Consider the following 72,089-nt stretch of genomic DNA (forward strand, 5'->3'; position numbering starts at 1 on the left):
TTTGTGGGAAGAGGTATAAAATAAGGTCTCTAATTTACTGTTCTTCACGGAGGTTACATTCTAAATCCCGCCAAGTTCACCATGGTATATTTATTGGACAGGAGAGAATGTTATATTTTGAGAATGTTTTCAAAACTGAATAATAAAAATTAGAAAGGCAACTGCTCAAATCTTACTTATGGCACAAGTAACACCTGTGCTACCCAACTGTCAAAGAATGATGATTTTTATAGTGCAAAGCAGTTTCTCCTTCCTATTAGGGACTTGTGTATATTAAACATGGATTTTTTATGTTTTCTTAGGGACTTAACTTTATATTCCACTGCAAATGCATTTTTTTCCAATAGACTATTAGTTGATAAGTGTCCTTTGGGGATTAGATTGTCTAGTTTAATTATTATTCTTCCAAGATCTTGGATCTGTAACTTAATCTCTCTAAGCTATTGGTTTCTATTTTTTATTATATCATAATACTGCTAAATTCCTTAAACTCCTACTAATTTTATGAGGATTATCAGAAGATAAATATTAATAACAATACACTGATTTAGCTTTACAGTTCACAGGCCACTTTTGCCTTCCTTGTCTCATTTGATGGTACTTTTTTTTGTTTTTACTTTCATTTTTCCTGGGTTGTAATTTAGATACCTTTAGAAATTCTGTAAATTAAATTATAATTATTTAAATTACTTACTACCAATATTCAAGAGAGGGGATAAAATATACTATATAAATATAAAACATACATCAGTAAAGAAAACAGAGATACAAAATTAATTATGCCAGATAGATAGACAGATGATTTATCAACTAGATCTGCACCCAACTGAAATGCTGTATGGAAAGATAGTTAAAACTCACCAGTAATCAAAGAAAGTCAAAATTATAGCAATGTGCATTTCACAAGCTACAAGTAATCTAGTTTAAAAATGTGATGGTGCTATTAATGAGTGTAATGAAACATCAAATAAATGTGCTGAATAAATGAAAGAATGAATAACCCCAGAAAAAGTGCTGATAGGACTCTTAACACTTGATACAATAAGCTTGGTAAGAAAATCTGAAATCTGAAATAAAATATGTATAAGATAATCATGGAAATAGTCACACATTTAATCTTTGTTTCTTCACATTTAACCTAAGGGAGTAACGCAGACACATGAAACAGTAAATGTTACTAACATACTGGAGGGGAAACAAAATTTTACCTTTTTCCCCTCTTAGTGTTTTTCCAGCTGGGCCTGAGAATTAAACTGACATAACACAGATTAACGGGAGAAATCCCACACATTTATATAAGTTGTACATAACACAGGAGCCCCATAAGGAAATGGTGAAGGCTATGGGCTTCTATATCAGATTGAACAAAGAAAGGTAATTATGGAAAAGCAACTAAGCTCTGTGGGGAGGCTAAAGGAAGATGTGAGTTATTTCAACAAGGCCTGTTTGTATGGAATTATCTTGGCTTCAACTTCTCATTCTTGATGATACTGTTACTTTTCTTCTAGTATAGGGAGGGCATCATTTATGAGTGTTTGTACCTCCTTTTCAGGAAGAAAAGAGAAGATTAGAATGTCCTACTTGCATTTGCTGTTTCTCAACTGCCTTTAGCTGAAAATAATCCATATATGGAAGAGACATATTTTGATATCGCATGTTCTGCCACCCTTTAATGCAAAATTATAGCATTATGTGAATTGTTATGGTACATTATCCTGGTAAAATATTATAAAAAACATGAAAATGTATCACGGTAGTTACAAATGACATGTAGCATATGCTTATAAGCTATTTGTAAAAAGATGATAAGGGACTGCTATGAACAACTCTATACCCACAAATTGTATAAATTAGATGAAATGGACCAATATGTTGAAAGACAGAAACTACCAAAACCTGTACAAAAGGAAAAACATATCCTAAATCCACCTATACCTATTAAATTAAATAAAGAATTTTAAAAAATCTTCCAAAAAAGAAAACATCCAGTCCAGATGGTTTCACTGATGAATTTTATCAAATATTTAAGAAAGAAAAATACCCATTCTCCACAATCTATTTCATAAAATAGAGGCAGAAGGAACTCACTCCTAATTCATTTTAAGTGACCATAATTATCTGAACACCAAGTACTACAACCAAATAAAGACATTACAAGGAACGAGACCTATAGGCTAATATCTTTTATAGATATAAGCAAAAAAATCCTCAACAAAATAATAGCAATTTTAATGCAACAACTTATACAACTAATTATATGCCACAACCAAGTTTGATTTATCTCAGATATGCAAGATTAGTTAAATATTTAAAAATCTACCAATGCAATCCATCATGTCAACATGTTAAGGAAGAAAAATCATATGATTATATCAGCTGATGCAGGAAAATCATTTGACAAAATCCAACAGTCATTCATGATAAAATTTTTCTGCATAATAGTAATAAAGGGAAACTTCTTTAGTTTGATAAAAAAAAATCTATAAAAACTCTCCTGTTGACAGAGTACTTAATTGTGAGAGACTGGATACTTTCCCCCCAATATTAGGAAGAAGCCAAAGTTTGCTCTCTCACGCATATTAAATAACATACTGGGAATTCTGGCTAACACAATGAGACAACAAAAAGAAATAAAAGTTGTACAGATTAGAGAGGAAGAAATAAATTGTCTTTACTCACCAATGGCATGGTAGTCTATGTAGAAAACTCTGAAATACCACAAAAATTTCTGGATAATACTAATAAACATGTATTGTAAGGTTACAGAATATAAGGTTGATATAAAAAGTCAATCATTTTCCCATGTACCATCAGTGAGAAATTGGAATTTGAAAAATTTTTTTTAAATGACATCTTCAACAGGTTGTAATAGTATTAGTACATGGGGCAAATCTACATAATATATAAAGAGCCTATATGCAGAAAACTACAAAACACTGATAAAAGAAATCAAAGATCTTAATAAATAGAGAGATATTGAATATTCATGGATTGTAAAACTCAATATTCTTAAAATGTAAATTCTTCCCAAAATTATCTATAGATTCAATGCAATCCCAATAAAAATCCCAGCAAGTTATTTTTATATGTCAAAAAATGATTCTAAAATTTATATAGAAAGGCAAAATTCCTCGAAGAGCCAACACATTGCTGATGAAGAAGAACAAAGTTTTAGGACTTACTTCAAGAATTATTACAAATCTACAGTATTCATGACAATGTAGTATTAGTGAAAGAACAGACACATAGAACAATGGAACAAAATAGAAAACTCAGAAATACACGCACTGAATTTTAGCAAGGATAAGAGTCTAAATATAGTCCACTGAAATTTAACAAAAGCACAAAGGTAATTCAGTGGAGGAATTGTCTTTTCAATAAAGATGCTGGAACAATTGAACATCCACATGCAAACAAACAAAAAATAAAATAAAATAAAATAAGCCCAGACCAAGACCTTGTACCTTACATAAAAATTAACTCGAATGCATCATAGACCTAAATGTAAAATTATAACCTTTCATATCATGTATAGGAGTATATATATAAATCTGCTCTGTGGAAGACATTGTTAAGAGAATGAAAAGACAAGACACAGACTTGGGGAAAAAAATTAAAACCATATATCCAATAAGACCTTGTATGCAACTAACACAATGATCTCTTAAATCTGTACAACAAGAAAACAGTCTATTAAAAATTTTAAAATGGGAATACAAGCTGAATAGATATAATGCTTAAAAAGGTATACAGATGGTACATAAGTATATGGATAGATACTCAACATTTTTCTCACTGGGGAAATGCAAGTTAAAACAATGAGATAAAAAAAACAAAAAACAAAAAACAAAAAACAATGAGATACACCCCTATTAAAATGGCTAAAAATAAATCTGACAGTATCAGTTGCTGACATGGATGTGGTTCAAAAGGAAATCTCATTCATTGCCGTTGGAAATGTAAAAATGGCATAGCTAATGTGGAAGACAGGCTGGCAGTTTCTTATAAAATTAAATATATGATTGACTAGTTGTACTCTTAGGAATGTATCCATGTATTGAAAAATCTGTCCACATAAACAAATATATGGGAAGGTTCATAGCAATTTTTTTCATGGTTTCCCAAATCTGGAAGTCACCAAAATGACTTTCAAGAGTTAAATACATAAACAAAATGTGATATACTCTTATGCAGTGATTTTAAATGCATATTTTAAGCGAAAGAACCCAATCTGAAAAGTCTACATACTGTATGATTCCATTTATATGACATTTTGAAAAAAGCAAAGCTATAGAGATAGTAAAGAAATCGGTGTTTGCCAGGTGTTTGTGGGGAGAGAGGAATAAATAGAGCACAGGGAACTTTTTAAGGCAGCAAAACTATTCTATATGATACTGTAATGGGGGCTACACGACACTATGCATTTGTCTAAACCCATATAACTATGCAGCACAAAAGCTAAAACTTAATGTATGCAATTTTAAAAATCATTTAGGTGGTCTGGGGATTCCAGAATGGAATACATACTTTAACGAAAGATGTTAACATTATTACAAACTTGTGAAATAACATCACTGAAATGGTGATCATAATTAATTTGAAAAAGAGTAGAATCTGTAAGAGTACGGGTAAAAGGAATCATATTTAACCCCTGCACTCTAGGTAATAGAGTTGTTTTTCATGGCGGTAAAGATTTACAATTCTGAAGCCGTTATATATTAATACTTGAATTAAACAATTAAGTAAATGAATGGCAGGAGATCCAGGTACCACTGTTGGCACAGGAGGTTATAATCAAGGCGGGGAGACTAAAACGACTCATGTTTTAATGGATTAGGGTTGGAGACATCAGTAGGAACTCACGTTTAGTTTAACGTAGAGACATATAGATACAGATATAGAAATATTTATAGATATATGTGTACACGTGGGTTAGTACTTACATTTATTCCATTGTTCTATCAGTTAAGAGGGCGTAGAAGCCACAAAATCCCAGTAGCAATGAGCCTACTTAGCCCTCAGATCTTGGTTTCTAATACAGTTCTCCACCAAAAGAAACCAAGATTCCTCAGAAAAAGTGGCTGCTTTGAGAATTTGGGCAGGATACATACAAACTTATAACGAAGCATGGTGTAGTGAGGAAAAGTAAGGATGTTAAAAAAAATTGATGGGCTTACTTCAAAGGGACACGCAATGTGTCTAAAGATAGAAATTTTGGCATTGTGGCAAGTAGGGTGCAAAGATATATTCTCCTTTGCCCCATAACGTTGCAATTAGCAAGAGTGCTTCTCACATCTTCAGAGACAGAACATTTTCCAACATGCATGCAAAATGTAGTAAACATAGATACTGGCAATTCTTGCACTAGCGATAATTTTCACAATTCAACATTGTGTTCTCCTTTACTCATGGAGTTTCAAGGACTATGTGAAGTAACAGGCATCGAGAATGATATCACATAAAATATATGTAATATATTTTCTGGATTTTTTACTGTGTCCTTTCTAGTGATCGGAGACATCACAGTTTGTTCCAAAAGATGTTGTCGCTGCGCACATGTGTCAAAATGCACAATGATGTTCATCATGATGTTGCTGTTAATTTTCTAGGGCTTTCCTAATCAGCTACCACACACTGCGTGCCTTAAAGAACGGAAATGCATTTTCTCACCGTTCTGGAGGCAGGAAGTCCAGGATCAAGCTCTCGGCTAGTTTGGTTTATCCTGAGGCCCTTCTCCTTGGGTTGCAGATAATCACCTTCTTGCCATGTCATCACACAATCTTTCCTTTGCATGTTCACACCCCTGGTGTCCCTTGTTTGTCCAAATCGGCCCTTTTATAAGGACACTGGTCAGATTGGATTAGGGCTCACCCTAGTGGCCTCGTTTTAACTTAATCACCTTTTCAGAGGCCCTAGCTCCAAACACGGTCATATTCTGAGGTTTCGGGGGTTAAGTCTTCAACATATGAATTTGGAGACTCAATTCAGTGTATAACAATGCTAGTTTTAATAATTAAAACATTAAGGATGTTCTAAATATACGATATAAGCGAAATGATCAAATCATTATATGATATGCACAAATTGAATATTATCCCACCATAATATGTATCTATAAGACTAGATTGTTTTTAGGATGACTGTTCTTCAATGGCAACATAATAATATATCCAATATAGTAACCCGCTGAAATTTAAACAAGTTTAATAGCACAGGAAATGCTCTGGCCAACATAAAATAAAGCAGCGTGCAAACCTGGGTGTAGTGAGGGCCCTGACTCTGTAAACAGAAGGATAGAAAGAATGGTGCTTAACTAGGAAGAATAGTTAATTATTCAGTGTAATTGTTTTTAATTTCTTTCCAAATGTGTGCATCTTACAGATTTTCTGTAATGAGTTTGTATTATTTTTATAATGATGAAATTAGGCTAGGCCTTTAAAACAATATAATAAAATTCATTAATTAACACAAGAATGAAAATTGTCTAGACAACCTGGTTTCTTGCAGAGGCTCCTCAGGGTCAGCCATGGTCTCAACCACGGTCTCGGCCGCGGCAGCCTGAGAGAAACAGGAAGAAGATCATTGTGCTTTCAGCGTGCAGCACTGTTACGATTCTCTCTCTTTCTCTTTTATGGCTCTTTTCTTTGCCAAGGAATGAAGGCTGGATGTCAGTGAAAATGGTGGTGCTAGGAATGCCACATTCTTCTCTCTCATAAAAGCAGTGATAAAACAGGAGAAAAAAATCCAGGAAAAAAAATCAACTTTTTTGGTACAGTCATCCCTCTGTATCTGAAGGGGATTGGTTGCAAGATCTCCTGTGGATACTAAAATTCACGGAAGCTTAAGTCCCTTATATAGACCTATGCATATCCTTCTGTATACTTTAAATCATCTCTGGATTACTTATAATACCTAATACAATATAAATGCTATGTAAATACTTGGCGGCCCATGGCAAATTCAAGTTTTGCTTTTTCGAACTTTCTGGATTTAAACAAATATATTTTTGACCCCCAGTTGCTTGAATCTGCAGATGTGGACCCATGGATGCAGAACCTACGGATAAATACAGAGGACCGACTGTAGTCTGGAAATGAATCGGAGACTTGGAACCACCCAAGGAACCTCTATTTTATTGGAAAATAATTAAAGTAAAAAAAGAGGCTAATTCTTGGTAAGAACAGTGAGCTTTGTGGCATTTTTACCTACTCCAGCCCTATCTTCCACAATCAAGCTAAGCGATAGCCATGAAGATACCACGCCTTCACCGCACTGGAGGGAGGAGAAGGGGCCTCATTCACAAAGAACTGGAATAAATGACTTGTTCTGCCTTTCTGGTGGCCCTTTGTTAGACTGGCTCAAATGGATTGGCATTATTCGGAATAACTTGAAACTAGCCAAGTGCCACGGGTCCTGCGGAGTGAGAGGAGGCATTTGTGGAAAACATTTATAGGCTGCTATCCTAGCTGCCTTGCTGGAGGGGACAGAGTGCAGTTGGTGTAACAAGTGATGATGAACCCAGAAGCCTGGGAGGAAAAGGTTAGGGGATGAGATTTGTAAGGGTTTTGAAAGCCTCCAGAACATTGCAGGAATCTAGAAAGCCACACACATGCTCAGGAAAGACTGAAGCAGACTCTGGGCTCTCAACCCCAGCTGATCTTGAGGCTCTGTGAGAGCAGGAGGTGAAGACTAATACATAGGAGGAGATCACAGAAAGGACGTGACCTCTGGTTGACCTGAGACCTGGACCTGGGTATGGGAGGTTCCTCTCCTTGTCCCCTGTCCTTGGAATGTGTGTGCTTCCCACAGTCCCCACCATGGGGTGGTTCTCAAGGACGCAGCCTTGAGACAGTTTGTGTGGTTGAGACCATCTGGAGGGTGTCCCGGACTGAACCCGGATAAGGCCTCACTATAAACTTTGAAGATCCCATTGGGCGGGTGCAGGGATGTACTTGTCTTGTGACCCAAGATAAGCCTGGTATGCAAGTTCCCTGCTTATTCAACCGGCCACCTTCCCATCTGGAGTGGCTGCCTCTTTCTTCCATCTCTCCTTGTCCTCCCTGTATGGGGGCCAGTTTGTGAACCAACAACTGATGAGATGGAGAGATGGGTCTTGGGAAAGAGGCATCCATGGGGGAAATCCTGGGCTGGCAAGCGGCCTCTAGGTGGGGACGGGAGCCTCCCATGAGTATAGGATGCAGGCCAAGATTGCCTCCACATGATCCATTGGAGGGACCAGAGGCCTCATGTTAACCTCACTATTCACTGGCCCCACAGAAATAAGCAAAAGGACATGTCTCTGGTTGATACTGGAGCTGAATGTACTCTAACATATACATGGTAACCTTCAGAAATTTCCTGGTCCCCTCTGTGCCCTCCTTTTGAGGGACAAATTGCTACGGTCAGAAAGAGCCTCTGACCCTGGAAATTGGTATTTATCTCTCCAATACCAGAGAACATACTGAGCACTGATACCCTGCTGGGTCAAACTCTGTAAACCTCCATCAGTGAATTCTGCCTTTGGGTCAGAGTAACCATACCAGTGCTCAGGGGAAACACCACCAACCGGGAACTAGCAAGTCTACTGCCTCTGCAAACAATTATTATTGTCAAACAGAATAATTTGCCTGGGGGACATAAGGAAATAGGAGAAACTATCCAAGAATTGCCCCAAGTGGATATTGTATGCCCTGCCTATAGTGCTTTCAACAGCCTGGTATAAAATGAAGAAAACTGAACAGAACCTAAAAGACCTGTAGGACACCATCAAGTACACCAACATACACACTCTTGAAGTTCCAGAAGGAGAGGAGGGAGAGGAAGGAAGAATATTTGAAGAAATAATGGTTAAAAATTTCTCAAAGTAGGTGAAAACGTTAATCTTCATATACAAGAAGCTGAACAAATTCCAAGCAGGATAAACTCAAAGAGACCCACACCAAAGCACATCATACTTACACTGTTGAATACAGAGACAAAGATCTTTCAAAGCAGCAAGAGAGAAGCAGCTCATAAGGTACAAGGAACCCTCAAAAAAATTAACAAAAGATTTCTCATTAGAAACCATGGAGGCCAGAAGGCAGTTGGATAATTTATTGAAATTTCTGAAAGAAAAATAGCTGACAACTAAAGAATTCCATATCTGGCAAAACTATCCTTCAAAATACCAGGAGCAATTAAGACATTCTCAGACAAAAAGTGAGATTTTGTTGCGATCAGACCTGCCCTACAACAAATGTTAAAGGGGGTTTTGCAGGCTGGGAAGAAAAAACACTAGACAGTGACTCAAATCTACATAAAAAAAAAAAAGAACACTGAGAAATATAACCATGTGGGCAAATATTCTCAAAACCAGTACAAATGTATTTTTGTTTGTAATTTTTTTTGTTCTTTCTTCTTCCCGCAAAACTCAAGATTTCAAATCTTGTGCTCACTTTATTTCCGGTTCATTACAGCTTCCAAATATTATGAATCCTCTTGTAAAACCTAAATAGCCCTTCTGTACATCCTGGGCTCCAGGTAATTTTAATGATCCATTTCCTTTATGCATTCTTGACAGTCTTATTTCTCATTGTTCCTGACTTTGCTCTAACTAGGGTGAACCTAGTAGACACATTTGGGAAGTATTACTGTATTGTTAGTTCAAGAATAATGCTAAGATCCTTGTGTAGTTTTCAGCCTTATCAGGATATTTAGGAATGTCTCCAATGATCTTATTTGTGGATGTAATGCTAGAAAGCAAAGCAGACAAATAAATATTTTTAGGAGAACGTTCAATCGTGGGGAAGTTCTAATCCCTGCCACCCCAACACACAAAATGTGCAAACTAATACTTGACACATTTCCGTTTACAGTGGGGTATTGACAGGCTCGATCACAAGCTGAGAAAAGTTAATAGAGTGGAGAGTGTTTGGGGAACTATCTCTCACGAGGAACAGTTGAAGACACTGGCAACGTTAATCTTACAAAAGAAGAGATTAAAATAGTGCTTTTCAAAAGCACTTTTAAAGTACTAAAAGACTTTGATTTTGTGACAATTAAAATCCAAAATCACAAAGCTGATGAGAAGGAGGGCTACTGTGGTTGAAACAAGGTCAGAAACCTTAAGACCAAAAACAGTCTCTGGAGCTTAACTCTTAGCTCCTCTGTCTTGGGATCCTTCCTGGGGTTATAGAAAAGCACTTTCCTAAGAAGATAGTTTTAGATACGATACTATAAGATACTATAAAATTCCATCGTAAGGAATAAAAAACAAATTATACTGACCTAAAAGAGAGCTTTGAGACTATTATTAAAAGTATAACTGGATTATAATAGAACACATGGCATAATGTGTGATTATATTATGGGCTAGTATTATGATTATGAATCAGGACTTGAAAACCTGAATCCTTCTTTCTCCACTTACTCACTGTGTGACCTTGGCCAAATACACTATCTACGATTGAATTTCTTCATCTATAGAATAGGCATATAATGTACCTTTCTTATAAGTTGTTATATCAAATGATTAAATAATATCTGTGATGCATTTAGAAGATGCACTAGTTATGCATTTAATACATAGATAAATAACTAAAGTCAATGCACAGACAAATCAATCAATCAACCTATGAGCAAAACATTGCAGAAGATATTGTTGTGTGAAAGTTAATTCTCTGTAAAATTGAAACTTAGAGCTTCAGTGACTAAGGGTTTGTTTAAAACATCCCTGTTACAGCTAAAGAAATAAAGTTCAACATTGTATCTGATAATGAATCTGTGACTTTCCTTATCAATACACTGAGACTTGTCTCAATTCACTTCTGAACAAATGATAGAAATTTTATCTTACATGATTCTTAGGTTTAATTTCTTGGGGATATTTTGTTCAAATGAACATCCAGCATTAAACTCCTGAAATATCTGGATTTACTTCTAAAACACAAAATTCAAAGCAGATCTGCTGTTGTGGTGTGTTGGGTCTGAGTAGAAAGGATTCAGATTCCAAGTAAAATACCAAAATTAGGAGACTGCAAGTACAAACCAGAAGATGTTCCCAAGTCTATAAAAGTAGTCAGATAAGTTATAAATTAATAAATAATAACTTATAATTTATAAATTAAATTAGCCAGAGCCTTGTGAGATTAGTAAAACAGGAACTGAGTTTAGGATTGAGACATCTTAATGTCTCAGCTTTAGTTACTTTTCTTCTTCTCTCCTCCTCATCCTGTTGAGAACCAATCCAGTGTGTGGTTGACAAGGCAACAAGCCAGGGACCCAGGCAGACCTTTTCCTGGCAGCCTCCCCAAACTGAATTTCATACTAACATGACAGAGAGTTTGCAGTGGATTTGACATGATCCATTGCTATTCCATAACTTCCCTTCGACATCACAACTGCAGACGTTAACCCAATTGAAAGATTCCAGTATCCCCAGGGGTGTCCCTTCTATGTTAGAGGTCTCATGAAAAGTTTATCTAAATAAAGCTTCCCTATCATAGGACTTCTATGCCTAGACCTTCCTTCTACAGAATATATTGATATAAAAGGGAGTAAAAATGCTAGGTATTTTATTTTCTTAGTAACTTTTTTTTTTTTTTTTTTTTGCTAAGTGGCTTCAGGGTAGGAATCTCAGGTTGTAGAGCTCCCAGATAGGAAATGCCACTTCCCCCCATCTGTGGGTGAAAAGCAGAAAGTCCCTGTGCTAGGCAAGACGCTGCTGCCTTTGAGTGTTAGGATGAACTATCCATCTGGCTTTAACAGCAGTGCTGTTAGAGCTTCCATTCAAACAGATGGATTCTTGGATTAATAAATTGAAAGGACCAGCTGATGTGTTGGCTTAGAGTATTTTATCAAATATAAGGTGTAAAGAGTTGGAAATAAGTGTGGTGATATTTGTGACCTAATTATTATCATCTCAGAGGACATCAAGGCTATCAGATGGTTTAAAAGAAATCAAAATCTACATCGATCTCGATTACATCAAAGGTCAGCAAACTTTGACGGAGCAAGACAATTGTTCTGACTCCTTTTTAAGAGTCTATGGTAGGAATAAAAATATTCAAGGTACTAAATAGTAAAAAACAAAAATCACTGTGTCTATGAAGAAGTTTGTAACCATGAGAATTGAAGAAGAGAAAATGTTTATTCATTGATTTGTTTGGTTGAATGATTAACTCATATATTCATTCACTCAGAGAATGGTTATTGAATATTTAAGTCTGCAGATTTTCCTCAATCTCTTTTTCCACACTCCTGCTGTTGATATTTGTATGCCCGGTGCTCTAACTACATTGTGACTACATTAGAGTTCTTAGAAATCACTATGCCTTTTTATGTTTTTAAATAGTTAAGTAGGTATTAGTTTAGAATACTCATTTTTCGTCCTAGGTTTTCCGAATCATTTTTTAAAAGACTTTGTTCAAGTTTTACATCCGTGACATCAAGTAAGACTGCATAAGGTGATTAGGGTGCTTTTTGCAATGTTCCTAAAACCTATAAATTTGCAAATGCAACTATGCTAGAGAGCTTAAGAGGAGAGTCATGTAAGTTACCTCTATACTAACCCCATTCTTACATAGACATGCGAAGGAAAGAAGAGAGAAGAATCCACGGTGGAAAAACTAATTCTGGAGGGGGAAAAAAGATTAGGAAACAGAAAAGAGCTTCAAAATTCAAATTAAAATCCTCCAGGATTTTTGGGAAGATATTGCACCCAGAATACAGAGAACTAGACTGCTCAACAGAACAGAAGGCAAACATTTTGAGAAAAAGAGCGCTGAGTTAAGATGAATGGGCTGGAAACTGGGGAGTGGGGAGAAGGGACAGAAGGCAGAGCTCACTTTGAAGCATTTGAGCTAATAAAGTCTCTAACTACCTACATCACAGGTAGGTGATTCATGACCCCTCTACCTTTCAAGCCCATTAATGCCCCGTTTAGAACATCCAGGAGATGGATTACTGCACTAACTACTGCACGCTGGATTTACAGGGAGGACTTAGTGCAATATTTCCTCCTCCCATAAATCATGCTGGGAATATTGATTGTGGTGCCCTATACTTATCTAAAAGTTTTATGTGATTATATAAAAAAAAAAAGCAGTGGTTGTTTCAGTGGAAGGGTTTGAAGAGGAAGGGTCTTGTCGAGAAAACACATCTATGGCTGTTTTCTAAAATATGTAAGGCCAGTGTTATATAGTGAGGGAAGAGTAGGTAACAGCGCTGCCGAGCGGGACTAATTTATTAGATTCCATACAAGTGTTAAACTGCCTTAAATCAATAGTTTGCAAGACAGCAGAATGTTGGGCGTAATAAGTCATCATCCTAATGAAATATAGATTATTCCAAACCTGTTAAACACGTGGTAGGTGTCAGGAAAATTGTTCACTTTTCAGAGCTAAACAAAACCATCTATTTCAGAGGAGGGAAATCAATAGACGTCTGTGGCTTGCCTTGTAGCCTGAATATATACATAAATGGAGATTTAAAATTGCTCTTTGACACCTGTTTGGGTTATACTGCCTTCATTGTTACTTAATTTTTGAAAAATAATTTTATAAGGAGTATGCAGAAGTGAGGAACAGAAGGAGATACACCTCCTCTCCCTCGTCTTCATTTTTCTCCCCTTTTCTTCCTCTTCTTCCTCTTTGTTGCCACTCAAGGAGCATCTATTATGTGACAATAGATAATAGATACTGATCTGGGTGATTTGTGTGGGGTAATCTAGGTAAAATTTAAAACAGCGCTGAGAAATAGGGATTATTTCCTTGTGCCACTGGCTAGGTAATAGGTGCTCAGAAAAATTATGTCATCTGCCCAGTGTTGAACATTTAGGGAGTGGAGAATTGGGCATGGCATGCAGATATTTGAATGGACTCTGCTTTCCATTTGGAGATCTCGTGAACATTACACCAATCTCCCCACATGGACCCCAATTTGCTTCATGTCGCCAAAGTCCCTGTTTGCAAATGTCCTCTTCCTCTACGTGGCTGCAGGGGTGAGCCCCATTCCAGAGCAAGCACCTTCCAAACCGGGATTTCCCAACATGGCCTGTCATCAAAACAACCAGGGGTCAAGGTTGCTAATACAGATTTCTCAGATCGCGCGAGAATTATGCGGGAGATTTTTAAGAGGAAGTCTGGAGACTTTTATTTTTCTTCCCATGGGGATTTCAAGGTTGGGAAACATTCAAATAACACACATGTTAAGCTCCTTACTGAGATCTTTGGGTTCTGAAATCTGCCATTAAATTCTCATGTCCTCTAAGAAAGAAATAGGGAAAAATTAGTTTTTCCGCTGTCAGTGTGATCTTTTCTCTCCAACTCATTCTCTTGCTCTCTTTATGACTTTTCATTGGCTCCATCAGTATATCCCTGGCCCTCATCTTTTGCTCATATTATTGATTTTTTCCCCTCACTTATTTTTTTTTTATTGCAGTACAGTTGATTTACAATGTTTCAGGTGTACAGCAAAGAGATTCAGTTATATGTGTGTATGTGTATATATACATATATATAAAAATATATGCATTCCTTTTCAGATTCTTTCCCATTATAGGTTATTAAATGATATTGAATATAGTTCTCTGTGCTATACAGTAGGTCCTTGTTGATTATCTATTTTATATAGCAGTGTGTATCTGTTAATCTCAAATTCCAAATTTATCCCTCCCCCCTTTCCACTTTGGTAACCATAAGTTTGTTTTCTATGTCTGTGCGTCTACTTCTGTTTTGTAAATAAGTTCATTTGTATCATTTTAGATTCCATATATATTAGTGATATTTTAATAGACTTTCATACAACCATTTGCTCACATATTCAACACATGTTTATTGAATGCCTATTGTATGACAGATATGATGCTATTTAATCATCAGGGCAAAATTCCAAGATATACTTTAATATGATCACCTTCTTTTACAGATGAGAGAATAGGAGTGCCCTTTCATTTAAATTAAGTGGAAGGTCCAGAATTTGACTAAAGGTCTTATGATTGGGAGTTTGAATCTTTTCCTTATGTCTCAGCTCACCCGGATCCTGAATAACTCCTAATATTTCACTCTTATGAATGAGTTCACTTATTCACTTACTAAAAAAAAGTTTAAGAAATCTTCTTTTGTATTAGGTGCCAGAGATAAAATTGTGAGATTAAAAGAGACATAAACCCTGGTTTCCTGATTCTTAGAGTACAGAGGAAAGCAGCAAAAAATAGTTATCCAAATAATACATGATTATAATTGATGATAAATGTTATAATGAATGTAATAGATTGCTGAGCGAGAACATAAGGGGAGGCGGGACCTTGTTGGATTAGCACAATTTCCCTAAAGAAGTTATGCTTGAGGTGATTCTTAAAGCCTAAAAACTGGATGAAGAGGGGAATCTCATTGAGCACTCATAGCAGCAACAGCATGAGCAAAGGCCCTGAGGCACCAGCACACATTGTATCATGAAGGAAATGAAAGGGAGATGAGGGGCTAAGCAGAAAGACCAGAGGGGAAACAAAGGGCTATAGAGTCGGAAAGTGAAAAATTACTGTAAGGTTTTCAGGTTGTGTGAACATTTTGGTCTTTATTCTTAAGAAAGGGACACAGAAGATCATTGAGCAAGAGAGTGATGCAACCAGAAGAGTTGAAGCACAGGGGGCTGGCCTCCACCCCAAGACAGCTCCTCGTCTAGAGTGGAGTGTGACCTCTTGTAACCTTCAGAGTCCTGCCTGTTTGACTTCCCCCCCCACATTCACCTGCTCACTGCTCCTCTATGGCCATCCCTGGTAAAAGCTCAAAGAAAATATAAACTTCCTGCTCTGTCCTATAAAATGTATGCAGAATGTATAGGTATATAAGCAGGTGACTATACCCAACATGATTATTAGAAGCTATGACTTTTGAAGGAGAGTGATTTATTTCTTTTGGTCCCAATATAAATTAACCAAACATGGTGGATAGGAAGCTATCCAAGGTTCATCTGAGAAAAGGTGGGAGAAAAACTGGAAACATAGACGAAGGTGAATCTAAGCAACATGGTGGGTGTGTGCAGAGGTAACGAAAGACATACATAACAGCAGACATCCAAGGACCTGGAAGTGTGAGGTGAAGCCGTATTCCAGAGAGATGGTTACAAATGACCAGAGAAGAAAGCAGGATGATAAAAACAAAGGTAGAGAGATACATTTGGCTTTCAAACAGAGCTTTAGGAAACTAGACCTTTCCTTCAATCACATAGCACGATTGGGAGGGGCTAATAATGCAGTTCTAGGTAATGCAAGTGATTCACAAATATTTGGAATCACTGTTCCTCCCAACACCCCACGATAATAATTTTGTACAAATCCACACCAAATATTATAGAGTATGAACTCAAAACACATTTATCGGGACTTCCCTGGCCGTCCAGTGGTTAAGACTTCACTTTCCAATGCAGAGGGTGAAGGTTCGAGCCTTGGTTCAGGAAGATCCCACATGCCACAGAGTAACTAAGCCCATGTGCCACAACTACTGAAGCCCGCATGCCTAGAGCCTGTGCTCTGCAACAAGAGAAGCCACCACAATGAGAAGCCCGCACACTGCAACGAACAGTAGCCCCTGCTCGCCGCAACTAGAGGAAGCCCGCGTGCAACAACGAAGACCCGATGCAGTCAAAAAATTAATTAATTAATAAATTAATTAATTTTTAAAAAAGGCTTCACCTTCCAATGCAGGGGGTGCAGGTTCAATCCCTGGTCGGGGAGCTAAGATCCCACATGCCTCAGGGCCAAAAAACCAAAACATAAAACAGAAGAAATAGTATAACAAATTCAATAAAGATTTTTAAAATGGTCCACATCAAAAAAAAATCTTTAAAAAAAACCCAAAACACATTTATCTTTCCTGGTAAACTGATGCTGAATTTTTTTTTTTTTAATTAAGTAATTTGTTTCTCTCTTTACTTTAAATACCAGAATACTCCAAAATAAAGTTAATGTGTTTCAGTCGCTTTCCATGTCCTGGAGCTTTTGAATAATTCATTTCTTTTTCTCTTATATTGTCATTTAAACAATAGGTTTTAGCCATTCTATTCTTTTTTTTTTTAATTCAAAAATTCATGTGGTGTTCAATGCATGCTACTCCAGATCCTGTTACACGTGGTGATGTAATGTGTATCAAAAGAAAGTTGATGAATGAGCTTCCATTGTGTACTATTTATCAATGCATTTTTCCATGTATATGTTGCATAGAATTTGTTAGAAATAAAGGACATGTGTTGAATGACCTAGCCTCAGCCAAGGAGTGGTGACATGCTTTTGAAATGGGCTTTAATGTGTGAAGAAAGGTGATATTTTGGCAAGGTAAGTTTTTAGCTGTATGACCTTCACCTTTTTTGTGCATTCACGCGGCCAGCAGTAACTATTCACATATTGGGAAGATTGAGCCATACCGTGACACACAGTAGGCTGTCGGCAAGAGATTCTTTCTTCCTTAATAATTCCACTCAAACTAAAGTATTTAATGATTCTAACCAAGGTAATAGCTGAAAGGATTTAAATTTTATTTCTACCACATGGTATTGGTGAACACAGAGGAATAAAATGCTGATGAAAATCTCCTCTATTCTCTCAAGGCTGCTAAATTAAGCTGGAAATAGCAAAGCAGAAGTATTCTTCACAGCCATCTTCCAAAGCTTCAACTAGCTCTACTTTCCTGAAATATTTCCCACCCCAGCTTCTGTACTTGAGCTTCACACTTAGATTTCTGGGCCCAGCTGGCGGCGCTCCAAGGAGTTTAGGAAAGAAAGAATATAATTATTAGCATTTAACATACAGTGAACAACCTAATTTTGAAAATTCCCTGCCTCGGAGAACTTACACTCTGGATAATAAATGTAGGAGAGACACTTTGGTACTTGGGGAAGAAAATAGTCAAAAATAAATCCTTCCAGGCCCAGCTGGTTTAGAAAATAAAATAGATATTCAAGGAGGCCTTTTTCCTTCTTTTCTGGATGAGTTTTCATTAAAATACTTACCACCATGAGCACTATTTTAAAAATATCATCAGAGTTTTCTGTAAGCAGAAACACCTTGTTCCAGGGCCCCCATATCATTATAAGGAAATGTTAAAAAATTGATTGTCAATATGTGGTTTCCGGATAATGAGTTTGTCTCCGGTCTTTGTGCACAGAATTCATTATATCTGGAATAATTTTTTCCTTCCGTTTACCTTGTGAGCTCCCATTTGTCCTTCAAATCCCAGCTCACCTGTCACCTCTTCTAAGTCACCCCAGACTCCTGATGTGGAAAACAGAAAAAACAAAACAAAACAAAACAAAACACTGCAGCACACACAGAAATTTTTATCTTGTGATTTTGTGAGAATTAATTGAGATAACAATATAAAGTGACCCATCAAGTGCCTGCTGTACGGTGGCAATGCATAATAGCTATAAAGATAATAATAGTTATATTATGAGTATCATCATAATTATAAGAGATGTCAAAACTAGAAAGGAGGATGAATTAGGATATCTGAGTCCAGTAAAATGGTCTGAGCACTGCTAAGTCCCTCTCCTTAAATGTTCTGCTCCCTAATATTCATATTAATGTGTTCATTCCTTCAGAAAATATTTATTAAGCAGCTACCATAGGCCAGGCACTACTCTAGTGCTGGTTTTGTCATTCTTTAGGTTTGAGTTTAACTTTCACTTTTTTTAGGGAAGTGTTTCCTTCCCACCCTCTCTAAAAGAGGGCTCTACTCAATTTCCATGTTTGCCTTCTTCATATATATTTGTAATTATGTTTGCTTTGCTGTTTCCTTGCTCCATGTCTATCTCCCCCACGGACAGCAGGAACCAGGACTTAGCACGGCACTCAGCCCGTTAGAATTGTCCAGTCAATACTAAAGAGTGATTGACATGAGCTGGAGGAGGAGTCTGAGAGCTGTCAAGTGGAAAGAGTCAGAAGAATTAAGCCAAACTGGAAGAGGCGTACATATAAAAGTAAATAGTACACAGATAAAAGCAAGAAAAAGCAGTTTAAGAGCAAATGAAGGGGCTTCCCTGGTGGCGCAGTGGTTGAGAGTCTGCCTGCCAATGAAGGAGACAAAGGTTCGAGCCCTGGTCTGGGAAGATCCCACATGCCGCGGAGCAACTAGGCCCGTGAGCCACAACTACTGAGCCTGCGCGTCTGGAGCCCGTGCTCCGCAACAAGAGAGGCCGCGATAGTGAGAGGCCCGCGCCCCGCGATGAGGAGTGGCCCCCGCTTGCCGCAACTAGAGAAAGCCCTCGCACAGAAACGAAGACCCAACACAGCCAAAAATAAATAAATAAATTAAAAAAAAAAAAAAAGAGCAAGTGAAGTAGAAAACTGAAACTATATCACAAAATGCCCCATACATCCAATGTCTCAGGAAACAAGCAAAATAGAGTCAAAAACAGTGAGATTATTTAGAAACAAAAATTAGACAAGGAAAGGGACATGGATTGATGGGTGACTCAGGGATAGAAAAAAGTAACGTGGAGCAGAATAGTCTCCTTTTAATAAAATTCCCCACTCCTTCAACACGTGGGCTCCCCTACACACTTGTTTACGCTCATTGAGACCTGCCGCCTACAATGGCACCTGATATTACTGTTACTTTTTAAGCAGTGGAGTTTGCAGTGATTTATTTTTTATTTTCATCTTTTTTACAGATTTAAATTTTTTAATAGCCGTGTCAATATTATGAAACAATAAACTCATTTTTCTTTGAAATGAAAACAATGACCAGATTCCAACTGATTCATTCTGGGAGATGCGGATAAGGATTATTGTTATATTCTTCTCTGTAATTTTATGTATTTTTTTCAACTGAAACTGAAAATTTTTTCAATCAAAAAAACGTAGAGCAAATGCTACAAAACTGTTCCTGGTCCTCCAATGGTATTTATATGTCAGCACAGCGAGACAGGTTAGGGAGATGTGTAGGTCAAGTTTGAAGAATTGGGGCAAAGTTACAAACCTCGTTTATTGATTCATTCATGGATTTAAGACACGGCATTGTGAATGTATTTGTTTATATGTCTGTTCAACTGGCATATGAGACCCTGAGGACAGGAAATCTGTCTTATTTCTTCACTTTGTATAGAGCTTGACACATTATAAATGCTTAATAACAGTTTCTTGAAGGACAGTGAATTTCCTTAGCTCCAACCAGCTGTGAAGGCTTAGCCGTGCCAAGTGACTTCACCTTGTTCCTCTCGATAAGAGCAGTGTCCATTATTTTCCCCATCAGCAACATGATGTGGTCTGCCCTGCTCTAAGAATCATGTTTTCAGATGACAGAAATCCTTAGATACCTCAACTCATATGAAACACTTGAACTTCCTCCAAATAGACACGAGGCTTCAGAATCTCATCACATGCTCCACTTAATTACTTGCCAATTCACAGTGTTGAGTTTCTCATGATGCTAATGGAGCCCCCGAGAAAGCGGAGAGAATGGTCTAAAGTGTCCTGGTATTTTAATAGGGTTGGGGGTGGTGAGCGTTAGATATAATTTAATCTATAGGAACTAATAGCTTTTGAAATAATGATGCCTCTTGACTATCAACTTGAAAGCTATTGAGAGTAATTGAACACATTCCAACTCAGAGAAGGGTTGTTTATTTTTGTGCTCTTGGTTTAAAGACTGGAGCAATTGGCTTACACTTTAAGAACACCAGTGGGCGGCACACAATTATGCCCTAATTTAGTTATCACTTGTTAAAAAAGTGTTAAATGCATGTAAGCTTAAAATGAACATGCACCATGCTATAAGTATATGCCTTTATGTTAAAATTTTATATGTCTTCATGTATTACCATATATATTCAGATATATAAATATATATGTACCATATCAAATACTTTAATTTTTTAAAAATGAGAAAAGTATGAATGAAAATTATAACATTAACAGACCAATTTGGGGATCCAGAGAAAAGAGAACTCTACCTTGGGGACCACTCACTAATAAATGGCTTGAACCAGAGTGTACGGGATAAATCCTGGCTGCCCCGTAAGTTAGTTCCCAAACACAGAGAAAAATTTACCCTCCCTATGCTTGTTTTTCCAACGTAAAATGGCTTTCTCCAGCAACTACAGACAGCGTCCTCATGTCGCTTCTGTAGAGTATGGAACGCTGCACGTAGCTCTCTTTTGCCCCTTTTGCATCTCTTTGTGGCAGCTGTGTGTCTGTCTCCCACAAGGAATTGCTCCGAAGGCTCAGTGCTGTGCTTTCAACCCAGTCTGATGGACTCTGGGAAGTTCCAAGGATGACAGTAATGTTTATTTTGTTTGCTTTGTCTTGTGGTTCTTTTCATTCAAAAAAGTTTTCTTGAGTTCTTCCTATGCACCGATGACTGGCTTATAAGAAGCACTTGATAAATATTAGCTGCTATATTATTGATAATGATATCTTGAAAGGATTGTAGCATCCCACTAATGACAGTCTTGACCATGTTCTGCGTGTATCCTATTGTGCTTGGCATTCTACCACCATCTAAGGATTATTTCTTGCAACTTCTAAAATAGACAGCATTCTGTTCAATAAAATACTCATGTTAAGATTATTTATATATGCATTATTATTTATATATACATTGTCCTACATTTATAAGTTTTTGATTAACAAGTGTCCTAAATTTTGGCCTGGTATATTCTCCTGGTATCTTTTTTTTTTTTTCTCTCTGTAATGTGACTTCCTGATTATGCAAGTAGAGGGATTTCTGCACACAACTGCTAAAGGGATGCAAAATTTTTAATGCAGCAAAACCTCACCTAAACAAATAGTTGGTGAAATGTCCACCAGTGTTTAGGTGTGATCTGACAGAGTCCATGGAATCTTGGCCTCCTCCTGACAATAATTAAACCAGAAGAGAATACTGGTTATCACATGATTGAATAGATATGAGAATTTAGGAAGAGGAGTATTAACTATAGTACTGGCCAATGTTATTCTTGCTGCCCAGCATCTATTAACCTGCTCTCTGGTAACCTTAACTTAATTTACTTTACTACTTGGAAGTTAGAGGGTATTAAATGTGGGCTTCCTCTAATCCATGAATGTTGAATGTGAAGGAAAACACAAGAGATGTCCTTGTGACAAGTGAAAAAAAAAAAAAAAAAGCAAAGCCTAGATCCATAAATCTTCTTTCTAAGGCTTATGGGTAAATATTTTATGTTAGAATATAGCATAAGCCTCAAAAAGAATCTTAGTAATAGCATACACAATATTTTCTTGAAATGTACCTACTACTTTATCACAGGGTACTGGATCACTATAATGGGGATAGGCTGGGGAACGGCTGACCTGGGAATTTATTGTCATGTACTTGCATCAGAAGAAAGTAGTAATTTTATATTTTTATATTCCTTTATCAAATTCTTCCCCTGGTAACTAATTTTGTTCTAGTGAAGGAATCAAAAGGATGCTATTAATAAAAATGTTGTGAAACATTTGTGTCTATTGTCCTATTGATCTAATTACTGTTTTTATGACCTATAAAATTTTAAAAAGTCATAACAGAGAGAGAGAGGGAGAGAAGGAGGAAGAGAGACAGATAGACACACACACACAGACACAGAGAGAGAGATGGAGAGAGAGAGAGAGAGAGAGAGAGAGAGGGAGAAAAGACTTTCCCGATCTCCTGTGTTGTTGAATAGCAGTGTGACACACTCAGATTAGTTTTGGATAAATCCATGAAGACAAAGATGTCTTTAAAACAATCAAGAGTGTGACCTTTGATGATGGGTTAAGTGGACTCAAATTCACAAAAGGCCCATCAAATAAATATATGAGAGGAGTATTTCAAGTACAGCCATGACAGCTTACTCAAGTTCTGATCAGGGTTTGTAGGGCTAAAGCCCTACCTGATAATGAATTGCCATCTGGGCTTTGACTTGCAGGTGTCCCAATGTGTTTGGCTCACCTGAAGAGCTTATTTAGGTATCCTTGGGTCTTCAGCTATTACAGCTTACAAAAGCACCACCCCATCATCATGACAGGCAACCATCAACTTCATAGCCCTCTCCTCGCATGGAAGTCATTAGACAAAAACCTGCAAAAGCTGCTCATACCAGCCAATGGTGGTAAGATGGGGGGAGGTGAATCAGGGGTCACTTAATGGACACTCTTACTTTCCTTCAAACTCCAAAAAAAGTCTTGTACCCAAAACTTGTCAGCGAACGAACAGCAAACAACCAACAAACAAAAAGCATGATGGTACTGAGGCCTCTGAGTGTCCCACCTGCCCTGATCCCAGTGGAGATCAGAGACCCAGCAGCTCATGTGGCTGTGCTCCACATCTGGTTCTAACCAAGCAGCGGGGAGGGGATTGGTAAGGTGTTCAGGCAATGAATGAAATCAGCAGCCGGCTGAACGATTTGATTGCAGCTAGTAAGGGTCAGTGTCCTTCATGTAATAATATTCTGGTCTGTTAAATTTACTACATCTCTTCCTGATATAGTGCCAGGCACTTGCAGTGGTGGGAGAGTCAATCCTCATGGCTTCAAAGGGAAGAGCTGATCTTTGAAAAGGGCTCTCAAATGGCCCCGAACACCAACACTCGTGACTCCCCCATAAGAGCATATCCCATGTATGTACCACTTCAGTTCTTTTCTCCTCCTCTTCAAAGCATTCAAATCCTCTTCCTTCTAAGTACCACTCAAGGGTGCTGCTGCTGCATTTTGGAAAGAAAATAAGTGTGTTTCTGCACACAAAGTCTTTAGATATTTCTGTTTATTCATAATAGATTTATTGCACATCTATCATTTACCATGTACTCTGCAGGACTCTGGAGACTTAATATTTTAAGAGGAGGGAGAAGATTCTGTTCCCAAGGAATGCATCATCAAAGAGACAGCTCATGAAATTAGGAAGAAGAAAAGAATGGGATGATCTATTATCAAATTATACATTATAAAATTATCGTGTTATCAAATAATTTAAGACAGTAACTTTTCGAAGTTAACAACTTTCAATTTATTTAAGCATCCCTTCCATGGCAGCATTTTCTCAGTATTTTGTTTTAAGATATGATCTATTTATTTATCAATCTATATCTATATATAATAGATAAAAGAGCATTGTATATGTGCCAAGCAGCACAAAAGATATTGGTGACAGAGATAAAACACTAATTCCTGTTTTCAAGAAGATAATAGCTGTGATGGATATAGGAATGCTTTTTGGTGGGACCCCATAACAAGAGAACACAGTGTACGTTAAAGGTGGAAGGGAGGAGGAGAAAGGTAACTCAGTGCTAGGTACACAAATGCACTCACCATAGCAGTCAGGAAGTTAAGAAAGTATGTGAAGCAGAAGCAGTGCCTGTAATAGTGACTGTTTTACCCACAGGGAACTGCGGACAACATGCTAGTAACTCAAAACATATATTTATTTATTAAAAAAAAATTTTATTGGAGTCTAGTTGATTTACAGTGTTGTGTTCATTTCAGGTGTACAGCAAAGTGAATCAGTTTTACACATACATATAGCCACTCTTTTCTAGATTCTTTTCCCATATAGGCCATTACAGAGTATTGAGTAGGGCTCCATTTTCTATACAGCAGGTTCTTATTTGTTATCTATTTTATATACAGTAGTGTGTATATGTCAGTCCCAATCTCCCAATTTAAAAACATTTAAATTCAACTGAAAAGAAAGAAACAGAAATACTGCAGGTCAAATTAGGTCTACAAACCACCAATTTGTGACTTGATTTAGAGTTTGTCAGAAGAAAGCAGACACCTTACACCTTTCTGCCTCCTTTTAGAGACGGTGTGTGGCAGAAAGAATCAGCACCAAGGCAAGCTCCATATTTTTGTCAACTTTGTATTTTCTAAATGGCTACTCAATGCTTTGTTAATAGCAAAGGATAAAAAACATTAATTGAATTGGAAAAAAACGAATCAGAGTCAGGCCTGAGGGGTGAGAGGGCGCTGGATGGGGCTCAGAACAGCTGAGTCTGGTAGAAAGTGATGTATTCATCTCTAAGAGTTTCACTTTAGCTTAAAATCTGGCCAAGTGGCTTCCTTGGTTTCCTTCCTGTTAGTCCTGATAGAGCCTTAATGTTGCTGGGTTTAAAGGGAGCATCAAAGACAGGTGTCAAGGTTCAGTTTATTCAACACACTCTTCCATCCCTGCTGTCTGTCTAGAATCCTCCATCTGTGAAGTTAAAGTGAGCAGGGACACATCTGATTTATAGTTGCCTATGTCCCGAGATAAGGCAAAGGCTCCTCAGATGTGAGACGTGAGGAAGCGGTGCTTCTGTAGAGCATGGATTCTGGGACTCGTCTGCGGCACTTGCCTCCCCTCCACACCTTCTTTTTTTAATTTAATTTAATTAATTTATTTATTTTTTAACATCTTTATTGGAGTATAATTGCTTTACAATGGTGTGTTAGTTTCTACTTTATAACAAAGTGAATCAGTTATACATATACATATGTCCCCATATGTCTTCCCTCTTGCGTCTCCCTCCCTCCCACCCTCCCTATCCCACCCCCCTAGGTGGTCACAAAGCACCGAGCTGATCTCCCTGTGCTATGCGGCTGCTTCCCACTAGCTATCTATTTTACGTTTGGTAGTGTATATATGTCCATGCTACTCTCTCACTTTGTCACAGCTTACCCTTCCCCCTCCCCATATCCTCAAGTCCATTCTCTAGTAGGTCTGTGTCTTTATTCCTGTCTTGCCACTAGGTTCTTCATGACCTTTTTTTTTTTTTTCTTAGATTCCATATATATGTGTTAGCATATGGTATTTGTTTTTCTCTTTTTGACTTACTTCACTCTGTATGACAGACTCTAACTCCATCCACCTCACTACAAATAACTCCATTTCTTTTTCATCAACATTTGAATGCTTCAAGACTTGGCTAAGCTTTGCTACTCTTAAAGCATCACAAAACCTACATTCTGCTACTCTCTCACCAGTAGTGATTTCCTCAGAAGTCATAAGCTTGTCCCTCAGTGCCAACTGAAATAAAAGAACACTACCATCCTCCTAGAGCAGTATATGCCATGCCATCCACCAAAGACTGCACATCAGAGAGCTCTCTGCTTGGAGATAGCACTTGTCTGGTTCTGGAAATGCCTCATTCTCCTCCACCGAGCCCCGATCTTGCTTTCTCAGCCGTTCTAGTTCACGCCTACTTACAATGAAGTATTTTGTCTACAAAAAAAACAAATACCTTGCCATTTGAGTTTTCTTAGTGATTCCCTCTCCGAGCTCATCTTTTCCTTAATTTGCACATCTCTGCCAGCTTTTGGGTGTGTCTATGCCTGAAAGAGCAGAGATGATGGGCAGGCATGACCTCAGACTCCTTAACCAGTTTGGAGCTGCCATCAGAAGTTTCTAATTGTGTGTGAAAAAAACACACTCAGAGGAAATGAGTATCTTTTTTTCCTTCCTGGGTTAAACATTTGACACCCAAATCACTCTGAAGATTATATCCTGATGAACTAGGCTGACCACCAGTGAACCTCCAGGATTCATTTTGTTCACTGATTGAAAACTTAGAAAAATACTTCCCTACCGACTTCACTATATTTCATAGCAGATGAAATGCTGAGATTACGCCTCCCGTGTCCTTCAATTGGTGCACAGTGATTTTTAAAGGATGCGGCACAGAGAAGACAGAATGGTCACACTTCCTAGCATGCTGTTTGCAATGATCATGGAAAATCGCTGGCCTGATATAAGAGCTGGATTCCTTAGTTTACTTCATGTAGGCTCATAGACTGGTACTGAATACAGAAGCTTTACTATTTGGTGGGGGAATGAGCCATGGAAAACTGAACAAAAGAAAAAATAAGACTCTCTATAAGTCTGTTAAAAAAAATCATCTGTTCCATGGAGGTGAAATGAGGGAAATGCAAAGGTAGATGTGGTCACTGTTTGTGTACTTGAGCTGCCTCTCCAGGTCAGAGATTAATAATAACAAGTTGGGTTGGTTATGGACCAGAAAAGATGTGGGAGAGGTAAAGATGAGACCTACAGGAAGAACATCCCATGTTTGTCAGGAAAATGAGTCTGGACATCATTTTTAAGGCAACAGAGCCAAGGGAGCATATTATGCAAGAAGGTATACTCGAAGATTCTATTTCTCTCTCTCTCTCTCTTTTATTTTTTTTTGGGGGGCCACGCTGCACGGCTTGTAGGGTCTTAGTTCCCCAGCCAGGGATTGAACCCACGCCCTCAGCAGTGAAAGTGCAGAGTCCTAACCACTGGACCCCCAGGGGATTCCCAACTCTATTTCTCTCTTAATCTTTATTATGAAAGATATAACACAGTAGAGAAATGGTCTGAGCATTGAGGAGTAAAACAGGTTAAATATATCCCTTGTCCTGGATACTAACCCCCAAATATATTTGTCATTGATGTAATTGTATCATGGCATTAAGAAGGGACCATACATTCTTGCCTCTAGACTTAGGAATTTCTGCTGCCCTTGCCTCCCCCCAGCTGCCTCAGGTTACATTGGTTACCAGGGAGCATATTTATAGGAAGGTGACATGTGTGTTTCTGGCAGGAACTGGCCTCAGAATATCCTCAGGCTTATTCCTATTAGGATCTAAATAGGGAAAGGGAACGAGAGTCTTCTTAGCAGTCAGGAAGATTAAGACCAGTTACTGGTGATCAGCCACAAAACTTTCTATACTTAGAATTATTTAACCTTTTTAAATCTCCCATGAGAATATCATTTTTGTTGTGGTCTCCTTTGCAATTTGTGACATACCTGGAGAAGGGCTGGAAACCATTTTCTTATACCTGGGCTGTCTTTGCATCTCTTCGAGAGATAATTGTACCTCTTGATAATTGTACCTGCCATTTATGGGGTAATATATTGCATATAGATTTCCTATCATTCTCACAAAAACCTTGCAAAGTATCACTATCATAGAAATGAGGAAACCTGCAGGTTAAATCCAATGATAACACATAAGTGGGTACAATGGCCATCAGTTATCAAATCTATGCCGTTAATAATATATTGTGCTAGGAACTTTACATGCATTCTTAGTTTCTTCTTCATAGTTAACCTACAATGTAAGGTTAATTAAATTAATTGTTCTCTTTTTACAGATGTCAAACTGAAATCCATAAAGGTGAAGTAATTAAGGGTTTATACCAAATTAGGTACAGGACACAAACACATGTTGATAGGCTGCAAAGTCCCTTTTCTTTCTTTTTCTTTTTTTCAAAGTCCATTTTCTGATCATCAGTGCAATGCAACATTCTGAATAACTCCTCTAACTGCTAAGTTAATCTGATATTTCAGGCTCCCAACACCTGACTGAGTCCTCATTAGTACTATTAATACTCTAGAGAAAAAGAGTATATTTGATTAAATTCAAAATAATATGCAAATTAATATCCCTAATATTATTGGTAAAGTAATTTAATTGTAATAAAATGAGACTAGTCCATAATACTTCTGTAGGTAGGTTTGTTTGTTTTTAATACATACATTTGTATTATTTGAGGTCCCAGTAGGACACATGGAAAAGTGTGGACCAAAGAGTGATTCATGGAGGGACCTTTATACAAGTGTGAGCAAGGTTAAGGGAGAAGAACAGGGGCTGATAGAGCAGCCTATCATCCCTGGGCTTGAAAGTTCAAAGGCATTCAGTGGTCACTAAAACCTGGAGAGAACAGGAGTTGTAAAAAGAGGTGCCCTAGAGGGAGCTGGGACCTTCATCAGGGCGCTATGGCCACTCAGAACCTTGGCCTGGCAGGGAAAGAACCAGAAACATGAACCTGGGGACCTGTACCTCCTGCCATACTCAGGTTTCCTGTGGGCTTCCCACGGTTCTTACCCACCCAGAGGTCATATGGCAAGACAGGTCAGAGGATGCCCCTGGGGGCATAGACAAGGGTGGAGAACAGTAGAAAATGGATCTGGAGAGACCAACAAATAAAATCCAACACAGTGTCTACTTTCTTGGTTGGTCCTTATAGGACTGTAAGGTTAGATATTTTCCTGATTGGACAACTCTGGAATCAGAACAGATCTGCCTCACTCAGCCTCACTGGCTGTAAACAACAGAAACTGACTTCAGCTGTCTGTTTTAGAAGAGATTTTCCCAGAAGCACACTCTCAGTAAAGAATATGGAAGCAGGTCATTTTCCAAGGGAGGGTTTCCAGGGAGAGTTGCCAGATAAACTACAGGACATCTGGTTAAGTTTGAATTTGCAATAAGCAACAAATAAGTTACTAGTGTAACTGTGTCTCATCACATCAGGTATACTTATATTAAAAGCAAACCAAGATAAACAAATGAACGAACAAAAAACTGTTGTTTAATTGAAATTCATATTTAAGTGGGTGACTTATATTTTTGGGTTTCTAAATCTGACCAGAAGAAAATAGTAAGGGGGTGATCAAGGCATGTAAGGGAATGGGAAGAGCCAAGCCAGTCTGCAATTTCAGAATTCCCAGACTGAGCTAGATCCTGCAGGGAGCTCTGGAGTGTGCAGGAGGTCTCAGAGTTGGTCTTTCCTCAGGGCAAAGGCTCCTGTACTTTTGCATCAAACCAGTTAGCCATTAGGGTAGGCTCTGTCTGTAGGGGTTAAGGTAGTTGGAGGTGTAAAACTCAACTCTTAGGTACTTTCAGCGCTTTCTACCAGTTGGCAATATGGCTCCAGTGTCCAAGGCATTCCTTAGAAAGTTCCAGGTGTGATCACTTAATATCAGTCATGCAGAGGCTGAGGGATGAATGCAAGGATCCGGTAAAATGGATAGGAAGTGAAATGATCATGGCAGTAACAGGCACTACAACAGATCATGGCACTACAACATCTTAAGCAACATGGCTTTAATAGATTTAAATGGCTCCAGGAAACTCACGAGATACACTGGAAACTGGAGACCCCGGCAAGCTGCTCCTTGGAGTCTAGGTTCTTGGAACGCCAGTGTAGGTCACCTCTTTGGGTCCGTCTGAGCTAGTTGCATCCAACAATGTAGCAACTGATTCAAAGAGCTGGGGAAGAGCTTCTAATCAGCCATCCTAAGTCACATGTCCACCCTCCCTCTGGATGGCTGCTCTCAAATGCAGGATCTCAAGCTAATATAAAGTGATGTTTAGGTGCAGGCAGGCAAACAATGACAAACATTGGATACTCAGCCATGTACTCCTACGGTAAATATACATCAGGTCCCTGTATTGTCTTCTTTCACACTGTAAGTGACAAATATCAGAGAAAGGAATAAGTCATTCATCTAATTATTTCTTTCATTAAATGTCCAGTGTGTACCCACCACCTGTCTAATGTTTTCCAGAATTGTCTAATTCTATCTTTGTGAACGTTGTCAATTCAGCATTTAGATTTGTCTTTTTAAAATGAAAATCATAGCGAGCTTCTGTTCTCAGAAGTGTTCTCGTCACATTTGGAACACACCACCAAGTTCCCGACGTGATCTACCAGCGTCGCCAGGCACAGCAGCCTGTCACCTCTCCTACCTTTATTCTTATGGCTTCCTTGCTTCTCTGGCTGCAGATAATCTTGATTTTTTAGTCTTCTTTGAACACAGGAGTCCCACTCCCACCTCACGCCTTGATATTTTCTGTGCCTGAAGCATTCTCCCCCAGAATATCTGTACGATCGATTGTTGCTTTATTACTTCATTTGTGTGTCTGTTCATCTCTCATCTCCATAGAACATCCTTCCCTGAACTCACATTATTCACATTCTACAAGAGCAAATCCCATCTCCATCATCCTTATCCTCTTAGCCTGCTTTATTTTTTCCTCACAATTAATATCATTGAGAATATAATATATATTTATTTGCTGCCATATATATGTATATATATATTAAAAGATGGTTCATATATATATAAACATCTCCAAGAGGGCAAGTCCTTTGTTATGTTCATTGCTGATTCTCAGCCTCTAAAACAGAATCTGGCACTTAGGATATGTTTAATGTATTAGTCAAGATAAAGAAGGAATGAAGAACGGAAGGAAAGAAGGAAGGAAGGAAGGAAGGAAGGAAGGAAGGAAGGAAAGAAGGAAGGAAGGAAGAGAGGAAGGAAGGAAGGAAAGAAGGAAGGGGGGGATCTTAGATGAACAGATGCAGAAAGTGCTAAGTGTCAAGTACCTTGCCCACATCTTCCTGCTTTTTACAAAATGATCTTCTCACCCACTTGCTAAAATGAAAACTCTTCTGTCTTCAGAGGTGTGTTGATGTGATTGGATCATTGAATCTCTAATTCTGACTCAGAATCTTCCTCCCCTAGCACCCCCATCTTTATTCCATCAGTAGCACTTTCTTACCTCAGTAACGCAGTGTCAGCGGCTTCTCCAGCTTAAGAAGCCACGGACTGATGAAGCTTTAATAGAGCAAGGAATACAAAACTTAATTAAGGAGAGTACAGAGATCACATCTGATTTACTAAGTAGCCTGGGCTTTGTATATGCAATCCTGACTACCAATAAGATGTGTTATGAGATGTATAATATTGGTATCAAAGGGCAGAAATCTGAAAATTGGGGGAGCAGGTAAAAACATTATATACTTTTAAAGTATTATCATAATTCCTAGAATATTAAATGGACTATGAAAGCCATAGTTCATGATACTGGGCCCAATAACAAAGAAAGAACTCGAATGTTTATTGTATATACTGAAGTATGTTTCTCTAATTTTCCTTTTTCCTGTAAATTTCGGCGGCTGACAGAGTTTAACAAAAATACATTAAATATTGGGTCATGCATCACTCCCCCTCCTTAAAATTGGTTTATAGCAGTGAATCATGCTTGTGGAAGGCAAGGCGATTATTGTGGAAATCAGGGCTACTCACAAGGCAGATGGTAGGATTACTCTTTCCCAAGCCGACTGAAGTTAAACACAATCATGTGGCTTGATTTGATTTGATTTGATCAATAAAATGCCTAGAACTTATAAGCATCACTTCACTCACGAAAGTGGCACAGTTATGGTGGTGAAGAGGATGAGTCGGTTAAGGAAACAGATTCTCCAGTGGAACTACCTCAGCTAGAATCTTATGACAGTCACTTCCTACATGAATAACCTTGGGGCATGTGATTCAAATTCTCTGTGTTTCAGTTTCTTCGTTTTTGAAGTTAGGAGCATGCCCACTTAGAAGAGTGCATTCCCCAGTAAATGTTAACTATGTTTGGTAAAATAAACAGTTTTGAGGCCATGAGTGGTAACAGGAACAGGAAGGGCCCTGAGCCTGACCAACCTGTAGCTCCTGCTGAGGAGGTCATGTACGTGTGGACACACAAAAGGAGATAATCCCAACACTTGGCAGTTACTGTATTTCTAGATGGGATGTATCTGGCGCTAAGCCTACGGCGGCCCACAACTCAATATCCACACATCCCTGGAGGATCAGACCTTCAGGCTCCTCTGAGAGTGTCCCTGGTTATTTTGGAGAACCCCCAAAGGGTCATGAGTTCTACAAGCCAGGCTGCCACCTGCTATCACCCCCCAGCAGTCACCTCACTTCTCCTTTCCTGCCCTGATTCCCATTCCCTCTGTTTCCCACTCATAAGTTGTTTGGACAAGACTCAGAGCTTCTGGCCCGTGAGAACAGGGCTATGACTTAAGCCAATGAAGTTGGCCATGGGGTTCAGATTGCCTTTGCCACTCCCTGTTCTTTGTGACACAGTCATAATTAGTAATGATTGTTATTTTCTGTATTGTTCTCTGGTTCTAAAACAATTAAAAAGAAGACCCACATTCAAGTTTACAATGACTAAATTAGATAAAATACTTCACTGAAGTGTGCACTTGTCAAAGAGGAATCCCACACCTGCCAACCCATACATTGCTTCCCTGTTTTAAACTTTAAACACAAACCACAAATGGGCACATAGCAGGACAGAACTGCACTCGAACTCAGGTATTCATCTCTGTCTTTGCAATCTCTGGGCCATCGTTGTTCACCTTGAATCTTCTGTTTTAATGTGGAAACACAGGCCACTCAAAGCAAGCTCCATGATTTCGAACTTTCAGAGTTACTCTTGAAACAATCCTGTATAGCTGAGTCCATGTGTGTGTCAGGGTCTGATTCTATAACTGAGAAGTCTAAGAATTGACCTGCATATGGAATGCAATGTTTACTTAAAGATGAGTCATAAGAATGTGCTAATTTGAAGCAAGTATATGTGTGTGTACACATGTTATACGTGTGCCTGTGTGTACATTGAACTCAACAGTAACTGAGGCAGTTTTTAAAACTTGGACCAGAAAAGTTGTGTTTTGTTTTGTTTGTTTGCTTGTTTTCAGTGAAGGGTATCTCATGGCTGAGGTCGTTTAGAATTTCTGGTCATGGTGAAACTAACAGGCAGACTCACGCTTGGTCAGCCGCGTTATGATTTTTTCTACATTTTCTGCAGACAAGGAGCTCATCGTGGCCCGCCCTCTGGACAGACCACTCCCACTGCCCTACCTGCAACTCCTGCCTGCTCCCAGCTTCCCTTTCTGAGGGATTCCAACCCTGTCTGCATTCCCTACTGACGATGGAGAACCACTTTCTCCTTTTCACAATGCCTCATTTGATTCCCTGGGCCCTGACACGATGTGGCAACTGCCCAGATATTCTGGAAATCTCTCTTGACTATTTGCAGTAACTTCTGACTGCCATTGTCTGGCCTGTGCTACTCAGGTCACCAGGAAGTGGCAGAAAACAGGCCATGCTGTCCCGTACTCCTTCCTTTCTGCTTCTGGATCCTCCGCGCTCTGAAATCTCTGCTGTCACACCATTACAGACACGAATGTCCATGCACAGGACGGGAGACGGCTCCTGATTTACATGGTGCATGTATGTTGGGTGCAGGGGGAAGGGTTACAGCACAGAAGCAGCAGCCAGCAAACACGTGTTGTCTCTTGAGCCCCTATGACATCACCATTACGGCATGCCACCTAAGTCAATAAAGCTGAGAAAAATCTATAAAATGCATGCAGGTATACAAATCTGTATACAGACATGCATGCGTACATATAAACTTAGTGGTCTGCTCTCTCTCCAAACATCTGGGTATATAAAAAAGAATGATGAGAAAAAAAAATAACACAAAAAACAATGAGCTTCATCATGGCTTTATTGTCAAATCAGAGCAGCTGTCAGAACTGTCATAAGAATGTGACTTTGCAACCAACATAGAAGTGATGTCCTTCTCCTTCTCATTCTTCACCCTCTGCCTAACTTTCGCTGGTTGTTATTCAGCTTCAAAACCCCCAACTTCCAGGCATAATGGACTGCAGTTTTAGAGTTTTCAAAGAAAAGCCTTCTGGACAAAAATTTTTCATTAATTTATTTTTTAGCCAGAGAGAAATGGGTGATAACCTTTAAAAATAAGCAAATGGAACTGCTAGAAGAAAAAAAGAAATGCAGGAGAAATGAATTAGCTATTTCCCTCTTTTACCATTTCTCTGAAAATTTAACTTTTTTTTTTGGTCCTATTAAACATCATGAAAGGACACTGTATCATAAACGCAGGAAGGGAACAGAGTCTCTCATTAAACTTGCGCACCTGAGATAAACTCTCAGGGGTGCTGAGGAGACAAAAGGACCGTCTGCCCGAGACACGCTGTAAAAGACTAAGAGTTTGAACCACAGTTCAAAATATACCTTAGTGGAGACATTTTAATTATATTCCTTAATATAACAATTTTGAGAGCTAATATGTTCTGTGCCTCTTAAAAATTCAGACATACGCCTATCCGTAGGGATCTTTTTGCCCAGGAAAGTGGTAGGATGGGATGGGACTGATGGTGGTTGGGTGTCTTCACTGTGTGAGGATATTTACAAATGATTTCACTTAATGCTCTCTCCAGTCCCACAGTGTTGATGCTTATGTCCCTGTTTTGTAGTTGGGGACACCATTGTCAGCCATGTGAGGGAATAAACTTTAAACCACACAGCTTCTTGATGGTAACACTTGGGTTCCACAAGCCATAAAAAGACACAGATATATTGTGGTCGTCTTTCTGAGGAAGGACAGATCACGTTTTCCTCTTGTGGGAGTGGCAGGATTAAAAACAGCTTCATGGAAAAGACGGTTATTTAGACAGAACTCAAATAACAATATAAAGGGGTTTGAAGAGAAAACTGGGGAGGGGGTTTTCTAGTGAAGAAAATCATGAGGAGAACAGAGAGGAAAGGAGCATGGCGCCTGTAGAAGGAATGACTTGATATCAGAGATGGGTTTTAGTAGAGTGTAAGGTGCATGAAAAGGAACAAAGAGTAAGACAAAGAGTGGTTGGTCAGGTAAGATCATAGAGGGCAAAGACTAGGGTCTGAAAACGTTACAGTTATTCTAGGCGATAGCAAACCACGAGAGCACGTGAGCTAAACAGTGGTGTGACCAGTATTTGCTTGGAATGTCAATCTGTCATCAGTACATAAGATACCCTCAAGTAGGAAGTCCCTTAAACAGCTCTTTGGGAAATACCATGGAGGTGGAACATTAGGAACATTCTGGAAACAGAAAGCTTAGGTTGATTTTATCTCTAGGAACAGATAACTGGTGTTGAGTCTGTATCACATGCCATGTCATTTCATGCTTTTTCAATCTTTCCAAACCCTTCAAAATCTTAGGAGAAGGTAAGAAGTCTGGGAGATGCCACCCTCCTGTTTGTTGAGGACAAAAATAAAATAATTTGGTTGAACACACAACCTTGGCTCTGACAAAAGAAGAGTCAAAGGTGACATAGAAGTTTAGAATTGGAGCGTTTGGGGGTGGCCGAGGCTGGCATTTATCAGTATCTGAGCTTGGCCTTCCTTCCTGAGCACAAGGGTGGCCTGCACTTACCAGTTCCTCAGTGCGATACAGGACTTTCCCTTGAAATGGGGTAAAATGTTCAGTAAAACATGTAGGTCAGGGTAACTTGAGAGTCACGCCACATAACCGTTGAGCTCCTGGCTGTAGAGGAATCCACCACTGGCCTCCACAGGAATTTTAAAACAAGCCTTGTATTAAAACACTGAGATTTAATACACTGGTGAATATTTCCATTACAGGAATCAGGATGGCCCTGTTGAAAATGGAGGCCTCACGTGCATAAAGTAATATGGCATCCCGGTTAGAAGCCTGAATTCTGGAGTCAAATATAGCTTTTCCTCCCAGGTCTAGGTTTGAGGAATTGATGATTAAGCCAGTGCTTAGTAGTTTAGGTGCTTTAACTAGTTCAGGTGCTTTAAATGCTAAAAAATATTTATTAGATATTAAAAATATTATATATTTTTGTTTAAATGAGGCAAAGGATTAAATAAATTTCCTGAGGAAACAAAGATAAGAAAAGGTGAAGCCAAGTTTCACCATCAAATCGTAGGGATGTGTGAATATTCTGGTTTTGGCATCTGTAGGTGAACTATTAAGGTAATTATTGAAGTCTAAATCAAATTTCAAAGGAAGGGGGATAACACATTTTTAAAGCAAGGACATAATTACCTTGTGTAACCATTGCCAAGGGCTAAAATAATAAACCTAGAAAATGCTCTTAAGATTAAAAAAAAAAAACCTCTGATTCTTTTTACTAACTTAACCTATTTCCAGATAAACTTCCCTTTCAGACATTTTGTTTGTAAATTATCAATAAATACTGTCATGGTTCTTTACTCTCCTGTAACAGAACAATTATATATCCACACCCTGCCATGTCCTGGTGGTTGGTGGAAAATATTTTCCTTACCCTTTGGTTTTGGGCTTGGCCACTGGCTCACTTGGCCAGTGGTTATTGCAGATATCACTAAGGCAAACTGAGGCTTAAAATGTGTTTGTGTAGAGACAATGAGCTTTGTGTCCCTCCGTCCTTGCTTAAAACGATCATGCAACATCTTGCCTTTAGTTCCAGAAGAAGAAGACAAACAGGGCATACCTGGACCCAATTCACAGCCTAGAGACACATTCAACAAAAGGCAGCTTCAATGAAAGGCAAAAATAAATGCTTTTTTTGGTGGTGGTCAGCACTTAGCGTTATTGCCACACTAGTTTCCCAGACCACTAACCTGCACTGCCCTGTGGTCTTCCCACCGTGGAAAAGTTATCTGTCTACTTCTTCTACACCCCCAAATTGCTCCTACCTAAGAGAGGATCTTTTGTGCCTTCCTATCTGCTCTCTTTTCTTTTTACTAATATTTATCCAGTGCCTAAAAGTGTTCACTGATTGTATCAGGTGCAACAGACACGGGGATGAATGAGGAGTTTATTTGTTTCCCTGGAATCTCACAATGTGGAACCTTTACATGCGCAAATCTGTACCAAACAAGGTTTTCCTTCTCTCTGCTTTCAATACCAACTCCATTCACCATGAAGGGCCAGCCATGGTATCTTTAAAACTTAGCCCTGAGAAAACTGCTTATCACAGCCTGAATCCTCTGACTGCCTTTACTGTAACTTAAGAGGGGATGAGGACACATCTGGGACCCACCCCAGAGCAGCAGCTGATACTGCTGACAGAGCAGTACTAATACCTGGTAAATTAGAACACGGGGCTCACACATGGCTCAGCTCCGAATGTGAATGAGCGTAATTGCGATTTAGCAGTGCATGAACGCATAGATTGGAATGCAGATGAACTGAAAAATTGGGTTGATGCTTACATCTTAACTTACCGCTGCATCAAGTTGAAGAAACACCAAAGTGTTTAATCAGCATCTCTGTGCTTCCACCTCTGAGTTGACATATTTTAGATGCTACTTGGTTCCTTCCACCCAGTCTGCTCTCACATAGCAGAGGGAACTTATATTCCACACCCCTGATGCTTTGCTTCATGCTCAGTAAAGAACCATCGAGTAACTAAGCATCCCTAATAAGACATTCACCTTATTGTGTTTTATTTCAACTATTTTAAACATCCATCTCTTCCCATATATACTTATATGCAAGTATGCCCTAACAACTAGCATTGTGCCTGCCATGTTAAAGCTTGAAATAGATGGTTTGAAATAAGTGTATGAGTGACAAAATGTCCTGTAAAGGGTCTTGAGAGATGAATAAAATTGGTGGGGAAACACATTCACTTTCTGAAAAAAAAAAAGTTTTCCTTTTAACTTCTATTGAAGTTGGTTTTCTTTCCAAAGCATTGTATGAGGAATAAGACTAATAGCAAATGAGTAAGTAAGAAAGTAAGTAAATATATACATGTTTTCAAACACAATTACAAAGTAAGACATTGATACCAAAATAAACTGGAACTAATGCAAGTGATGTCTGTTCTCTTTCCCTTTATGCCCTCAAACCACCAACTAAATTACACTGTACTCTTTAATCTCTGGCATTGTCCAAACTGAGGGAAGCAATTTGGAAAGGCTCATACATAATTTATTAAAGGTTCCCTCTGTAGTGTACTTGCCCTAATTCAATAACATCACACTCTTATAATTTGACTTTTAATATATTAAGGTTATTTATTAAAATTTTAATAAGTCCCAAAATTGCTTTCAGCAGGTTCTAAAATCCATTTTAATAACAGAACTGGACAAAATGAACTGTTTTAAGTCCCTTGTATCTTAGTGCCAGTTTTTAGAAACTGCACTCAAGTACAAGTATGAATGCACACACACACACACACACACACACACACACACTCCCATAGGTGCCGTGGCCAAGGATGGGATGAAGCCTAATGTCCAGAGGAGAGGCGGACTGCCATTAAATTTGTGGAAAGCACTCATGTTAAAATTCTGTCCCAGGACTAATTGTGTACATCATACGAAATACTCAGACCTTCTTTGAACACATTGATATTCTTGGGGAAATATTATTTTCTTTATTTTTTTTCCTTCACAAGTAAGTTTGAATTTCAAAGCAGGAAGTAAGATTAAGCCAGAGCTTGTTTTCAGAAACCTGTAATATCAACAAATGGGGTCATTCCAAAGCATATTATTATAATACACACTAGAAGCCCTGCTTTATGAATTCAACATTTTCCTTGCCTGCTTTATACATCAAGGGTGTCAGTATATCAACCACAGTGTGTTTATGAAGAGCCAACTTAGCACCTGGCACATCGTAGGAAGCTGGTACGCATTTCCTGAAGGACTCTCTGAAAAGTTTACTTTGCTGGGAAATTTTTAAAAATGCATTTCTAGGTTTTGTTTCCAAAGGTCTATTCCTTTAACTCTTCGAAAACATAGTATCACTCACCTTTGTCCATAAAAGAGATTTCAAACTCCTTTCAGACATAATCTGGCTTCTGTTTTCTCTCCAGCCACTTTCCACCCCACCTAGTTAATTTTGTAACCGCATGGATACACTCCTTCTCGTTCCACCCTGCAGGCTACTTTAACTTTTCTCAGAACTTTCTGCTTCATCGAACAACTCCCCTCTCTTGTTGCTAGAACTCAAGGGAACACATTCCCTCCTTCTGGAGCTTTTGCTGGGCCTCTTGGCAGAATTACGCAACTTGGCATCTGAGTGGCTGCAACGCCCTACATACATTTCATTTCCCATAGCAATTTCCATAAAGTCTCATGGCCATTCCAGGGCAGGGAGAAGTGGCTCATTAGACATGGAGTTTCTTGAGGTTTGCAGACATCCGCATTTGTATCAGCAACAGCTGACATGGTAATTTTCCATAATAATTATTGTATAAATGACTGTTGGGTTGAAATTGAATACGGATAAATGTATACAAAGATATATGGTTGCATTGATAAATGTAGAATTGCAACGTAAGCTCCAGAAGTAGTTCTTTGGACTAACAATAAAAAGAAACAACAAACAAAAAAAAGAGAAAGCATGTGAAGAACTCTGCAAAGTAAGCAAAAACAAGTGGATTTTGAAGATGAGTCAAAACATGGAGAAGTGACCTCCCAGGGGTGAGAATCTTTAATTTTTTGTTTGTTTGTCCCAGAAGCCAGCCCCAGTTGAGGAAAGATGGCACAGTGATGTTGGCTAAAACTAAAAGTGAAACCATGTATTTCTCAACCAGAGGAGAGAGGAAAACTGGACCCTGGAGACTGGAGCATGTGTAGATAATTTCTAATTACAGTATTGATTATTTGGGAATGGATCCCTTAAATCTATGAATGAGCCTGCAAAACCCTCAGGTTCATCTCTGAGTTCTGCATGTGTGAGATAGACTCATACATGTATAACAAAGGTCTGTGGAGCTGAACTGACATTGGAACCACTGTTCAATCCCAAACTAAGCCCAGAACTACACATGCATGTAGTGTGTAGTGAAGAGATACAAACCAATGTACCACAGGCTTAGAGAACCAAACTGATATAAAAACTGAACTGAACTCAACAGCTCATTCCCCATTCTACATGTGTATAAACAAGACTCACACCAGCAGCATAAAGTTTGGAGGCTTGAACTGAGATTTGAGCTACCACAGACAGAAGATGTGACAGCATTTGTTGTTTGAACGTATCAGGATTGATTGCCTGCTAAAACCAAAACGTCCACATTTTCCATAGGATTATGATAGTACCCAGGATGCACATGACACAGCATTTATAGAGCTCACATTAAATTCAAGTTCACTTAATAAACAAAGAAAGAAAAACAATTCTCAAGTGAAAACCAATCAATAGATGCCAACCCCAATAGGACTCAGATATTAGAATTATATTTTAAAAAAAGACTGTAAACCAGCTATTATAACCATGCTCCATGAAGTAAAGGGATTAACAGGTGCACACTACTATATATAAAATAGATAAACAACAAGGACCTACAGTATGGCACAGGGAACTGTATTCAATATCTTGTAATAACCTATAATGGAAAAGAATCTAAAAAATGATATATATATGTATATATGTGTGTCTATACATATATATATATAACTGAATCACTTTGCTGTACACATGAAACATTGTAAATCAACTATACTTCAATTAAAAAAATAAATTAATGAGAAAACAAAATGGGCCCCAATCCATTTCTTGGAAATGGCATTAGGGGCACTAATAATACTGACAACAGACTTCTCAATAGTAACAACAGAAGAAAATAAAAAAGAAAGAAATGGGATTGCTTCCAAAATGACATTCATTTGGCCCTAAAGTAGAGGTCTGTGTGTCCATAACACAATAGAAACCACCTGGGAAAACATTAAATGATGGGCTAGATTTGCTTTGTAATTTGAATAAAGGAGTCATGAAGCTTTCATGGCCCAATAATAAAATGTGATGGCTACTCCCACCAGCAAAAAAAAAAAAAAAAGGAAAAGAGAGAGGGAGACATGTTCAAATTCAATGAAAAAGAAGTTCTCAGCTCAAGTGAAGTTCTCAGTTATCTAAAAAATAACCAAGTGAAAATATTGAACTGAAAAGTACAGAATCTGAAATAAGAATTCCCTAGATGGGCTCAATTACAGATAATAGAGGAAAAAGTCAGTGAACTTCAAGACAGACTAATAGGCATGATCCATTCTAAATAACAAAGAAAAATATTGGAGAAAAAAATAACAGGATCTAAGGGCCTGTGGAAATTTTTCAAACTGTCTAACATACATGCAATTGCAATCATAGAAGTAAAAGAAATATATATTAGCAGTGAAAAATATTTGAAACAATACATAACTGAAAATTTTCCAAATTTGCCAAAAGGTTTACATTTAAAGTTTAAAAAGCTCAGTAAACTTCAAAAACAATGAACTCAAAGTTAATCATGTTTAGACAATCATATTAAAATGCTAAAAATTAAAAATAAGAAAAAATCTTGAAAGCATCTAGAGCACATGACCTATAACACACAGGAGACTCTGAATTGAATAATTGTGGATTTCTCATCAGAAAACACAAAGACCAAAAGACAGTGAAAAAAAATTCAATTACTCAGAGAAAGCAATGTCACACCAGAATCCTACATCAATTCAAGGAAAAATATTCTTCCAGAATGAAAAAAAAAAAAAAAAGAGAATCTCAGATAAAGGAACACTGAAGAATGTATCACCTATAGATCTTTTCAAAAAGAAATTCTGAAAGTTCTTCAAGCTAAAGGGAGATAACCAGAGGATAACATGCATCTGTGACAATGAAAGAAGAACAAGAGAAATGGTCAACATCTGGGTAAATATGAACAACTATATATTCCCATTTATGTTCTTTAAAATACATATGCACCTTAAAACAAATATTATAACATTTCTAGTGATGTTCTCAATGCATATATTATAGATATAACACGTATGACAAGTATAATACAAATATAAATGTTTGTGAGGGAGATAAAAAGACCCATTTCATTTCAAATTTCCAACACTTTATGTGAAATGGTACAATACTATTTCTAATTAGATTGTAAATGATTGAATAGACATGGCATAATCCCTAGAGCAACCAATAAAAAATACAGAAATAACCAAAATGCCCAGAGAAAAATTAAAATGGAATACAAAACATGATTCAAATTATCTAATAGAAGGAAGACAGTGGGGAAAAATGAATAAAAAACAGAGAGCAAAGTGAAAACAAATAATAAAATGACAGGCTAAAATCCAACCATATCGATAATTACATTGTTGTTTTTTAAAGTACAATTTAGCAATTTATTATGGTTTATACTTTTGTTTTCTTTTTTAATTTATTTTTTTTTAATCAGTCATCAATTTTATACACATCAGTGTATACATGTCAATCCCAATCGCCCAATTCAGCACACCACCATCCCCACCCCACCGCGGTTTTCCCCCCTTGGTGTCCATACGTTTGTTCTCTACATCTGTGTCTCAACTTCTGCCCTGCAGACTACATTGTATTTTAATTGTCTAAATATTCTAAATAAAAGCAGCGGTAGACAAAGCAGAAAAGAAACAAACAAATAAGACCCTAATGTCATTTACCTACAAGGGGTATTTTGGTTACAAGGACACAGGTAGTTTGAAAGAAAATGGATGACAAATGATAGAGCATGAAGAGTAAGCGTGGCTGGTTATGTTGATATCAGATAACATGGACGTTGAGGAAGTGTTCTGCAGAGATAAAGAGGGCTATAGCATGAGGATAAAAGGGATACATAAGCAGGAATTCATAACCATTATAACTGTCCATGCATCTAGCAAAAGAAATCTCAAGTTATACAAAGCAAAATTGACAACATAAAAGGGAGAAAGAGAAGAGTCCACAATTATTGGTAGTGGATTTTATTACCACTAATTGATGTAACAACAATTTAAAAACTCAGTAGTGACATGTAAAATGTCAGGAGACCCAACAAACGCCTTGATTTACTTGAACTTTATGGATCACCACACCCAACCGATGTAGAATACACACTCTTTCAATGTGAACAGAGACATTTGCCGAGATAGTTGCCATGATGGACAATAAGACAAATACCAACATTTTCTAAAATCATGCAAAAATATATTCTCTGATAAAAAGGGATTTAATTTAGAAATCAATAATAAAATCGCTAGAAAATTCCCAAATATCTGGACACGAAGCAACACATTTCTAAATAATTTATTGAGTGAAAATACAATCTCCAGAGAAATTAGAAAATGCTTTGAACTGAAGAACAATACAGCTAAAATGAGGGAAACTTAGAGCTTTAAAATGCTTAGGTTAGAAAATAATAAGAATATAAGATCAACGTCCTAAGGATCCATTCTAGTAAAAGAAAAAAAAAAAAAAAGAAACCTGAAGTAGAAGAAAATAAATAATAAATTTTATTTTAAATCAAGGAAATAGAAAACAAAGAGGAAATAAAGGTAAATCATATCTTGAAAATATCAAGAAAATGGCCAAACTAAACTGATCACAAAAAGGAAGAAATCATCAATGTTAAAAGTGAGAAAAAGGGAATTACTGCAAGTTTTACGAACAGTAAAAGAATAAGACAATACATCAGCAACTGTATATCATCACATTTGACAACTGAGGTCATAGGCACAAATTTCTTGAAAAATATAACTTACCAAATTTGACATAAGAAGAAAAAAAACTTGAAGTCTTATTGAAAAAGTTGAATCTGTTAGCAAAACCTTCCTAAAAAAGACAACTCCAGTCCAATTTGACTTTGTTGGTAAATACTATCAAATAATCAAGGATAGAGTGGTAACATAGAAACAAAATTTATATATATGTATAATTAGACTCTATATGTTTAAGATGTTTTCTAAATTTAAATATCTGTAATAACCCCAAATTAAAATATCCTTACAATATATCCATATATTTTTTGTTAAAAACATAGATGGCATACTTGTAAAAACTAAAATGTAAATATATACTATTTTCTTTCCTTTTTTGACCACGTCCACATCTCCTCTTCACAATTCCTATTACTAAGACTTTTATCTATATTCTCCCAATAACTTCTGTACACTTATACACACACGTGCTTCTAAGTGAAACCATCCTATAATCCTTCAAAGTGCCACATATCTTGTATTTCTCAGTGAGCACTTAGACTTGATTAGTTATTTCTAATAGTGATATATGTGCTAAAAAATGGCTCATTTAAACTAATAAATGAATACTCTTGATTATTTCCACCCGAATTCTATCTATCCTTCAATACTTAACTCAGATGAACATCAAGCTTATAAGTGAACATATGAATAAATCAGTGGCCTAAAATCATATTCCATCCAGACCCTAAATCATAATTTTGCCAGGGTTTCTGCCATGGGTCTCCCACCCCTCTACACAATGACCAGGTAGATCTGTCTTTGTTGAAAATACCAGACATCAGCAAATAGTTTATTTAAATAAAACCAGTGATCTTGCATTATGTATGTTTTCATCTTTGTGTCTGCATTGATGTTCTTCCCTTTAGCTGATGAGTCCTTTTCTTTCCTTAAAAAACAAACAAATAGACAAAAAAACCTTCATAACCCAGGTTTGTTTTCTTTTGTTTTAATTTTTGTTTCCTGGGATTTTTGTTGTCTCCTCAAGTAGCTTGCTGCTTTTCTGGCACATGGCAGACATAAAGAAAATGTGAAATGAATCTGAAATTTGAAACAAGGGCCCCTCTCAAAAACTATGAAGGGATGACTTAAGAGATGGTATTCTCTGGACATTTAAGTATGTTTCTTGAAAATTAAGCCCTCACTCTATCCTTTAATATACTCTTCTAAACCAGATTTTCATAATATATTTGCAAAGTACCTTTAATGTCAAATGAATCCCTCTACTCAACTTCATTATCATAAAAATACCAGTTCTTCTGTAGTAAGGAACTCCAATTACTTATGACTAAGGTGTTTGGATGAAAATGACAAAACCAACAACTCTTAGTGGAAATAAGCCCAGCGTTCTCTATAATCTCACCGGGGTTCCTCTAAGGCTCTATGAATACGGAAAGAGGGAACCAGAAAAGAAAAGGCTTTGCAAAGCGTAGACCACATTAGATCTTTCTCTAATTCAATTTTTTGGCTTTCAAGACCAACATCAGAGGGGGATTATTCCTAATGGTTTTTTCCTTTTGATCAATTTGTCAGACTTGAAGGGAATGAGAGAAATTAACAAGGACCAAGATGAAAGGTCAGTAACAGAAGAGAATGCTTTTGGGGAGGGTTTATTTGTCAGAAGGATTTTAGCGACCAGAGCACAGGGTTTTGATGTAAGAAGGATCGTTACTGAATCAGGGCTGGACCACGATGCATCCCCTTGGGCAGACTACTCAGATGCTACAGCCCTCATGTATCTCATCAGTAAAATGAGAAAAAAAAGAATGACCACTTTAAGGTGGCTTTGTTAGGGAAATAGAATGAAATCCATTGTTGTATGCAAAGTTGCGGTATAGAGTGGATGGCATTGGGGAAATTCGAAAGGCAATTTCTGTCATTAACTATCACTATGTTAGAAAGAGAAAGTGTGAGAGTTAGACAAATCTCCGTTAAGATCCTGGATCTGCATTTGCTAGCTTTTTGATCTCAGACAACTTACTCAATTATTCTGCACCTCCATTTTCTGGTCTGAGAAATTGACATGATAAATCTCAGTTCTGAGGTTGTCATGAATTAAATGAGACCGTGAATGAAACGTCTGGCACATGGTCAGCAGCAGAGCCTAGACTCGCTTTGTTCCTCTAATGCCCTTCCTCATTTCTTCATCAGAGGCAGAGAATGAGTTGAGAATAATCATCACAGGAAAAGGTCCAGGGCAGAGCCTAACACCCAGAAAGCTTTCTTTAAAGGTAGATCTTATTACTGTGAGTCTGAGTACCAACCCTCTTCTTTCTGAAAGGGCTCCTTATCTTTATCACTTCCTCTCCCAACTAAAACAAAATTATACCCACTGCACTGATCTTCTTACCTTCTCAAAACCCAAGGAACAAATTGTTCCCCTCATCTGACTTTCCCTTACTGAAATGATCCATAGAGAACCTTCAGCCTTCATTTCTCCATCTGCCAGAGAATGTTTCAGAGACCTGGTCCAGGAGAAACACAGACCTTCCTAAGAAAATAAATGAGTTGTTTACATGTGAAAGTCTCTGGGGGAAATAATTTGCTCAACTTTGTCCCTGCAGCTGGCTCTAGGAAAAGGGACTATCTGTTTTCCAGAGCTTTCCAACACTAGCTTTACAGTTAAATGATGTTAAGATACTGACATCCTATAATTCTGGGACTCTAGGGTTCTAACTCTGTGACCATAAAGATTGAAATTTTCAGTCTACTCATCTAAAAGTTAACATGCTGAAGGTCTATGATTTGAGCTCTTATTTCTACATCTGACAAAGCTTTGGATGTTCCCATTAAATATCTAGAATCTACATATGGCACCTGACTGGCCAGAGACCCCTCTGGGCTTCCTAGCAGGTCTCTTCCCCTTCCACCCTAGAACCTAAAAATAACAAATTCCTTATAGTTCCATGTGATGTCATGCTGAATGAGTTGAACATCTATCTACACATTATTTTTTAAATTTATACTAGTTATTTATGCCTTTAGCTAAGCCAATTTTATTTGTAATATAGCATAAGAAGATAAGTGCCTGATCCTGAGATAACTAGGGTTTTAACCTGACACAAAGGCAACACCTAGTCTATTGCTGTAGACTTCCATGCCCTCCATTTTTAAAATCACAAATCTAGGATTCCATCCTCCTGGAAGTCTGCTTGGATTAACCAGAGATACTTTTCCAAACACATGAATTCTCAATTAAAATTTTTCTTTTAACGAAGCTATGATATCATAACTGTAAATCTTTTGAGTAAACGTTCTACTCTTTAATCGGTTTGTTGAGACTGCATGTTCCTAGATGGCAACATCATCGCTGCAGTCTAAATAATCGGCAAAGACAGGGGTGCAAAGCTGTGTGCAACTCAGGGTGTAGAGTCTGACAGACAGTGTACAACTTAATAAAGAAACCACTAGGTGGCGGTGTTGCCTTGCATTCTAGGGCAAGGGCAGTTCCATGCTCTTCCCATCCACCATTGTTAGGGCAAAATCAATAAAGCCCTTCCAAACAAGTGCATTAGTTTCTGTCTAAGCAGGTGAACTGATCAGTAATTTCTACCCTGATAAAGACGACATATTTTCGCAAAGGCTATGAGAAATAAAAATACCTCTCTTTGCCAACAACGTATAGGGATTTTCCCAAGAGAAATACAAATTTTTTTTCCAAAAAAAAAGTATTTTGACATGGAATTTTAATCTATTTTGTAAAATGTGGTATATGACATCAATCTCTTGGCCTTTACATTGTCATTAACTTTCATTACCTTTTTTTTTTTTTTTTTTTTTTTGGCCACGTGGCATGGCATGCGGGATCTTAGCATGCTGGGGTTCTTAGTTCCCCGACCAGGGATGGAACCAGTGGCCCCTGCAGTGGAAGCCCGAGTCCTAACCACTGGACCGCCAGGGAAGTCCCGCTAACATTTTAAACAGGGTATTTGCTATATCTGAGTTTCAGTCTCTTTATACGTAAAGATGAGGAGTTTGGTATGTATTATTGCTAAGGTGACATCGTAATTGGAGGTGATGCACCTCTCAGGAGTAGGTCTGTAGGACCTGCAGTCAGGTTTTAGGTTCTGCCACTGCACGTCTCTTTGCCTCTGGCACTGTGCCGCAGGGGCTATGAAATATGAGGTGTGGGGAATGGTACGATGGGTCTGTCTAGGCAAAATCTACCGTGAGGAAGGGGATGCATGACTTTTTGATTTCCAGCAGCACTGTCCAACACCAATACAATGCAAGCCACATATGTAATTACGTTTTTTTCTAGTAGTTATTTTTTTTAAGTGAAAGAGTAAAGGTAAATTAATTTTAATAATACATTCATGTAACCCAATATATCTAAAATTTATCATGTCAGCATGTAATCAACATAACAAATTTATTAATGAAGTTGCTTACATTCTTTGTCTTTTTACTAAATCCTAGACATGAGTGTGTATTTCACACTTATAGCACATTTCAATCCGGATGCTATATTTTCCTAGGGAATATGTGATCTCTACTGAGGTTTCATAAAAATTGCAGTTGCAAAAGTAGATCCATATACCCAAGTTTTTGCAAACATAATGAAATGTTTTCCAATAACTGAATATCAGATTTTTAAATTTTTAAATTAAATTAATTACAATGAAATAAAACTAAAAATTCATTTTTTCAGATGTGTGTGCTGTGTAGCAAGTGCTCAGTAACCATGAGAGTCTACAGGCTGCTGTACTTAAAATTTAAAGCATTGCACCACACTGAAAATAATCTCCGTGGATCTTACTATAAATACCGGAGACACTCATTCTATAAACTCCTAAGGAATTTCCTGAACTGAGAACAGCTGTATCACTGGCGTAACTCATCTCCCCAGCTTGACTGGACATCTTTTGAAAGAAGGTACATTATATTTATTAATTTTTAAAATTCTAGCACAGTATTTGTCACACTTCAGAAATTTGATAAATATGTGTTGATTTAAATTGAATAATGAATCTCTTTACAGGTAGAATATGTTCTGTGAAAATTAATGAAATTCATTAATTTTTATTACGATGTTCCTGGCATTTGTCAAAGATGACTGCTTGTTGATTGGTATCCAGCTAACCTCTCCTTACGACCCCAAAAGTCTCAATTTAAATGAAGTTCACAGAAATGGCCACCATCAGATCATCTGACTGAGAGACATAAAAAAAGAAAAGAAATTTGCATTTTATTACATTTATATTCTTCCCCTGACGATTATCGAACTTTGCAAATCTCAACCTCATTACCTTTGGATAGGAGCCAACTGTCTTCAAGGAAAGAGTACTAAAAATTAATGATGGTGAATTGCAGGGAAAAAAAGTATTGGAAAGGAGACATATGGTTAATGATGACATATTACTGCAGAAAAATGCAGGAGTTTGAACACGTGCTGTTGACAGGAATTGGACAGGGGATGCTGTTAGCTCAAGTGGGCAGAGTCGGGAACCTCACAGGTCTTCTCGAAGCTGCTTTGTGAAACTGATCATATTTGATATGCACCATTACTTCCTGCTTGGTGAGGTTCAGCATGTAATGGGACCGTGTCTCAAAGAAAGAACTGCAGGGGGAGGCGTCTTTCTCTATTTCCTTTAAATTGAATCTAGCTGCGTCTGAGTTTAGCACAAACATACGGAACATTTGAACACCCATACACCAGCTCACCATCTTGGGTGCTGAGATGGCTGTATTATTAAATGTCTTGCCCAGAATAACAAAATAGTTCTTACTGTAGTCAGGAAATAATGGAATCTGAATGAAAGGCATTTTCTCTTTTCCAGCATAGAAAGGGTGTCCATCTCAATGTTATCAAAGGAATGTTCCCTCAGCATGCTGTATTCAGATGCTTTGTTTTCTGGAGTGGATAAAGGGCATTTGGAGTTTATTTTGAGAGAAAACGATGGGAGATATAAAGTTTAGTACAAGCATCTGGAATTTGTAAATACACCCACACCCACTTTACATTGTCTATCTTGAATTCCCATAAATCTTAAGGGAGTGACTTCCTCGTGATCCTTTAATGTTAATGGGATTTCATTTATCCAAACCAAATAAGAGGTTTATCCAACTTCTTATTTGGTTTGGATAAATGAAATAATCTTTAATAATCTAAAAAGAGATTACTAAAATTAAAGCGGGATTAGGGAAATAGATTGCAGAAACAGCCTTGATCCTGCCCAAATCCACAGTCAATCGTACCTGCAAGCTCATTAAAGCAGGAGCATAAGGCAGGAAAAATAATCAATATATCAAAGAACATTTTATTGTTAGCCAGGCTTGGCAATCAAACACTGAAACAAAGATTTGAGTCTCAAAGCTGACCATTCTCTTTTTAGAATCTTTTTAGAACTAGGTCTTGTCAGCTCAAACTCAGGAAGTGGGAGTAGAAGAAGAAACACACACACACACACCTATAAGTGGAGCATTTAATACACAGTGACCCCTGCCTCTTGGAGATATGGCCCAATCCGTGTTGAGATGTGACCAATCCAGACATCTTGGCGAAAAGTAGATAAGAGAGGAATTCCTTCCTGTGCATTTTCACACAGTTGATGAAAGAAACCATCTTTATTTAAAACACACTTGAAATTGCCAAGATTTAGAATGGAAAGGAGAATTTTCAAGGCCTCAGCAACCCTGCATGTGACCCCAGTCTCAGCTGTCTTCCTGCAATTGGGTTGAAGAGAGTGGTTTAACACTTTGATTCTTGCTGTCCCTGTTCTGGCCCCCAGGGGTCGCTCTTCCTTCCTCATTTTTCCAGCCCAATCATGCCCTCATACATTTTCTCTTTTATACTTAGCAGCGCTGAGATGGACTGCACACTCTACCATTCTTTAATAAGTAGCAAAGCCCAAAATAAGCAAAATAAACAAAGATAGTACACAAAATATGAAAAAAACATATGGCCCAGTTCTATCTGAAATAAACGTTCCTGCTCATCCAGGCTATGTCCATGGAATTCCTACCTGACCTGTCACAGCACAGATGAACTCTTTTGTTACCTTCTTTGTGAAGGATGAATTTCTTCCCGAGAGCACTTGTTTTAGCTAAATTACAGACCATTTTGTAGCCTCACTTGCTGTAGAATCACTTATGAGGCTGTCTTCCTTCCTTGCCTGATGTTGAACTCAATGCTAGGCTGTGTCTTGCCCTACAGCAGTGTTATGCAGAGAAACAAACAAACACATAACTTAAAAAATACACGTAAAACACACTCTTCAAATTGAAGTCTACAACTTATTAGATATGTGACTTTAGACTCATTTTATTCATCTTTATAATGGAAGTAACCATAATATCAACGTCATCATTCTTGAAAAGGGTTGAATGAATCTCAGTTTTCCTGGACCTAAAAAATAGTAAGTTATTACTCATGTTTGTTAATTGACTAAACTACTGAATGAATGAAAAATTCATGTGAATGTCCACAACTACCTATAAACATCATGCAGGTGTGTATTTATTTTATTTTTTACAAATTTTGAGATAATTTAGATTCACATGCAGTTGTAACAAACAATCTGGAGAGATCCGTTATATGTACCCTTTATCCAGCTTCCCCAACTGTAACATCTGTGTAGTGATTTTAAGAATCTAAGTATTCCCCTACTCTAGCCTGATAGCAGGGGCTCAAGCTCAGTGAAATTTGAATTGGAATGGCATGAGCTAGGATTCAGAGGGAAAAATCTTGGCTCTGGCATCTTTATAACTGCTCCTCACCAACTGAGCAATGAAACTTCTGAAGGAAAAAAGGACGAACATGTTCCTAAGACCGTCTTGCTTCTCTCCATCACCTGCAAGCTCTGGCTGCACCACCTAAGCCATCTCATGATTTGTATCTAGGACTTGGGTTGACCAGTTGCCCCAGTAGCACTGGGATGAGTATGATGTTTCTGCTCCGAGGAATTTGGCAAAGTGTCATTCAGGCTGCAGTGGCAAAAGGAATGTTATTCTCCATCCCTGAGGAGAGTTGGATGCCACAATCACAGCTGGAAAGCTGGGCACAGCTTGTGGGCAAGTAGTCGAAGCTCACAGTCTGCCCTGCTAGAGCCTTGCCAGAGATAAGGCAGCTTGAACTAAAGGAAAACAGAGCAGCACAGGAACACTGAGTGTTTATATTGATAAGTAATATATACACAGTGGTTCACATTTAGGTTTGTTTTATTCAAGCAAAGTGCCAGTTCTAGTGGATTGAGTGGCCCCAAAGAACTCAACTCCTCAAAGCACCACGCAGTCCTTCATTCATGGATTTTCTTCCCACTTCTCAATGCTACTGGAAAGGCTTTACTCTACTTTAAAAATACACTGAATCGTGAATAAGTGAATTCCACTTGGAAAGCCTTTCTTCATGGCATTTTCTCCACACCCTGACCTTCTCTCTAAGCTGCCAGATACCTTGCACTTAAACCTCATAATATTGTAGTTGTTTACATATACGTTTCCCTCTATTCTACCAGCAGCTCTTTAAGGACATGGACCATTTAGTATACAAATTTTTACTTGCAGAACTTGGTGATATCCAGCACTTAGTAGGTGATCAATTAATGTTTGTTGATATAAAGAAACGAAATTATGAAATTCTTATTCTACTGCTTTCTTATTATTTTATTCTTTAAATTGAAGTATAGTTGATTTACAATGTTATGTTAATTTCAGGTATACAGCACAGTGATTCAGTTATACATATATATGTATTTTTTTTCAGATTCTCTTCCCTTATAGGTTATTACAAAATACTGAGTATAGTTCCCTGTGCTATACAGTAGGTCCTTGTTGGGTATCTATTTTATATATAGTATTGTTGAACTAGATAATATGGTCTCTATTCTTAATGGAATATGTGGTGAATTTACAAGAAAAGGTAACATTTAAATTAATGCAATTAAATCCACAACTTACGACAGTCATGCCTCTTGCTAGTCTTATGAAAACAGAAAGTGTCATTTGCTAAAATTGTCATTCCTAACCTGAATGGTTTGTTTGATGAGACTGAGAGTCTGCAGTTTGCAGAAAGGGTTGTATACCAGTGCTGGACTTGCTTGATTTCACACGGCCTTTCCCCATTTGCAAACTCCTGACATTTGAGCTTGACATCCCACACCTGGTCAATGGACGTTGCCATGAAAGTTGAGAAAGCTGAAAAAGAGATGCTGGTTACTTCTATAAATATTTCCTCTATAATTATTTGAGTTGATGGACTTTATTAGCTCATCTCATTTGGACGCAAACTTTAATTTCTGCAAATTGACTTGCAGTTCAGGGCTTGTTTCGCTTATTTCATTACAACATGGGCAAGTGTTAACTCTTACTTTTCCAAGGGGTTATGTGTGTCTTATTACAGAACACTGCTGACTCAGGTGAGAGGTGTCTCCATTTTCTAGATAAAATTACTGAGGCTTATTGATTTGTTCAGATAAAGGATCTGAACTTAGATCTTCCAGCTCCAAATACACAGCTCAGCTCTATTTATCCAAAGCTTCTTCACACGTCTACAAATGCAAGTTAAGTGGGGAAGAGTGCCAGCATTTCAGCCTAATTCTGGGAGCTGGGGTGGGAGAGGGGAGGAAAAGAGGAAATAAAAGGCAATGACTTTTTGGAAGCAGAAACCCCTTCAGATTAATTTATGATAGAAGGTGCTTATCAAGCAAAGTCTCCAGAATGCTGAAGGCTCTCAGAGTGTCATGCCCCATTTAAGACATCATTGAAAGAAACAGTCAGTGACAAGTATAGCACTGGGGACTCTTTGGGAGCGATTTATATGCCTAAAAGATGGGGTCGGCTTTCTTCATCTGATGTTGCTTTTTGCTTCCTTTCCCATCAAGATAAGATGACAAACATGAAAGGCATCAGGATGTAGGGGACCTACGTTTTTTACCTGTTCTGGGCAGTATTAGTATCTACTGTCACTACTCATTGGTGACTGTTCACAATAGAATGTAAATTAATTAAAACTAACTAAAATGAAAAATTCTGTTCCTCAGCTGCACTAGCCACATTATAGGGGCTCAATAGAGAAATGTTTTACGTGAACGTTTTCATCATCACAAAAAGTTCTACTAAGCAGGGCTGTTCCAGACACAACACCATTAGTTACTATGTATAAAATCCTGGGCACAGTACTTACCAAGCATTCAATTCTACATTTGTAAAATCTCTTATTCCACCCCCCCGCACCAAAAAAATACATGAGCAATAAACTCTCATTAGATTTGGAGATTCTGGGGATATAAATCTAGTTTTATTTAGGTTGCTGTCTTCAGAGGCCCATACAGGCATGACATACACTAGCTACCCTATATGTGCTTGCTAAAAGAATAAGCAAATGTATGGCTATTTTTGTTTTCCTATTAGTGCTAGGATTTGTCATATTTCTCCAGCCACTTCTATTCATTTATGAGGAAATCTATCCAACTGCTAAGAAAAGGGTCAAAAAAGATTTAACCGTGCATTAGGCTCATCCATTTATTATTTAATTTTATTTCCTTCAATAAGTCTACAGAAGAAAATAGTATCATATTAGGAGATTTGCCCAGAAATAACTAGTAAATGGAAGTATCAAGAGTCACAGTCAGGTTTATCAAAAAGGAAACTCATGTGTGTCCTATCACCCCAGTTTTCTTCTACAAGTTAACATACCATTCTAGGAGGACCAAGAATAATATGTTCTTATTTAGAATTACAACAGGTTACTTGCAGTGTTTAACATTTATATAGTGCTTCTATTTCTGGAAATAAAGTTGTCCCTTGACCTTAGGGATAACACACTATCCTCATGTTCTTCAAATCTTTCTAATTGTCTCCTTTCAAGTTTTCTTTCATGGGTTCATCTTCCACTGATCCAGACTCAAATGTAGGAACTCATCAGAGGTCTTTCCTTACCTTCCTTGTCATCTCCAACCATAGCTTCCAGGCTGATTACCAAAATCCATATGAATAATCCTTTATTAACAATATAGACGATGATTTCATGAGTTTGGTTTCTCATCTCCTCCACCTTTTCACTTTTCCTCAAACTTTTCCTCATTGTTTTCTAGGTTCATACTTAGAATTTACTACTAAAATATTCCCTCTTTATAATCAGATTATGACATTCTTCTGTCTAATACCCTTTAGTAAATTCTCATTGCACTCATGATAAAGTTCCAATGCTCCACCATCCTGAATGAGGACCCATTTAAATGATACCAGTCTTCTCGTCCACTTCATCCACATCTTGCCCTTGCTGGTGCTCGTCCCTGGAATGCTACTGTCACTCACAGCTCTTTGCATTTCAGGTGCCTTCATAGCCTTCCACTCTTGGCATTAAATATTTATATAAAGTCTGTCTCCTAATTATCATGCCTCAGGACACAGCTTATTTTATAGTTCTTTTCCCCAATTTGTATCTATTTAATTCATGTGTTTATTAGTTACTGGTGCTTTGTCCTTTGCCCTACTAGAATGTAAACTCCAGACTGGCATCTTTGTTGTTTAACTTGCTCTCCGTCATCACCTCAGCACCTTGCACAGAGTAGGCATTGAATAAATACTGATGAAAGCATTATTTGGATATATTTTTAGAAGCTTTTTTTGTACTATGAGGAGTCATGTCTATTATTTATTGGATGACTTTACATCCAATCACAAGTGTTTTCCATTAGGTAATCAAAACATCTTTGATACAAATAAATCAGGAAGAGATCTTTGATGTCATTAAGATGGTTTTATTGCCAGGGAGCCCAAGGATGCCAAAATCTATCTCTGCCAATCACTTACTCTTCCCCAGAGGTTTTAAAAACAGATGCACATATAAACCACAATAGAAAAGAAAAGGTGTAATAATTAGCTGCTTCCTGGCTTTATTCATACAATCCCAGGGCAAAATTTGGTAATCTGGACCAGAACACCAAGTCTGGAAAAGTAGTCACTCCTCTAATCCTATTCTACTCATCTAAGCATTAAAAATGTGCCATATGGAGGGTCAGGTGACTGAAAAAAAGGAAGGGGAGCAGAGGACAGGGAGGGGGGTAGAGAGTCCTCCTCCTTTGCTATTGTAGACCCTGACACTTCAGCATGTAACTGGGAGAAGACAGAAACCATGTCCAAACTCAGGACCTTTAAATGACTCTGACCCCATCCACTCTACAACACAGATCAGGTGGCACGGAATTCTTTTTCCTGTGCTGACAAGAAGGAAAAGCAGAAGTGAGAAACATTAAGAACATCTGCTTCCCTGTAATCTGCTCTCTGAATGGTCTTTGCAGGCATGAAATTTTATATTTTCAGGTAAAGATGTCAGCGACTGTTAGGTTGGGGGATGGGACATTTTGGATGGGATGGATAAAGAGGTCCTCTCTGACAAGGTGATGTTTGAGCAGACACCTCACTGAAGTGATGGAGGAGACTATGTGAACTTTGGAGGAGAGAGAACTCCAGGCAGATCCTCCAGGACCAGGAGCAAGGGCCTTAAGTTGCAGGTTGCTAGATGTTGCAGGAGGAGTAGGAAGGGCAGTGTTGCCAGAGCAGAGAAAACGAGGCTGGAGCGGTAAAGGAGGAGGTCCAATAATAACCAAACAACAGAGTATACAAGAATTTAGGGACTTCTTTTTTTTTATAAATTTATTTGTTTATTTATATATTTATTATTTTTTGGCTGCGTTGGGTCTTCATTGCCGTGCACAGGCTTCTCATTACGGTGGCTTCACTTGTTGCGGAGCACGGGCTCTAGGCGCGAGGGCTTCAGTAGTTGTGGCATGTGGGCTCAGTAGTTCTGGCTCGCAGGCTCTAGAGCACAGGCTCAGTAGTTGTGGAGCACGGGCTTAGTTGCTCCGCGGCATGTGGGATCTTCCCGGACCAGGGCTCAAACCCGTGTCCCCTGCATTGGCAGGCAGAGTCGTAACCACTGCGCCCCCAGGGAAGCCCATGAATTTAGGGACTTTGAGTTTCCTTTTGAGTGAGACAGGAAACCATAAGTCATACGGAGCAGAAGAATAATTGATTAAGCATCCATTTTTTAATCAAAAGTAAAAGAAATGAGACTATGAAGTTAAGCGAGTAGACCGAGTGAATTCGGTCAGTAAGGGTGGGACCAGCGTTTGAACTCAGGTCCTCTGGAAGTGCAAACAGTACCATTCCAATGGCTGCTTCTCATAGAACCAAGTAGCTTGAATCAAGGCAGCACGTTGGAAATGCAATAAGCAGGGAAAAGTCAAGCTCGGCAAAGCAGAGGAGCCACTGGATACAACAGAGCTTATGATGTCATGTTTGTGGTTTTAGAATTTTTTTTTTAATTGTGTGGGTACCCTATCCCTTAGAAGATAAATAGATGTAAGAAGTGTCCTTTAGGGTCATTTGGGGGGGGGAATGGTAAAGAAACACTTAATGACTACATTTATCCTCTGACTCCCTTCGGGCCTGAAATGGCCCAATTTCACTCCCCCTGGCTGACTTCTGTCCTGACTGCACAGGAGAGAGGACAAATCAGGGCCACTTACTTTGTCAGTCAGGTTGCAGGACTGCTAGCCATGTCCAAAATATTTGTCTTTGCTGTGAGTAGCTATTTCATGGCTTCACTAGCTGAAGATCTGATTTAATTTTACAGTCTTGAGAATACAAAATAAATAAGACTAAAAGCCACCACGTCAGATACATCTTTCAAGGGTTCTGCCAAAATCTGTCAACCTGAACCTCTAAATAACCAGTGACAAATGTGGTGTTGACATATTTTTTCTTTTCCCAGTGCATAATTAACAGCAAATGTCAGGGAAGGCTGGTGAAATAATTTCAAACAAATAAAAACCTACTTCCCACTCATTTCAAGCATCCATAGCCCTCTCCACTATAGACACACTTATGAAACAAAGCAAAGTCTTTGCAAAATTATCAGAAGACAGGGTGCCTTCTAGGTTTGGTGGAATTCTTTCTCTCTTAACATTGTCATAGTGAAAATACATAGAGAGTAACAGTGTGGAGAGGTAGCTCGATGAAGGGCGTGTGTTAATTCTATGGCAGTGGGGGCAGTGTGGTGTGAAATGAGCAGGTCCTTTTTAGCCAAATACACGCAAGTTCAAATCTTCATAAAAACACCTTCTCCTACTGTGACCTTGAGCTCTTGAATTCATGTCTCAGTTTTCTAACTTCTTAAACAGGAGTAATAACCCCTCGTTTGCAAGGCTGTTGGAAGTTTGAGATAACGTGTGCTTACTTTGTGAGGGTCAGAACAAGTGACAGTGACAGATTCTCCAGGAGTAAGTGGATAGATTGATGAGCGAAGATGCATGGTACATCCCATCACACCTTGCACACAGTAGGTACCCACAAATTGTGCTTCCTCCCCTTCATTTTGCATTGAACATCTCTCCTTTGATAAATATTTTTGTATATATTTACTCCACGTTGTGGGGAGAACTGTGGAGTGAATGACAAGTTAATGAAATTTTCTGGGGTTATTCTTCATCTCTCAAATGGAAACTTTAGAAACTGCTACAGAGGATGCTTTGTATATTAAACACAATTTTAGTTAGACCATTATACTATCCAGCTAAGAGTAAGTACTCAGTAAATGTAAATTATATTTGAGTTATCCGAGATTCATGGTGTTTTTTATTTTTGATCACCAAATTTAAAGTTTGTTCCTCCTAATATTTAAAAAAAAAAAGCTTTTCTCTGAGTACTACTAAGTACCTTTAATAGCAGAAAAATTGTAAAAATACAGTTCACCTTGGTAGAGATTTATTAACTAATTTTACATCTACTCTTAAATCACATAGTTTGCACAAACTTCATATCAAAAGAGAATTAGCAATAAAGACTGACATGGAAATCATTATGCTTACTTCCTGATGGGAGATCTATAAAAACCTATGACTATTCCTTGCCCTAAAGATTTTTTTAAAAACATATTTTTTAATTAAAAAAGATGATTTTAAGGTTTATTTCCACAGCTGCCTTCCTGATGAAAATAGAGTAATTTTGCATCCAGATGAAATGTCATATTTTTAGAGTGGTACTTATCAGTATATTTGTCAATTAATGTTTTTAAATTGGTTCAGCTATAAACAAACTAGACCAGACATAACCATTTTTACTTGGTATCATGAAAAAATCATCTTAAAGTGTTTTTAATTTTCATTTGCAATTTTTAAAATTTTTTATTTTATATTGGCGTATAGACGATTAACAATGTTGTGATCGTTTCAGGTGCACAGCAAAGTGACTCAGCCATACATATGCATGTATCCATTCTCCCCCAAACTCCCCTCCCATCCAGGCTGCCACATAACATTGAGCAGAGTTCCCTGTGCTATACAGTAGGTCCTTGTTGGTTATCCATCTTATTTTATTTTTTTTAAAGATTTTTTTTTGATGTGGCCTATTTTTAAAGTCTTTATTGAATTTGTTACAATACTGCTTCTGTTTTATGTTTTGGTTTTTGGCCGTGAGACATACGGGATCTTAGCTCCCCAACCAGGGATTGAACTTGCACCCCCTGCATTGGAAGGCGAAGTCTTAACCACTGAACAGCCAGGGAAGTCTCAGGTTATCCATTTTAAATATAGCAGTGTGTACATCTCTATCCCAAACTCCCTAACTATCCCTTCCCCCCACCCTTCTCCCCAGTAACCATAAATTCATTCTCTAAGTCTGTGAGTCTGTTTCTGTTTTGTAATTAAGTTCATTTGTATCATTTCTTTTTAGATTCTGTATATGAGGGATATGATACAATATTTCCCTTTCTCTGTCTGACTTATTTCACTCAGTATGACAATTTCTAGGTCCATCCATGTTGCTGCAAATGGCATTATTTCATTCTTTTTAATGGCTGAGTAATATACCATTGTATATGTGTGCCACGTCTTTATCCATTCTTCTGGTGATGGACATTTAGGTTGCTTCCATGTCTTGGCTATTGTAAACAGTGCTTCAATGAACATTGGGGTGCATGTATCCTTTTGGACCATGTTTTTCTCTGGATATATGGCCAGGAGTAGGATTGTAGGGACATATGGTAGCTCTCTCTTTAGTCTTTTAAGGAACTGCCATACTTTTCTCCCTAGTGGCTGCACCAATTTACATTCCCACCAACAGTGTAGGAGGGGTCCCTCTCTCCACACCCTCCCCAGCATTTGTTGTTTGTGGATTTTTTGATGATAGTCATTTTGACTGGTGATATCTCATTGTAGTTTTGATTTGCATTTCTCTAATAATTAGTGATGTTGAACATCTTTTCATGTGCCACTTGGCCATTTGTATGTCTTCTTTGGAGAAATGTCTATTTAGGTCTTCTGCCCATTTTTTGATTGGGTTGTTTGTTTTGATGATATTAAGCCTCATGAGCTGTTTGTAAATTTTGGAGACTAATCCCTTGTCAGTCACATCGTTTGCAAATATTTTCTCCCTATCTGTGGGTTGTCTTTTCATTTGTTTATGGTTTCCTTTGCGGTGCAAAAGCTTTTGAGTTTAATTACATCTCAGTTGTTTATTTTTGTTCTTATTTCCATTATTATGGGAGATGGATCGAAAAAGATATTGCTGCGATTTATGTCAGAGAATGTTCTGACTATGTTTTCCTCTAGGAATTTTATAGTGCCCGGTCTCACATTTTGGTCTTTAAGCCATTTTGAGTTTGTTTTGTGTATCGTGTTAAAGAATGCTCTAATTTCATTTTTTTACATGTAGCTGTCCAGTTTTCCCAGCACCATTTGTTGAAGAGACCATCTTTCCACAATTGTGTAGTCTTGCCTCCTTTGTTGTAGATTAATTGACCGTAGGTGGGTGGGTTTATTTCTGGGCTTTCTATCCCTGTTCCACTGGTCTATATTTCTATTTTTGTGTGCAATTTTGTTATATTTTTTACATACTTCTAAGTTTAAGGTTCTTTTACAAATGTACCCCTTTACAGCAGAAGATAGCCAACTATGGACTGCTGTCTATTTCTGTGTGGCCCTCAAAGGTAAGAATGCTTCTTACACATTTAAATGATTTTTAAAAATCAAAAGAAGAGCAATTTTTTGTGATAGGTGAAAATTACACAAAATTCAAATTTCAGTGTCCATAAAGTCTTATTGAACACAGCCATGCTCATTTGTTTACAAATTATCTATCACTACTTTCTTGCTACGTGGTGAAGCCAAGCAAGTAGTTGTGGTAGAAATTGTATGGCCTGCAAAATCTAAATTATTTTTTATCTGGCCTTAACAGAAAAAGTTTGCCAATCTCTGCTCTACAATTTATTAAAAGTTTTCCATATATTCAAACATAAAGATTGAACCAATTTGACAGCTGAGGCCCAGAGAGTTTGTGCCTTATCTAAAGGCACATCCCTACTCAGAGAGGTAGTTTGCACTGGAAAGTAGATTTTCTTGTCAAGGGATTTGGTAAATAGAGATGTGAAGAAGTGATTGTATCATTATATTAAAAATGCTTTATAAATTGCATGGGGAATTTATGAAAATTCAAACTTGTTAACTATGAATTTATCTGTGAATGTCTAGAGACTGCTATGCTTGGCAAAAGAATTCCTTCCCAATTCAAATCCAATTTGTTTTCTTCTTTGTGGGTTAAACATTTATGAGCTACATTTATTGGATCCTGAATAGTATTTTCATTTGCTGATACAAATAATTTGCTGGCCAAGGGCTCCATCTGACTGATGCATGGTCCTCTTTCCTTACAATCCAACCCTTCAGGCTTATTATGTCCACCCCTTTTTTCCTGGCATCCAGAAAGTTTGATTGTCTCAAAAAAGTGAGGGTGCTCAGGGCACAAGAACAGTTTCAGATTCAAAAAGCTAATGAAGTTTACAAAACTCTGACCTAAAATAGGACAGTCAGGTGGATTTTCATCAGGTCACTCAGATTATCTTTTTCATTAAAAATCTAATTTTTTTTTTCTGCTACAGTGAGACTGGACATTTGATGGAGCTATTTTTCTTAGTGATTCTCCAGAAAAAAACAAGGAAAATAGGCATTCTGCTTTTTTTCTTTCTGATATAATGGCACACCAAAAAAAGCCTGTCACAGAATTTGGTTGGTTTTTCCATATCATTTTGCAAACAAGTAGGACCTTATGGGACCTTCCCAGGACAGACCTCTTCCCCATATTCTCTGCTCTAGCTCCTCTCAGAAGTACCTGGATAATAGCATCTGATGCACATTTCCTGGGTTGTTTTACAGATGTGAAACCCCCCCACCAGAAGGAAGATGTTAACTACTTGACGACCATGAGCACACAGCCCCCAGGCCTCCTGGAGCCTAAGGATTGATAATGTTAATCTCTGTGACACCACCCTGTTACCTCACCATCAACCAATCAAAGAATTGTGCATGAGATGATCACATACCCTGGGATGCCCCTCTCTCAGCTTGCCTTTAAAAACGCTTGGCTGAAACCTATCAGGGACTTCAGGTGTTTTGAGCACTAGCTGCCCTGGACTCCTTGCTTGGTGCCTGCAATAAGCACTGCACATTCCTTCACCACAACCGGCTGTCAGTAGTTTGGCTTTACTGCACAGGGGAGTGGACCCAAGTTTTTTTGGTAACAGTTTCAGGGCAAGATAAGATATATGAATATGGAAGGAGGCTAATTATGGGCACAGTGACAGAGTCTGACAACCTGATACCCTGGGTCTCCAGCCTGTGAGCCCATCTTGCAGATTTGGTTCACATATCTTCTTGGTTCTGTGTCTCTGAAGAACCCTGCCTAATATGGATTCTTAACTCTTTATGAATAAGGAACTTCTTTGTCCTGAACATTGTAACATTATCTGGTCTAAGGCTGTGCCTGGAGTGTAAATAAGTGCTTGGTGGGGATGAGTGTTTGTAGAACTTAAAGGAAGAATAGCAATGTTGTTAAGTGGAAAGAGTCCTGGCTTTCCATTCAGGGACCATTTCTTTGCTATTCAGTTGGCATTGAGAATTTCAGGCTGAATCATAGAAACAATGTAATAGGCATGCCTGAAGGAGGCAAAGTGGGAGAGTTCATTCTTTGGTTAGTGGTTTCTGGAGAACTTCCATATCCTTTAGTGGTTGGGACCATTATCTTATTTAGGATTTCCAAAATTATAGTGACACACCAAGAGAGACTTCTATGAGGTTACATTGTATTCTATCAAGGTAACATACTGGAAGAAGATAAAAGTAGATAAGGGATAAATACACTCCTATACTCAAACAATCCTGTGGTTGTAATGTCTATAGATTCAAGATTCATGACAAGTGGAACCAGGAAAAAGATCTTTGCAAGTAGGTGTGCAAAGGTCATCTGGACATAGGTGTTTGTTATCATTTCTAGCATATAATGGGTTGTTCCTGATACCAGTGCTCCAGCATGAGGCTGAGTCTCAAAGACAGAGCCAACTAAATGGACTGGAGTAACCAGTTGAATGTGACTGGTGAGGATGGTGTATCTCCAATGGGTATGACCTGCTGAGTGAGCACTCTGGCAACAGGAGTGGCTGGGTTGAGATATTAGCTACAGTGAGGCCCATAATATCCCCTTAGTTCTACATGAGGAGGTTAGTTTAAGTTAACATAGGACCCAATCAATGCACTAGTACTCTTGTCCTGGGATGACCAGCCCCCTAGGCAGGGATCTTGGGAAGCACTGCAGTATATTAGAACCCCAGTCACGTACATTGGGATGCAGGACAGAACTTGTGACTTAGTGGAGAATTAGACTTCAATTTGTGATTCAAAGCAGAGACTAAATCATGTAATCAAGGACAAATCTAGGATTGATAGGAGGAGAATGCTGCTCTGGAGCATGTGGGCATCCAAGATTTTACCACGGGCAAATATAGTCTGAAATAGGTAGAATAATACCAGGTTTTATACTGATATATCACAAAGATTAGTTTGAAAGGCTTATAGACCAGGCGAGGTCGAGTCCTAATGGATGAAGACCTTCATTCCTGGCAGTTTTATTAGACTCTGGCCAACTGAGGCCAGTTGCAGAAGTGATGACCAAATAGCCTAGAGAACTCATGTATTGTGCACAATTGCATCCATGCATTCTCTCCTGGGAAATCTTCAACAGAGATTTGGGTCCCTCATGGATAAAGGTGTAACATCACACAAATTTTACTATTATCGATTGATATGATTCACTGAGTTGGATATATATTTTTTTCTCTGTGTCTCTGTAAGGCAGAGGAACAAGAATACAGTCTAGAGAATCAGAATCCTGGCTGACCTCCCAATCAATACCTATCTACAGTGGCAGTTCAATCTTTTCCAGACAAGAAATAAAAATAAAACTTAAAAATTTAGATTCCATTTGTTCAGTGCTATTTGCGTGTGTCTGTCATTTTGTTTCTTTGGTTCAGGGATTTATCAAATCTTAATTTGGCAACATAACTTCTATCATCCTTCCTGCATACTGTTTTTCTGGGGAGACTATAAATTCTTTCAAATTAAATCATCATTGAAACTAACACAACATTGTAAATCAACTATACTCTAATATAAAGTAATAATTAAATCACCTTGCATCTATAGAATCACAGAGCTAGACAGTGGTCTTAAAATCCACAATATCTAACGCCTCTCATTTTGAAGATGTGAAAACCCAGGGAACCCTAAGGGAAAAGATGTACATCAGATGCAAATTTCAAAGTGCTCTGAAAGGAAGTCAAAGGAGAGAGAGACGGGTGGCCTGGGTTTAGGACAATCAGCCACATGCCAGCCTCCGAGTGATCTCAAAGCTCCCACATGATTTCCTTTGCCAGTGAGAGAGAGAAACACAAGGCCAAGCTTCTGGGGTGATGGGGCTTCTGACATGCCTAGCAAAAAGTTTAAAATCTTTTGCCCCTTATGGCATATTGTGTAGAATCCTGGTGTCAAGGCCTCTTTCCCAAAAGGCTGATGTAGTAGGAGGGCTGAAGCCTTCTTCCATTTGGGAGATGTAGCTTCTTCACCATTGCAAGTCAAAGCAGGAACTGATGGATTTGGGGAAAAGGGAAAGGGAAGTAAAGATTTTGGTCTATTTCTAGTGCAGGCCAAATAAATGCCCATGGTTCATACATGGTTCAGATGATCCCACTTGATTCAGGATTGATGGTGAAACATGAGTTGAAAACTCATAGTTTTCAACTGACTATGTCTGTTCCAGCCTTTGCAAAGTCTACATCTAACTCTGTAAGCCAGGCTAGTGGCTGTGACTATGTTGAGTGGATGGCAGGTCATCACCAACAAATCCCTTCCTTCTGAGATTCTCCCTGACCTTCGCTGACCTGCTCACACACTCATAGACACTCTCATCCCTGCCCCTCCCTCCTGCTGGGATTCTAGATCCCTAAGTCCCTTAGCGAATATTTGCATCCTCTCATCCTAGCTCGTCATTTAGAGGGTAACACATTGTACTATTGTGATTTACGGTAAGAAATAGGTATGTGGTCTATGTCCTTGTTTCTAGACCAGAGCTCCCTTGGAATTTCCTAAGTTATGAGAACAGTAAAGGTGTCTTCTGTTATGTTAATGAGGTGACTTTTGGACTCACCTGAGGATGGGGGCTGGTTGCCAGTGGAGTCAACCCTGTAATTAGAGGTTTGGAAATTTCAGTCTCACCCCCTGACCTACCAAAAGGGGAAAGGGGCTGGAGATTGAGTAGAGTGACCAATGGCCAATGATGCTTTAGCCAGTCATGCCTCTGTAATGAAGCCTCCATAAAAACTCCAAAGGACTGGGTTATGAGAGATTCCAGTCGGTGAACCAGAAGGTTTCCACATGCCACCATGCTGGGCCCCAGACTCCACAAGGACAGGAGCTCCTTGCTTCAGGACCTCACCCTATGTATCTCTTTATCTGGCTGGTGACGCATATCCTTTAATATCCTTTGTAATAAACTGATAATCTTGGGTTCCATTAATTTGCTAGAGACACTAACAGAATTCAGAAAACTCTAAGGCCCAGCTCCCCTGCTCTCAGCTCTGTGCTCTGCTGACGACTTTCTTTGAAGTTGACATTGATGGCTTAATTCTAATATAGAGGAGTCTTTTTACAAAGGAAAAAAACAAACAGACAAACTTCTAGTCTTTTGACATGTGATTGCAATGTTGCGGCACTGCGCCCACCCCTCCCCCACCTTTTTCTTCCTTGTATTTTCCTTGTTTTTGAAAATGTCTTGCAAAGGGTACAGGAACATACACCTTAAGTTCAACAAAACCAAACCAATATTTTGGGAACTTTCTGTACTCTATCTGACACTGTGAAAGAAGCAAAGAAGCAGGAGAGATGCAACATGTACTCAACTGGCCAGAAGATAGGTTTGGGGACTACAGCCTACCTTCTGGCCAGTTGAGTATTTTGTAAAGCTTGGGTGAGGGAAAGGAAATAGTATTGGAAGAGAAAGAAGAAAAAGACACACATATATGCATCACCTTTCCAATTACTGACTTTAAATGTGGCCAAATCAGTACCTTTAATCTGAAAGAACACACTTGTATTTACTTTTCTTGGGAAAGACTGTAAGAAGGAATTAGATGAAAGGGAGAAGTCTGTAATTTCTACTTGAACACAAACCCAGGGGTTATGTTGTAAGAGGCACAAACACTCCCCTTTTGGATATCTTGCAAAAAAATAAAGAAAAAAATTTCGGCTCACGATCTTTGTAAATATAATCACTTAAATATGTCTGTGTTTAGAATTCTTGGATGATATTTTTTCTTCACTTTTAAAGACATCATTCCATTCTTTTCTGGCTTCCATCTTTGTTGTTATTATTGTTGCAAGGTAAACCATCAGCATTATTGTTGTCCTAATAAAGATAATGTGTTTTTTCTCCAGCTGATTGAATGATTTTTTTCTCATTATCTTTAATTTGTGCAGTTTGATTGGGATGTGTTTTGATGAGGTTTTTCTTTGTATTTCTTGAGCATGGAGTTTATTAAGCTTCTTGAATTTGTGGGTTGATATTGTTCATCACTTTTTGAACACCTCTGACATTATTTCTTCAAATTCAGTTTCTAACCCGTGTTCTACATAAACGTTAGAGCATTCAACTGTGTTCCATACATCTCTTACATTCTGCTTTGTTCTTCCTATTTTTTTTTTTTCTTCTGTGATTTGGTTTGGATCTTTTCAATTGATCTTCATCTTGTCCTCCAATGAGCAATGAAGTTTAGGTATTTTAATTTGGAGATCTAGAATATCTATTTTAATTTTCTTTTAAAATATTATTTTTTCTGTTGTCTCTTTTTTTTAACTGCTGTAAATATTTCTTTAATATTAAATCATTATGTTGTACACCTCAAACTAATGGAATGTGTATGTCAATTATACTTCAATAAAAAATAAAATTTCTAAAAAATTATCTCATTTAATTTTACTTGAATTTAGCAGAAAAAAAGGGAAGTGGAACTAGAGAAGTGGCTGAATTTTGTACATATATACATTTCTTCAAAACAAGTTACTAAGGAACTCCTCAAAGAGATTACAAAAATATGTCTTTGTGTTGTCTCATTTTCAACAGTTGTTTTAAACTCCTTTTTCTGCTACTGAGTGGATAATAAGTAAATCTGTCTTACTATCTTTTTCTTTTTTCCTTGATTATCAGTTACATTTTTCTGCTTCCACACATTTGTGTGTGTGTGTGTGTGTGTGTGTGTATATATATATATATATATATATATATATATATATATATATACACATATTTCTGTATATTAAACCCCTATTTCTTATGCTGTGAGTGGTGGCCTGCCATCACTGTTCCATCCTACTCAGAAATGGTGGTGTAAAGACCTGGATTTGAATTCCCACTCCTTCATTTACCAGCACTGAGTGAAATTCCGGGCAAGACATTTATCTCTGAGCGTCAGTCTTTTCATTTACAAAACGGGGCTGAAATTGCATTAAATGTGTGATCTCCATCCAAAAGCTACAAAATAATAATACAACATAATGTTATTTCCAAACCTAATGTTATTTCATCTTTTCCCCCCAAGATTTTTGACCTTTGGTTATTAATTCACAGTGACCTATTTTTAGGTTTGTTTTCTTTTGTAACAAATTCTATTTGTGTCACCTGCTACATTGCAGTTGAAAGATTGTGAGCTTCTGGGCATGATACTCATAGTGCATGAAATATGAAATGACACTGAGAAGCAGTGTTCTGGAGCACAGGCATCACACCAACAGAGACTTGACGTCTGCAAATAGAACAGCAGCTTGTAGATCATCCAAGGGGAAGTCAAGGTCAAAACAAGCCAAAGATGGATAAATAACAAAGTCCTACTGTAGAGCACAGGAAACTATACTCAATATCCTGAGATAAACCATGGTGGAAAAGAATATAAAAAGAGAATGTCTATATATATATGTATAACTATATCACTTTGCTGTACAGCAGAAATTAACACAACATTGTAAATCAACTATACTTCAATTAAAAAAACAAGCCAAAGAAAGCATCATAGGTCATTGCCCAAAAAGCACACCCCCCATTTCACTGAATAGATTGAGAATACGGGCATAGTTTAAAGGGAGGGGTTGAGTTTGAAGGGAAGAGAATTGAGGAAGACAGTGAAAAATAGGAGAGAGGCAAACCATGCAAAGCAGTAACAGCCAAGGTAACAGGAGAGAACAGGACGGAGAGAATAAAGGTCAGACATGAAGGGACAAAAGGATGTCCAAGGAAAGAGGCAAAGACAAGCAAAGATAGAGAGGGACACACAGAGTCAGAAGACTAAGGGTGAGAAAGAGAAATTTACAAATGGAGATGGAAGGACACAGTGAGGGCAAAGGGAGATGTAAAGGAAGGCAGTTAGAAATAAGGAAAGAGAAAAGGAGCACTGAGGAAGGCAGGAGGGACAGGGCCGGAGCCAGGGGCCACCACAGGGAAAGAGTTTTCACATGAGAAAGAGGACAGGATACAGAGAGGAAAAATTCTTTGTGAGGTAGGGCGGTCAGGAAGAGACAGATGTAAACCAAATGGAGATGCTGAGAGAATGGAGATACCACAGGAGAAAAAGAGGATAAGGGGAAGCAGGAAAGAAAAAGGAAAATATCCTTAAACATAATATTTAGTTCAATTAAACAATTGCAATGCACTAGACACCCTGCAAACGTGGGCTCCCATATTCACCAAAACAGCATGCAATGCAGCTGCTATTTTCTACATGTTATAAAGGTTGAAAATATTATTCAAGGTCATGTAGCTGGTGGTTAAGCTGGAAATCCATTCCAGGTCTGTATGTCTCTAAAGATCATGTGTTCTGTTGTTGTTTTCTTCTACTCTGCCAAGCACAAAGATAGCTGTGTGCAGAGAAAAAAAGTGACAGTTGTTTAAAGAGAATGAAAGATGGAGACAGAGGGGGCTCCGACAGAGGGCTGAGGACACAAGGCTCACTTTGTCAAGACTGCAAGTCGTGTTTCTCTAAAACACGTTAAATTGCCAAGGTGATTTACCCAGTGTGGGGTTGTCTCCAGAGCAAGTCATAATCTCCTGGTGTTAAATCACCTTGACTTAGGGAGGTGGTTACCTAACTTACAGAAGCCCGTTTGAGAGAGTGAGTGTCTGTTTTCTCGCTGTCGCTTGGTGTCAGATTGAATCAGCATCCTTTTCTGCCCGCGGCCCGGGCTCCCTGGGCTGTCTCCTGGGCACAGCCAAGCTGGTTGCCCCAGAGACATGCGTGAATCCAGAAAAAAAAAAACAAGGGACACATTACAAACCAGCGTCGGAGCAACGGAGGGTTAAGCGCATGTCACAAACATGTACGGAGGAAATCAGAGCCAATATGTGATCCAAGTGGTTCTGAAGAAGTGCTGAATGCAGAACGGCCGTGTTGGAAAGGGATCCCAGTTGAGGCGGGAGGGATAGGAACAGTCAGGGAGTTGCAACCAATCCCATCCTTTGTGTACCATTGCTGTTACCCTAGTTCTGGTCTTCCCTGTGATTTTGCAGTTATCACCTAGCGAGCGTCTTGTCCTCCATCCGATCTGTCTCTGTTCCATCGCTCATTCCTCTCCTGGATCCATCCTCTTAAAGGCAGCCTGCCCATCCTGTTCTATGACTCATAAGACATTTGCTTCCCACTTGCTACCTTGGCTGTGAAGACATTTCACAATTTGCCTTTAAGAAAAAAAAATCATATTCTCATCTCATATATCTTCCTTTCATACACTTTAAGGTCTACCTGTGTTTTCATTTTAATCAATCCATGAACAAGTCTTATGATAGCTCACTTCAGGGATGAGAGGGATTTGCTGCAGCATAAAATTGTCTGGCATGTAGCTTTAAAAATGAACTTGAGTGAGTGTTAATTGCAGGCTAGACACAGGTGAAGGCTCAGGATAGTATGCTGTTATTTGCCGATATTAAGTCACTAATCCTCTAGGAGCAAGAAAGCCCAAGCATATCCAGGGCTTCCTCTGTGGGTGCACGGGTACATCCGGTCAAAGACTTTACCTGCGTGCAAACATGGCATATGGCTCCTGCTCTCAGAGCCTGAGCTACAGTGTGAAAAGAACTTAAAGTATAGTCCAAGACCTATTGATAATTAGATGTCATATACCTGCATGTATAATATATACAGTTAGAAAGAAGGAAGAATACCAGGCCACCTTCTAGACTTACCTCTGCTTCTTATTGTCTGTGCCCCTTTGAGAAAGACAGTTGAATTGTGCTGGACTCAGTTATTAAATTTGGAAAATAAAAAAAAAGTTGAGCTAGAATAATTCAACAAAATTTTTTGAACACTTGAGTAATACTGCAATAATTTTACTATCATAGAACATTGTCCTACACTGAGAGTTAAGAGATACCCACCCCCCCAAATCAAATTAACTTTGCCACTAACTTGTTGGAATGTTACGGAATGAGTCATAGTTATCGCCTTTCTTTAGGACTCAGTTCCTCTCAACTGGACTAAATCAGTTGCAAACTGGTAGCCCAGGGGCCAAAATACTCTTTACTATATCTGTGTTGTATTTAGTTCTGTCAGCATAATGTGTGTCAAAGTGTGTGTGTGTATGTGTGTGTGTGTGTGTGTGTGTGTGTGTGTGTTGGCATTCAAATATCAAATATTATCAAAGTAAAATATTTATTAAGGTTATTTTTTTAAAAAGGTATCTTGACAAGTTAGGGGATCTGGTAATACTGGGCTTAGGTTCCTTCATGGAAAATCTCATCATGGGTGTGAGTAACAGTTTTCTTTTGACTTGGCTTGTATTTTCCAGGTTACCACATCCCCTGTCCAATATTTCCACTCATTTATATTATCTGCTTAGCCTCCGAGGCTTCTGAATTTCTAGCAGCTGAGATAATTTGTAAGATCCTTCTGAACTTTTAAGACAATGTGGTGTGGAGAAGAAGGAACCCTATTGCACTGTTGGTGGGAATGTAAATTGATACAGCCACTATGGAGAACAGTATGGAGGTTCCTTAAAAAACTAAAAATAGAACTACCATATGACCCAGCAATCCCACTACTGGGCATATACCCTGAGAAAACCATAATTCAAAAAGACACATACACTTCAATGTTCATTGCAGCACTATTTACAATAGCTAGGAAATGGAAACAGCCTAAATGTCCATCAACAGAGGAGTGGATAAAGACGATGTGGTACATATATACAATGGAATATTACTCAGCCATAAAAAGGAACGAAATTGGGTCATTTGTAGAGACGTGGATGGACCTAGAGACTGTCATACAGAGTGAAGTAAATCAGAAAGAGAAAAACAAATATCGTATATTAACGCATATATGTGGAATCAAAAAATTGGTATAGACGATCTTATTTACAAAGCAGAAATAGAGACACAGACGTAGAGAATAAACGTATGGATATCAAGGGGGGAGGAGGGATGGGATGAATTGGGAGATTGGGATTGACATATATACGCTATTGATACTATGTATAAAATAGATGACTAATGAGAACCTACTGTATAGCACAGGGAACTCTACTCAATGCTCTGTGGTGACCTAAATGAGAGGAAATCCTAAAAAGAGGGGATATTTGTATGCATATCCCCCCTTGTATGCATATAGCTGATTCACTTGGCTGTGCAGTAGAAACTAACACAACATTGTAAAGCAACTATACTTCAATACAAATTAAAAAAAATAAAGCATAAGACATGACCTCCAATCTCCAGAATCAATCAAGAAAATTATTGGGAAAATAAAGAAGCCAAGGACCCCAGGTGCTGTTTTCAGGATTATCTGCCAAATTATTTTTTTCCTCTCCTGTGTATTTTGTAATACAGAATGCCTGCATCAACTCCCCTTGACATTAATTCTATTATTCATGTTAATATGACAGGTATGTAAAACTGCCACTA

Source organism: Balaenoptera ricei, chromosome 17 (genome assembly GCF_028023285.1).
Source record: "Balaenoptera ricei isolate mBalRic1 chromosome 17, mBalRic1.hap2, whole genome shotgun sequence".
NCBI lineage: Eukaryota > Metazoa > Chordata > Mammalia > Artiodactyla > Balaenopteridae > Balaenoptera > Balaenoptera ricei.